This window comes from Diadema antillarum, unplaced genomic scaffold (assembly GCF_040938485.1).
Source record: "Diadema antillarum isolate AM-2024a unplaced genomic scaffold, OU_Dant_1.0 seq00000691_RagTag, whole genome shotgun sequence".
Lineage (NCBI taxonomy): Eukaryota > Metazoa > Echinodermata > Echinoidea > Diadematoida > Diadematidae > Diadema > Diadema antillarum.
This window is the reverse complement of record NW_027271596.1, coordinates 319,344-386,068: the sequence shown is the minus strand read 5'-3', so window position 1 is coordinate 386,068 and position 66,725 is coordinate 319,344. Positions and strand designations below refer to the sequence as shown.

General features: G+C 38.1%; 4 protein-coding genes and 1 pseudogene across 4 annotated transcripts; 3 read left to right on the top strand and 2 right to left on the bottom strand.

Annotated features, from left to right (window-relative positions):
* Nucleotides 1-26: 26 nt before the first annotated feature.
* LOC139737382 (exocyst complex component 4-like) lies at nt 27-13,317 on the top strand (the record flags this gene model as incomplete). Its single annotated transcript, XM_071648058.1, is given in 11 exon segments — nt 27-48; nt 51-152; nt 1,538-1,750; nt 2,413-2,600; nt 3,962-4,069; nt 4,868-4,957; nt 7,182-7,328; nt 8,177-8,295; nt 9,053-9,148; nt 9,891-10,002; nt 11,126-13,317. Coding segments are annotated over 11 exon segments (1,356 nt in total), but the record flags the coding sequence as incomplete, so codon positions are not given.
* A 5,733-nt stretch (nt 13,318-19,050) lies between these two features.
* Nucleotides 19,051-22,489, bottom strand: LOC139737386 (protein FAM136A-like). Its single transcript, XM_071648063.1, has 3 exons — nt 22,382-22,489; nt 20,458-20,589; nt 19,051-19,330 (listed from the first exon to the last, which is right to left on the bottom strand). The coding sequence occupies exons 1-3, from the start codon at nt 22,487-22,489 to the stop codon at nt 19,136-19,138; spliced, it is 435 nt and encodes a 144-aa protein (XP_071504164.1). The 3' UTR covers nt 19,051-19,135.
* A 364-nt stretch (nt 22,490-22,853) lies between these two features.
* On the top strand, nt 22,854-65,792 carry LOC139737385 (ribose-5-phosphate isomerase-like). Its single transcript, XM_071648062.1, has 8 exons — nt 22,854-23,061; nt 28,998-29,058; nt 30,392-30,507; nt 30,830-30,894; nt 32,157-32,225; nt 62,380-62,521; nt 63,361-63,463; nt 64,707-65,792. Exons 1-8 carry the CDS (start codon nt 22,885-22,887, stop codon nt 64,793-64,795), a joined length of 822 nt encoding a protein of 273 aa, XP_071504163.1. The 5' UTR covers nt 22,854-22,884; the 3' UTR covers nt 64,796-65,792.
* Nucleotides 25,579-26,573, top strand: LOC139737376 (uncharacterized; annotated as a pseudogene).
* LOC139737378 (uncharacterized) lies at nt 49,361-57,750 on the bottom strand. The gene is made up of 4 exons (XM_071648055.1): nt 57,614-57,750; nt 53,621-53,930; nt 52,108-52,135; nt 49,361-51,044 (listed from the first exon to the last, which is right to left on the bottom strand). Exons 2-4 carry the CDS (start codon nt 53,910-53,912, stop codon nt 50,777-50,779), a joined length of 588 nt encoding a protein of 195 aa, XP_071504156.1. The 5' UTR covers nt 53,913-53,930; nt 57,614-57,750; the 3' UTR covers nt 49,361-50,776.
* Nucleotides 65,793-66,725: the final 933 nt, after the last annotated feature.

Genomic DNA, 66,725 nt, shown 5'->3' with positions numbered 1-66,725 from the left:
ATAGAACATCACATAATAATGTTCTTTTTACTCTGCTCATTCCTGTAGGAACCACTGCACCTTGCATAACTTTGTGAGTGACTTCGTTAAGGATATCTTCCTTGGCTATCTACTATCAGACATAGAGGACGATCTTCAAGCTGCTACAAAAGGTAAACAAAATAGAAAAAAAAATGTCATCCCGATATTACGTTCTTTTGTATAAAAGCAAAATTTGGTTTATTCACAAATTTCACAAATTTTTTCTAAAATCTTTGGCCACAGACAGAAGAGAACAGGCAGATATTTATTACTATGATTACATACCAAGGACAGGTCTGAAGAATTCTTTTCTCACAAGAAAAATGAAACTTGGTGATTTTTTGTGTACAAACCAAATAGAGAGCTACTCTACATGTAGATCACACATAGTTGCCAATTTGTCGTACTCTCTATTAAAGCTTTTACAGTACATAAATTGTATTGCATGTCCAATTCCCCCCCCCCCAAAAAAAATAAAATAAAATAATAATAATAATAAATAAATAAAATTTCACTGAACTACTTCTCTGATTTTTCTGTTTTCATACAAAGCAGCATAATATCAGGATGGTATTTATCTTGAAATCAAAGCAGAGTGGGGTAGTATTCTAGATTATTCTCTTGAAAATCCTAGGCTCATTTCCTGCTGGACATACATGTATGTGTCCTTAACCTTTACTGTGCTTCATGTGCCAATTAGTGCTTTGTTTGCACCTAATTGACAAATTGCCCTACATTGCTGGAAGAATTTCATGAATTTGAATAGTGCTTTGTTTGCTGACTGGAACAGTTGTCTGGAAGCCAGTTGTGAATGAATGGAGATTAACTAATCCCCCCTAATCCCTAATGTGTCACCATGGCCTTCTTGTGGACTGAGGCACTTTGCTACATGTGGGTGGGCTTGCTATCTATACCCTGGGTTGTGTTTGAAGGGATTACTAAGTGCTGATGAAGAAGACCGTCAATTTAAGCAAAGTGCCTTGGCATAAGTACAATTATTTTCAGGTTTGAGTTTCTTCAGTTTGTCTCCCTCTACAAATGAAAATTTGTTAAGATCGCAACTGCTGATCTGTAAATTAACAAACAAGTCGGAAATAAGGAACCAGTGGGACTCAAACCTGTCATCTAACCTGTCATCTACTGCTACTGCTGCTGATGACAGGTTCGAGTCCCACTGGTTCCTTTTTTCCGACTTGTTTGTTAATTTACAGATCAGCAGTTGCGATCTTAACAAATTTTCATTTGTAGAGGGAGACAAACTGAAGAAACTCAAACCTGAATCTTCACCCCTCTGAATAATATCTTCCTTTCATTTACAATCATTTTCTTCTGATAAGTGTTTGAATGCCACACTAAGCAGCAGTAAGTTTAAAAAGCATTCTGCCTTTATCAACATTTTTGATAATTTGAATACCAGGTTCATATTTCTAACTGCTCCCTCACTCAAAGGTATCGCACTCATATCAAGTCACAAATTCAAATGACCTATATATCTGTGGTTGACCTTTATACACAGGAAGTGAATCCCTGAAGTCACTGGTGGACATCCAGACCCAGAAGACCCTGGGGGCGCCCTGCCCACTCCTCCAGGCCGTAGTGACCATGGACCGGGCCGTAACCTCACTACGACAACTGACCACTGACCTGCCGTCCTACGCTGACCAGTTCCTAAACATGCTGTGCAACATTCTACAGGATTACAAGGAGACTTGCTTTGCCACCTACCGAGGTGAGATGATCAATAAGAAACAGATTACTATGTATTATTTATGAAATGACTCAAAAATGCCATTTAAGTTTGGGATCATTTGAGTGCTCTGTACATATGCTTTTCTCTATCAAGGACAAATTTTACTTTAAGTGCAAAGTGCACATGCACAGTTGCATTTCTGTTCGATTTTTGCACGGCCATCGCTCATGGTTTCTTTTTTTTTTTTTCTTTTTTGCACATAGCTATATCATATACACAATTGCACTTTCCTCAGAGCTGCTACCATAGCAACAACAAGTCATCATTGCAAACTTTGTATTTGCTGCTGGGTAGTTTGTTCCCAAAGGAGAGGTACGATAGTAAAAGTATCTTTCTCCCCACTTCTTATATTCATGAGTTTCCAATTGATGAAAATGATTGAAATTGTAGTTTATCATTATTTGTAAAAACACATAGATTAATGAAAAAAAAGTAAAACACTTCTCTTGTTACATGTATGACTTTGCCTGATTAGTGAAAAGTAGTAGAAGCATCTTTACTCAACAAGAAAACTTGGATTGTTCCTGTCACAAAGAACCAACAAGATTAACCTCATAACTTATCACTAAAAACACCAGCCTTTACCACATAAAAGTGAGAGAGTATTATAAGTGCACCACTGAATTCTCTTCACTCAACAGGTCTTGTACAGCCTGACTCGGAGGACAAGAGAATCTTCAGTGCATCGTGGGTAAAGGACACGGACATCAACCAATGTCTTCGCTTCCTACCAAACTGGCTGAACCTCCAGGAGGAGAGAAAGGCAGACAAGGATTCCATGGATGCTGTCCCGGAGACCATCGAGGACATCCGAGAGAGGAATGAGAAGGTGATTGCATTTAGGATGGTCATGTTGATGGTGATGACATTTAGGATGGTCGTGTCGATGGTGATGGTATTGAGGAATGTCGTGACGATAGCAGATTTCAGGTGGTGATGATATTGAGGAATGTTGTTTTGATGGTAGATTTCAAATGGTGATGGCATTCAGGATGGCTATGATGATGGCAGATTTTAGATGGTGATGGCATTGAGGATGGTTATGATGATGGTAGACTTCAGATGGCGATGACATTGAGGATGGTCTAGATGGTAGATTTTAGATGGTGACAATATTGACGATGGTCATGATGATGGTAGATTTCAGATGGTGGTGATATTGAGGATGGTCTTGATGGTAGTAAATTTCAAATGGTGATGGCATTCACGATGGCTATGATGATGGCAGATTTTAGATGGTGATGGCATTGAGGATGGTTATGATGATGGTAGACTTCAGATGGCAATGACATTGAGGATGGTCTAGATGGTAGATTTTAGATGGTGACAATATTGACGATGGTCATGATGATGGTAGATTTCAGATGGTGGTGATATTGAGGATGGTCTTGATGGTAGTAAATTTCAAATGGTGATCGCATTCACGATGGCTATGATGATGGCAGATTTTAGATGGTGATGGCATTGAGGATGGTTATGATGATGGTAGACTTCAGATGGCGATGACATTGAGGATGGTCTAGATGGTAGATTTTAGATGGTGATGGCATTGACGATGGTGGTGATGATGGTAGACTTCAGATGGTGATATTGAGGTTGTTCGTTATGATAGAAGATTTAGGATGGTGATGATATTGAGGATGGTGGTCATGATGGTAGATTTCAGATAGTTATAAAATTGATGATGGTTGTGATGATAGTAAATTTCAGGTGGTGATGGCATTGAGGATGGTCTAGATGGTAGATTTTAGATGGTGACGATATTGAGGATGTTCATTATGATAGTAGATTTAGGATGATGATGATGGCATTGAGGATGGCCGTGATGTTGGTAAAAATCAGATGGTGATGCTACTGAGAAGGGTGATGATGATAGTAGATTGTAGATGATGGTGACATTGAGGATAGGTACAATGTTGGTAGATTTCAGATGGTGATAATATTTAGGATGGGCATTATAGTAAATTTTAGGAGCTAAAGTGGGATCTAATGAGAGAATATGTGACCCATGAATGCCCTTCATTTGCGACATACCTGATTTATACTATTATTCTGAACAGAAGAAGAAATAGAGTAAAAACACTGGAAACACTTGTCATTGTTCAACATCTATTGAAGTAGGCAGGAACACAAATGTAGGAGTAAGTTGTTTCTAACTCTCCTGACCTGATGACCTTTTCCCACGCACAGGAATCTGAACTACTTGTCACTAATCTTGGGGATAAGCTGCTGCAGGACCACGAAGTCTTGACAGACTTGGGATCTCTGAGATTGCTGGCTAATCTCCATGAAAGTCTTGTGAGTACAGAATGAGCTGAGAATGCCTGTTGTCATTCAGGACAGTATGTCCGTCAAAGGTCGTGAATATTCAAATGTTGATGAGGTGCAAGTGTATGTGATTTAATTGTTTTTAAGCACTAAATTAATGTGCATTCCAACAAGCTTGATAGCTTTTTGCGGGTTTCCGTCATGTTTCTCTTCTGTCTCTCTCTCTCTGCTCTTTTGCATCTGCAATATCAGCATAATGATGTGTACTGTACACTTTATTTCTTGTATATTTTTGTGAAATGTGTTTTGTGCATGTTATGCATTTTGTGTTACCACAAAGTATTTTTCATTTTTTTAATATATAACTTACTCAAAAATTAATGTACATTTATCCCCAAGTTGAATTATCCTTCGGGTTTATGCCAGGTTCAAGTGTGTACAAGTGTGTCACACACAAACACACTGCTATAGCTTTTGACCATTTGAGCATTGAGAATCTAGGGTTTCTGGGACGAACACTCAACTAGGGCTTTCTATAGCTCAGTCGGTAGAGCACCGGGCTAGCAATCCGGAGGTCTCGGGTTCGAATCCTGATGGAATCCCATTTTCTTTGCTTAATTTTCCACTATTAAAAAAAAAAGGTTCTAATAAAATGCTGTTTCCTGCACATGCTAGTGGTGAACAAAACTTGGTCTTGTACATGTTCATATACAATTTACACATGAGAGTTGTGGCTATCCTAACATGTTTCATGAAATGAGACCCTGGAGTGTCAATCAATCAATCAGTCTGATGGGGAAAGTCTCCTTCTCTTTCTCATCCTTTTAGGAATGGTTTGCCTCAAGGGTGAGAGGTTTTGCTGGCCTCCTCCCAAGCCCAGGATTCAATACCCTCAACGTCCCAGGCACTCCCTTGCTGGTAAGTCAGTGCACTCATTTAACCCTTTATGTTCTGTGAGAGCTGATTAGCACAGGAAGACTCCATAGCACTGTACACACTGTCCAAAGTCCCTGGCACAGAAAGGGTGAAACCTTTGTGTGCTTTGAATACTGATTAGAATAGGAAGCCCCAAAGTATCATACGCAATGGTCAACCCTTCCTGTGTTGTATCACCCATCCACACATCCTGTGCTATATCACCTTGAACCTTGAATGAGTACTCTCCCAAAATGTGAAGACGCTGTCCTGGAGAGGGATGTGCACACAGCCTGTGCTTTGCTTCAGTCACAGATTGACACTAAAATCTTAACAATAAGTGTCAATGAGTGGGGATCATGTAATCTTCTGAATCCATCACAGCACAATGGCCTTCATGTGGGACTGCACATTATTTCAGTAGAGCAAGGATACTAGCATTAATTACACTTTCTGTGTCCAGGCTCTTAAACTTACCTATCCGCCCCCCCTCGACATTTCGCGCTATAATTCTGTAATGTGAGAAGGCCTCATCGCGAGGCTTCTTGACTTTCTTTGTTCAAGTCTTGCGCAACTTTTGAGACCAAATTTGCAACGTCCGTGCATACTTTTGCGAAGCCACGCCCATTTTTGTAACGGAATGTCGCCCCAAAATGGGCACAATTTTGTGATTTTGTGTACATTTCCTATGGAAAACAGTGCTCTGTCATGAAAGTCATAAAAACCTGATTATTTTTACAATTAATCGCTTTCATTGATTAATTTTATGCTAATTATGGTAGAAAAGTGGTCAGTGACAATTTCCAATTAAAAAAAGAGTTGAAAAACAAGGAAATACATAAGAAATTCTGAAAACAGTAAAATACATAAGAATTGAAATGAATTTTGGCAGTTTTGTGATGTACAATTGTTGAATATGCTATTTAACAGATTTACAGATCAAAAATTAGACTCAATGCTTTTAATTAGGCTAATTTGCATAATTAATTAATTAAAATTAGAAATTGATTGTTTCAAAAAATCTTATAACATAATCTTGTAGACTATGACATGAGTCTCAGGCATGCAAAATTTCATCGCGATCGCACCACCGATGGCTGAGATGGTCTTAGCATAGCCAAAAAAGCCCGGCCCTTTTAGGGTTAAGGGTTGAGCTGATTTTTATCCAGGATAATCAAAATATCAAACTTATGGCTTAGTGTATGAACACTAAGTGTTGATATCAACTGTTAAACTGTTCCTTGCAGGAACCTGGTATACCAGCTTCCAAAATGTAGACCAGTGCGTGCATTCGTGGCCTTAATTCATGTTTATATGTGTTTTGCTGCCCAGAAAAATGGCTGTGATGGAAAGATTATGGTTTCTTCTATCTATATCTGTTTATTTCTGTATAAAAAAGTGTGTGTGTGACAGTATTTTTTGCCTTTTCCTCGAGAGGAAAATATTTGGTAGTAGATAGGTTTGATACTGAGTAACACAATGAAAAGTGAGAAGAATGCTTAAAAAATTGAGAAGCTGTTTGGCTGATTTTCTGTAGTGCCCCATCAGTCTTGGACTAAAGGGATAGAAGAGAAAGAAGAGGAGGAAGAAGAAGAAGCTTCCTGAAGTTTTTTCTCTTCAATTGAAAGAAGTCATTTCGTAGGGATAAATGTGACAGAGATGATTACCATTTGACAGCGCAGGGTGCTACATAAGCACTTGCCTGATTGCCCGAGGCAAGTGAAAATCAAGTTCGGACAAGTGTTTTTGAACAATGAGAACAAATGCTTGCCCGAATTGGGCAAGCAAAAAGTTTTGAAGTCCCCTTTTTTTTCTCTTATTCCCCCCAACCTTCCCACAAAGTCAACCATTCAGAAGCTCAAAGATAATGGCTGTTGAAGAAGCCCCAATGCAATGCAATGGCAACACTTGATCGGACCAAGTTTGTTACTCCATTGTGTTTAAGTGCGCAAATCAATGTGTGTTGTTTAAGTGCGCAAATCAATGTGTGCTATTTATTCAAATGATTGTGTTTTATTAAGCCCTTGACTTACACATAATTTTCTATATCATTTCCTTACGTTTTGGACTTTCTTTTTGGGCAAGTAAGATTGATATTCAGGCAAGTGTTTCGCAGCAAATGTCAAAATCTGCTTGCCTGATCGGGCAAGTGGTAAAATAGAGTTGTGTAGCACCCTGCAGCATGAACACAAATCCAAAGATAGTTGCTGCCTTGCACCCCTTGCAGGAAATCCCACCGGTAGACATGAGTCTTCTCCAGTCTCTCATCAGTCTAGCCAGAGAGTTCCAGGACCTGGCTGACACCTGTCTCTTGGTCCTCCATCTAGAAGTGCGACTACACTGTTTCTTCTTCCTCATGCCGGTCACCAAGCATGTGAGTTCCAGCTAGGTGTAACCAAGGTTTTTCTCTGCTCTTCCTGTCATACCACCGATCAGGGTTATGATATATTTCACTGTTTAAGGAATTAATTTGATTTGATTTTTTTTTTTTTTTGCCAGATTGTCCATAGTAATGAGTGAATTCATCTTTCCAACAAAAATTAGTATTCCAGTTTCCATCCAGATTTAAACCGAGCAAACCATTTCCTCCTGACAGCATTTTTTCCATATTTTTTCTTGGAAATAACAGATCAAAATTTCAAAGAATGCTGAGAAGTTCTTCCTATCATTTGTCATTTTACACTATTTGTGAATAGTTTTGAGATTTTCACCAAAAAGAAAATACAAAACTTCACTTTCTTACCATGAATGGGCAAAATAAAGAAGACATTCTTTGTCATGTTTGTAAGTAAACTGATGAAATGGATATTGCTTGATAAGTAGACATTCAGTGAGCAAATCATCCATCATATCTTTCATTTGGATTAAAAAATGAAACTTGATGGCACTTGACATGAATGCCAGTATCTTTGTTTGTTATTATTAGTTTGGAAGTCTTCAGCAAGTTTGTGAATTTATGGTTCATTTTCTTTGTTCATATGATGCAGATCATGTGGGAATGTGTTAGAAGTAAACTGTACGGAATAGATGTATACAATTTCTCTGAAAGCAACTGTCTATAATAGTGTATTGAAACTTCGATGGATCTTTGAGCAGCGCTCAAGTGTCTATTATGAGCTCTGTTCAGCATTTAAGCATGAATGCAGCTGTTGTAGCTGAACTGTAATGAATTCCACATGAAGATAGTTACCTGCTATATCTGATCTTCTTCATATCCCTCAGTCAAGTTTCTTCACCAGTGTAGACAGCGTGGACCCTGACCCCAATGTCATCAAGTTGAGCAAAGACCTCACCAGCTTAGAGGAGGCGCTCCATACTAGTCTACATCCAGCCAAGTTCAAGTGAGTTGCCATGGGTTACCACGAACAGTGGGTGTGATGATGAAGGACTATTTATATGTTATAACAGCTAGAACTTCTTTTGTCTTTTTATGTTGCCCTTCCAGTGTATCAGTAGTGCTCAAAGTGTTTTAAAACATATTATTCGGGTTGTCAGAGTCAGACCCACATGCCTGCAGTACACTCACTCCATTTTCTTGTGAGCATTTCAACTGGACTTGGAGATGGCAACTGTACTTTTTTTTTTTTTTTTTTTTTTTTTTTTGGGGGGGCAGTATTTTACACTGTGTCCCCCCCCCCCCAAAAAAAAGAAAAAAACCAAACAAACAAAAAACAAACAAACAATACTGCACATTTCATGGAAATTACAGCTTTTCCTTTAATGTATTAGGACACTTGTCTACTGCAGAAAAGGTAAAAATATGCTTTTTCCACCAAAAAGATGCCTTTTCGGCCCTCGGAGTACTGCACAGCTGTGTACAAGGTTGGCATCCTTGCAGACTGCCATTTTGTGGTACACAAAAGCTAGATCCAATCACCAAAGCATTTTGTTTCCTACTGGGTCCCTGATAGGCTCTATCAATACTTGTTTTTCGCAGCTTTGCAGAGTGTAGTTGAGGGGCAGAGTTTACTGTGGAAGGAAAGTCACACCTTAACATGAAAGTGGGAAATGTTAGTTTTTAAGGACTTGTTTTCAATCTTATGTGTGTTTCTATTCTGTCAAATCATGATGTGTTTGTCATTTACTCTTCATTTTTAGGTACGTCTTTGAGGGCCTGGGCCATCTTGTATCGTATCTACTCATCAATAGCTCACAGTACATCAAGAGAATCAATGAAAATGGAATCAAGAAAATGTGAGTGACACGACGATATTCTTGTTTAATGTGGTTCCTTGCTTGCCTGCAATACTGTTCATTTCTCTTTTCAACGTTGCTCTTTGATGTAATGAAGACAATGTTGTATGAAGCCATTCTCAATTGTATTTAAGTTAGATCATAATTTGCACTCATGAAAGACTGTGGAGTTGTTTAGTAATGTGCTGTTTTAGCTACTGCCTTTATAATGGGTTGAATTCTAGAATGCAATAGGCTAGTTGGCTGTAGTAGTAGTATCATTCAACTGTTATGGTACCATGCAATCATTAATTTACTGTGATATCATACTATGACATCACAATATAACAACAGTAATTTGATGCAAAGGTTACAACTTTTCATGTAGATTTTGTTTAAAAGCAGGAAACTCAAAGTATTTATATGTAGGTCATTACGTATGACTTGTAACCCAGTAATGTCATCACCTTTTCTAATATATGTATATGTAGTTGTGATTAATTTTTCATTCATGAAAATCCACATAACTTTAAGATCCATGAATATTATATTTTATGTCAAATTAGATGAAACATTGCCCATTCATAGTGCTTAATTTTACTATGTTTATGATGAAAGCCAAGCTGAACAAGACATGGAAGTGCACCTTTGGATTCACAGACTTTCTCTTTTAGTTTATCCTGTGTTTCAGTCACACAGCCGTGTGGTTTTAATGGCTGCTCATCAGATTGTCACTCAGCTTTTGTTTCCTGATTTCCCTCAGGTGCCGGAACATCTTCATCCTCCAGCAGAATCTGACCAACATCACCATGTCGAGGGAGACGGATTTGGACCACGCCCGACAATACTATGAGCTCATGTACAAGAACACAGATGTGAGTGTGCCTACAGAGCATGTCCCTCATACCTGTTTGCAGTGCAATTACCTGATTGTGGTTGATACATAATTTTTTATGAGCTATTATTGATAATCGACAAATAAGGCAACCTTGCGGGACTCATTGATCTTCTGTGTTAGAGTGAATCACATGGAGCTTATTGGAAAATATGATTGCTGGGATGCGATCGATAGTCAGGAAACGTTTTACTTGGCCACTACTGAATGGGAAAGGGGTGTTTCTGGAATAGAAGTGGTATGCATGCGTTCAAAATCATTTGACTTTTTTTTTCTCAAAATATTTAAAGACGACATATAATCCTGGCAAATTGCATCAGCCAAACAAGTTTCTTTGTAGATCCTTTTGATGTATTGCAAGCAAATTTCAAATGGTGGAAGATGAGTTTTGAGCCTTTCAGAGAACAATATTTTGGCTTCAAACACTTGCAACAGCTACCATGGATCATACAATTTTTGTACAGTACTGTGCTAGATAAAGTGGGACCACGGTAAGCACACAAATAAAGAATATAGAGGAGGAACACATCAGCAAAAGAAGACTAGTGTACTGTAAAACATGATATATTCGCGGCATGAAGTTTTCGCGAATTTGAGCCGACGGCCTTTTTTTGTGGCATGAAATTTTCGCGAACTGTCACTGGCATTCAATGCATATAGTGTAGACAAGAACTTTAATCTTGGCACTCGCGAAATTCGCGAAATTAAAATGCAGGCGAAAATTCCTCGTTTTATAGTATGCTTAACCTCAAGCCTAAACATGGGTCCCATTTCAGAAAGTCGGCAATGACTGGAAGTTGTGATACCTGGAGCCTGTTTCATAAAGAGTTGCGATTGATCTTACGCTCGATTTATTGAGCGTAACTTGTTGAATCGAGCGTAAGTTCAATATTGAGCATAAGTCCTGTTTCATAAAGACACTTAACACTTGATTTCTCTTGAAATCAAGCGAAAATTTCAGTAGATTGAGTATTACTTGCGATCAATGGCGAAGTTGTTTATGAAACGTGATTTGCGATTGATTGCAAGTTACCGTCAATCTTCATGAAACAGGCCTCTGGTATATCCAACTCTCATTTTTTTCTCACTTTCTCCCGCTCCAGGATATTCTTAACAGCATAGTTGAGCAGGGAGCAGCCTTCAAGGAGCTTGAGTATCGCAACATCATCAACCTCCTCCAGCGGAGCAGCCCCGCCTACGACCAGAAATCCCTTGGTCAGCGACTCAGAAAGCTTGAAGAGATCATGACGGAAGCCGTCTAGCTTGCGCTTCTTTCGGACAGAGCAAGGAAACAAGCTGTGGTCACACTGGCAAAACTTTGAGAAATTTAACTTTGAGAACACTTCACAAAATTAGCTCTATTATTCACTCTGGCAGCCAAACGTGTTGGAGTTTCAGTTGTTGATAATAGAGCACTCAAAGTTTGGGCCACTGCTGGGCATGCACAACAAAAAAGAAAGTGTGCAGCATTTGAGAGGTGATAATTGTTATGTAAGCAATGCATGCACATAACTCCCAATGAGTACACAATTCAGAGGCTCTACAAACAGGCAGTGGACTGATCACATGACAAACTGTACCATGTTTAAGTTGCATGCTTTCATGATCAGACTGCACAAACTTCCAAAAGATTTGCAAGAGTTCAGGATATTTCCCTACTCTTAGTGGAAAGTTTTGGGGAAGTGTATTCAGACTGGCCAAATTTTAGAACTTAACTTCGAGATGTTTTGCCGGTGTGACTGCAGCTATTACGCTGTGTGTGTATTGCTTCAAGATGGTTATAGCCAAGCACAGTATGCCCAAGGTTTCTTTTGAAAGAGATCAACGATATGGAGTAACAACCTTTTTTTTAATATATATTATGGGATACAACTCACCGGCCAATAAGAAATTTAAGTTCCATACTTTTGTTGAAGTAGCCACGCATCTTGCTAACAATAGACTGGCAGTAATTCTGTAAAACACAAGATACACCTCGTTTGAGTAATGTCCGCATCAAATATTTGAATATCATATCACTCCTCAGTCCCACATAATAGACACTGGGTAATACCTTGAACCACGGTTTGTGTGGTACATTACTCAAGCCCTTCTTTAGAGTACAAGGTTCGATAATGAATTGCAGGCCCATTTGTGGGACACATCTTAATGCTAGCCAGTAATTACAAAGTATCGTAGTTAAGTGGCAAAAAAATAAAAACTCAACTGTTAACCAGTAAATTGAAAAGGTAGGGCCTAATTGCTGTAAGCCTGTCAGCTTCAGTGTATATATCCTGTCTACATGACTTACCTTTTCATTTCTAGTTCCCACAAGAAGTAAATAACAGTATAACTCTTACAGTGAAAACTGTTAGAAGTAATTGAACATTAAGCAGCAATTTCTCCAAGGAGTTCTCTTTTTCTGTTTGTATGTGGCTTTAAAGCTTCTCTTTGCTTTGAATACCATAAGAACTCATCTCTCTTCATAGATTACAAGTTAACGACTGTTTGGTAATAATTGTTAGTATTAGGCTGATCTCAATGCAATAAGCAATGCCAGCTCACTAAGTCACATATTCCTGCTTTTTTTTTTCCAGTAGGTTTATTTTAAAGGTAGGGGATACCTTTTACAGACCTCCCAAAATGCAGCAAAACATTAAATATGAACCTCAGGGGACTTGCTTAGGCCACTGCTTAGAAATTTGGAAGTCAACAGTTATCTAAAATTTGAATGATGCACAAAACTCAACTACTCAGTAGTTCTGTGTGTCAGCCACACTTAAGCCTTTTTGTTGCATTCTTCTGTATTTGTGATCTATAAACACAAATCTAAAAGTACAAGAGCTGATGTAATAACATATAGAGTGTGTGGTAAGAATGTATATAGAAATGTTTGTAAGTGTTGATGAACTTTCTTCACAAAATATACATGATGGACACACATGCAGTACATGGGTCTGCAAAGGTAGCCTAGTAATGTACTGGAATTTACGGTGAGCCCCGAAAACAATTCAATTCAAAATCTAACCGTCAAAAAAATGAACTAAATGTTACCTTCCACTTTCAATACTTTATGGGAGTTTCTAAAATGATATTCTCTTCAACATACCACTGTATTTATACAACTCTTCATTTAAGGTGTGCAAATGGGATTCCCTACCTTTAAGTCACCCAATGTTTGTGTTCTCAGAGCACTTGCTAGAGAGTTGTAGAGATTCAATCTGAAGTATGTTGTGAGCAAAAATAGAGTCCTAGAAATCAAATCAGGTGCTAAAACATCTACCACAATCACAGTCACCTTTTTTAGGCAACTGAAAGAGACATAAAGGATTTCAGACAAAATTTTGAGAATTTGCAAAACATTTTCAGTTCTCTTACCAACCAAACATATATATACATTTTTACAGACCTATGCAGTCTACATTGTGCTAAAGGAATTTGAAAGGTTTTCCCCAAAATTAATATTAGACTGTGGTGAAGTTTTTTAGTGAGATATGTGTCACCACTTTTGCTTCTATGTATGCTTTGGTGTTGCTCTTCATTGTTGTTGTTGTGTTTTTTTGTGTGTTTTGTTTTGTGCTTCCAGGACATTTCAAGGAACTACAGGTGTATGTAATGCCAATGCATATAGACTTGTATCGATTCACAATACTCTTAACATCACTTAACATGTATGTGGCCGTATGAATATCTAAACATGTGCCATATATATCATAATAATGTTATTTAGTCACTAATATGATTAACAAAAGACAATTCAGGGAAACATGCAAGGTATGCTCAGTGAAGGGGAAGGTGCATTTCAGTATACTTTGTTAATCAGAGGACTTTAGCATTGATTGACAGATGACGTCACAGGCAAAATCTTGGTTTGGAAGGTGTGTTTTGTTTTGCTTGTATGTTTTTCTTTTTTTGTGGGCATATTAAATAATCTGAAGAAAAATAGTAGAAATATTATCTCAAGATACATGGCACTATTTAGATATTCATTGGGCACTATTTAGATATTTGTTGGGCACTATTTAGATATTCTTTGGGCCACATATGGGATGATCAAGGTATGATGAGTCAATACAAGTCTACATGCATTTGCACTGCTTACAGGTAGTTCCTATAATGATAGCACCACCTGGAGATAATGATATGATTTGATTTATCCCACATTCTTCTCAAGATGAGGCATTCTTGAAATATCAAAGAATGTGATTATGTTCCTCTCTTGTTGTTGGCTGAAATTCTGACAAAAAATCACAAAGTATGTAATCTGTAGTTCCTCTTTGTTTTAGGAATATTTGAGTGTGAATACCACCATTGCCTCAACAACGCTCATGCATATTCATACCTTATCATCAATGCTTCTCATGCATATGGATGACTCTAATAGTCCAGGTGTCAAGAGGCGAATGCCTTTGCTGTAATCAGATGAGTTACCATGGTAATTTATGACTAAACAATGAGGTGTGATTTATCTTCCTAACTGCTAGCAGCCAGATATAGGCAGATTGTATTAGATATTTTATTTGTGTATTCATTATTTATTGTTTGTTGCGTTCACCTCACGTAACATTGTTTCCCTGCTTTTCTACTTAAACAAGGACATATTTATGACAAAATATGTTTAATTTGAAATATGTGCAATATACACTATTGTACCAAACATGAAATGTGTGTATGTTATAGTTAAGATTTGCATGCCTTAGAGTGTGTGTTGCATGTGTAAAGCAGTATAGAAATATTTTTATATGTCTTAAGTGTTGTGTTGAAACTGGAAGTATAGTCAACTTTGCCTGAGTCAAATCCATATATTTGGACTGAAGAAATAGCTTCAACTTACCAGGAGAAATTTTACTTATGTGGATAAAATCAATAGAATATAAAGAGGACTGGAAAAGACCTTTGACTAAGGTGATTATTCGACTTAAGCAAGGTTAACTGTATATTAAAAAAAATAAATAAATGAAAATAAAAAATATAGGAAACTGGAAGTATGATAATACCAGTCCTATATAGGATGGCTATCATTTGCCATTTTTCCTTTTTTTTTTCCTTTTGCCAACTGTATCATTGTCAGTCGGTGCAAAAGAAAATTTCATGCCACTATTTCTACTTTGATTGACAATACGATGATAAATATTTTATTTTATTTTTTATCTTTTGGTTGTTCCATTTGAATCATGTTTTTTAGACCCAGAAGATTTTTGTTTCTTTGATGACCTCTTTAGCACTTCTTGACGGAGGAAAAAAAAAAATCAAACTTTTTTTTTTGCAGTTTAATATATAAAGATTCTCCTAAAATATTCCAAGATTTCACCTTCAGATTGTTCTGTTGTCATGTATGTATGTATGCCAACTACATGTACAATGTATTTCACTGTCCGAAGGAAAAGAAAACACATTCCATTAGGCTGTCAGGACAAATGTATTGTCACACATCAGATGTACTTTCATTGTAAACAGACATTTAAGCAAGTGTCTCATGCATGTAGAAATACAACTGTATTGACATTGCAGTGTATGATTGCATTGTCAAATTGCTCAAGAATAGATAATTGAAATTAATGACTTTATCAAGAGGTTTTCAAGACGAATACTGATCAAGAGTTTTTCTCTTCCATAGAACCCTCCTTGCTTACTGAAACCACACCGTCTCTTACACTGATGGAGAATATGAATGTCGTGCCAGAAACCAATGTGAGAGAAGTGACAGTAATTTGAATCCACATCTGCTGATTAATGTGACAACACTGTTCCCACACAGCTCTAAGACTTCATTGTGGCCAAATTTCTATCATATAGGGGGAAGTTTTGACATTTTGGAACTAACAAATGTCAATAAAGAAAAACTTGCTGGAAACAAAATGTCAGCAGGGCTTGGCAAGACTTTCTTTGTATGGTAGTTCCTGGCCAGAAATAACTGTCAGAAAAACATGCATATCAAAAGTTTCTATGTGTGCAACTCTTAAGACATTTGAGATTCTCTCATATTCAAAGCAACTTTTAAGTTACCTTTCCATCCCTCACTCTTTATCTCTCTTTCTCAGTTTTGGAAATTCAGTTGAATTACGGAGAGGCCAGAAGTTACAGCAGCAGATTTCTAGGATAAGTTAAGAATAATGCATTTTTGACTGTCGTCGATATACGGCACATGCGACGTCCAATTGCAATTTCCTCCTGTTGGATCTTCCTAAATCCAGTTTCTTTTTAAAGGGTGCAGACAAGGGCTTGAGGGCCTTGGTATGCCTCATTAATTTGCTAAATTTCAATGTCTGTGCATGCATTGTGTATCCAGGGAGGTGTTAGCATCCCCAAAAGAGAAGTGTTCATATTCACCAGCTAAATTTTGCTCGATGTGGACAGGTAGTGCAGCCAGACAAAAGTGACACTATTCTGTCACACAGCTCCTATCTACCTTATATAAAGTCTTTTTGATAGTTACTTGGGAAAGTATTCCTTGAGAGACAAAGCATTACATGTATTTCTTGCAAGAGAGAATGTAGAAATGCATAGTGCTTGACACTTGTTAGCCCAGAGATGAAGTGATGTTGGTAAAACTGTGAATTCCTCCCCATCTTTGACTGTATTCAACTAAAATTTTGGGCAGGTGTGCACTACACTGCACTCAAGTTATAGCAAGCCCGAATACATGTATAACAAAAATCTCATTACAACAAAGTAAAATTTCAGTTCCCCAAATCATTGATTATTTTTTAATATATACTTTATTGTTCAACAATTATAACAGTTCATTATAGTGAAAGAAAAGTGCTTTTCGCAGAGACTTCGTTACAACGGGAGTCGCACCTGTATACAAGTATCTCTCCCTCCATCCACCTCATAAGTTTGTAGAAATACTACAGGGGACCCCTGTCATAACAAAGTACCTGAGACCAGCAGTTTTCTTTTGCTATATTTAAATTTCAATATAATGAAGTGAATGTCGCACCATGTACTGTAAATTTCAATGATAATAATTCTGGGACCAGAATTTTTACTTTGTAGCAGTGCAGTTTTGTTAAAACCGTTTTGTTATAATGGGAGGGCCCTGTATTTGGTTTGCAGCTCGAGGTATTCCAGTGTAAAAAAAACCCAACAAAGCATCTAAGTTCTTACAAGTGAGCTGTTGCCTTCTGCCCACCAAACATCAAGTTGATTTCTATTTGATTGTCTCAGCCATGTGCACAAAATTTGCATGATAATGTTATTTTGTTTTCAATGTCATACTTTTCTACTCGCAGATCAGCGACACAGACACACACACACACACATACAAAAAAGTGCTCCAGCTCTTTTGTGAATACAGATGCACAACAATCTTGTCTATGGTAATAAAAATTCATTTGCATATGTGTAGTTTATGACAGCTCTTCTTTGTATGCTTTACATTACACTAAATGATCATGTTTGAATTGCCAGGACAATTACAATGTACCCACTGTAATAAAAAAGAAATTTGGATGAAAAGACAGAATGTAAAACATGTGTGATCAAATGCCAGTCATTCTACTGATAATATTCTTGTACAGTTTATTATTGTTTGTATATACAAATGAAATAAACATGTACATTGTAACACTCAAATTATTATATTCATCCATGTTTGTGCTTTATATTGTGATGTAACAAAAGCAATAATGAGTGAGAAAGTGAAGTGTTGTCACTTTACCCATTGGATCTCAGCTCAATTCACTTTGTAGTACTGTAAAAGTGGATATTTTCGCGCGACTAATTTTTTGCGCTTGGCTGTTCCGCGGAATCAAGACATCATGCACAGGAACATATGGCAAGCAAAAATATTCACATGCTTTCATTTTTCGTGGTAGTTTCTGGTTGCGCGAAATGCACGAAAAAATTTCAACACCTAAAAAATTTCCACTTATACAGCATATAAAGTAAAACTTGCGTAGATCAACCAATCATGCAAGTCGATGAAAAGAAAAAGTGTCCTGAAAGTTTTTTTCCAGTCCTTTTAGCTTGTTGACTTCTGCATGAGTCACCGTTCACGTCAACTTACTCAAGATTTACTGTATTTATCTTTGCATCAAACTTCACGATGGGAGCTTGGCAATTGAAGGGTTCAGTACCCTAGTAGGTCAAGAAGTTCATCTCAAAGTTGCAAGGAGCTTAAAATCACTTCAGAAATCTCACTTCACATCATCAGATACGCATCATGTCATGTGAAGACATTTCACCATTTATGCACATATCTGCAGGACTCCAGACATTCATGAATTATTCTGGCAACAATATGTAATCTCACATTGCACATGCCATACCTGGAGACACACTATATTTCCCTGAAAAACTTAGTTTTTAGAAAAAAATTTAAAGCATTTCAATGACCATGTATAACATTGTACATATGTAGGACAGAGATTTTTGACATCTATATTACATTTTGAAATGTGACAACAGCTGCCATCTGATACTCTAATGAATACTGGCTTTGTAAATATGAAATTTGAAATTTTTCAAACACTACTTTCTGACTAGTAGATATATTCAACTCTGCCTTCATTGTATATTTTGATTGACAGGTCAAGTTCACACATACTTTCTCCTCACAGTGAATCTAAAATTTGAGGAGTCATTCACATGATAAACTCTTTCAAGCACATAAAAAATTTAATCTCCTAAATAGAGTTTGCATGGAATCCTTACAGTGACAGAACGCAGTAATCCTGAAACCCTTTACATTCAATACATTGTACACCAATGTAATCCAATATCATACCAAGAGCTGGACTCCAACTCAGTCATAATCATACTTATTCATCCTCCATCTAGCCATAGTCGCACATTGGCAAATTCTCTTCCCAAACAATCTGTAGAAAGCTGGCTGGCTATATATCTAGTCTTCTTTCAAAACTAGCATGTAAGAATATGCTATTTCACAGAGGAAGAATTCACACTTAATTTTTGTTTTTTAAATATAAAACAAATCATCTTAAAAATCAAAACCACCTCACCAGGGCATCACTCTAGCAAGGACTGACTTTCACACAACGGCAAATATTATGTAACTTCTCCATTATCTTGGGGGCCATTGTGTACTAGCAAATTTGGCTGTTGGCTGATTTCTATGTCTATATACCTGACACCGTTTGCACACACTTCAAAAAAATCGTTTGGGGCCTTCATAAAAATTTATTGACATGATCCGTCAGTCTCTTGCTGAGGGTAGGAAACATCGCTACATGTTTGTCACCACATTTGATGAGACAGCCCTCTAGATCCCGTCTCACTCGCTGCTCCTCCGAGTCGGACATCTTGTCTCGGATCCTGTCCTTGGCGTCGTCCTGGCACTGCATGGTGCAGCGCTGGAGACGATCCTACAAACCAGTCAATTAAACAGAACTTGCAAATGTCATGGCCAAAAGCATATTTCACTCAATATACATTTGAAATCTGCACATGTTTCTCTTCCTTGAGATTCTCAGGATTAGATATTTGACACAAAAGCAACTATTCTAGCCGCCACACACAACAAAATGCAAGCTTACAAGCTGGTAATTTGACATGATTGTTCTTGAATTAGGGTGTGAATTTGCTCTGAGTACATAACAGCAGATTCTTTACATGCACCTACAGGTGTATTTACAAAAATTTAGTTTGGATTTATTTTCTAAAATAAAAGAAACAGAGCAGCTGATTTTCTTTTTTTTAAATAGCAAAGTTAGACAAATATTAAAAAAGTCATCTCGGCTTGTGTTTGTTAGTCATAGGAACCCAAAATGTTGTCTTATTCTCATGAATTTGTGATTTTACTTGAGTGTTTTTCAATATGAGACACATTAAGTTTATCCGAATATGTCCACTTTGCTTGGATTTAATGCATACCAGTATTCATGTCATCTTCATCATTTATCTTTAGTAGAGTCAGTAGGAAAATATATCCTTTGAGCACATGTTCAACCACTGACATTACATTACAATAAAATCACCACAGGCAAACAAGCAGGTAAGAAGAGAATCTTGAAACCAAGTTGAAAAGTTCCTAGGGGCACATTCCCTATGTTCTTTGACACTGAAAGGGTCTTGTCTTAATTTTCTTCTTTTGACAAATTTTGTAAAAAAAATTCACTGATCAGGGATAATTTTGCTCTACTGTGAAACATCAATTTCTTTATGACAGTCTTTCTCCCTGAAGGAAAGAACCAAAGGGGAAAATGGATACATTGTATTTGGCTTTATAAATCATATACACAAATACCATCAACTCAGTGCATGTCCCAATTTTCATTCATAGCCTTGCATGTGTTATATGGTACAGGTAGTCTTCTGTACACGCAGAAGTCGAATACACTAAGTCGATGCATTTTCCTGTGTCTCGTCAAGATCAACTTATGCATAGTTGACCGTATTTCCTCTACTTTTAACAGTGTTTACGCTATTGGAATACCTGGATGGGGAACTTTTTTCATCTACCTGCATTTACCATCACTACATCATTTCTTACCAAAAATTCAGTGAGTTCTTTCTGCACATACTCCTCAGTCTGCTGGGCAGGTACCTGACACCTCTGGATGCAGCTCTGTCGGTCACCTGACGCTTGGTCACAGCACCTGGCACTGCACAAATACATCTCCTTCTGCAAAACGAATCAGCAAAACTTACAACTTGTGACACAGGCCAGAAACAAACTGAAGGATCGCATTAATCACGTAAGACGAAAAGATTTAAATTAAAGTGTCACTTAGATAGGGCAGGCGGAATATACGAAAGGGCTCCCTGAAGTTATTTTTATCATTTTTGTGTCAACAAACTTCCTCGCAACTTTGGACACTATCTTGTTAGTTGTTGGCAGTCTGCTTCATCCCTCTGAATATTGATGGTAATATATGCATGTCAACATAACTCTGGAGTCTGGTGCAACATTGGTACTTGACCGAAAGATCGGTCTGTATCTATCCGTCGGGGAATGTTCCGCGGAGACTGCATCTGGCTTCTCGGATCCCCTCCGTATACAGACCGAAGTCAATGATTGCGGCTCCTGTGTGGAGCAGTCGCGCACAGATCAAACGTTACGATAATCCAAATTTCAGACAGCTTTTTTACATTCAAACAAGTTTGACATGACATGACATATTATGCAGCAATATTTGGGATAAATTTTTCAATTGTGCAATCGAAATACTCACATAAACTCGGTTATTACGCAGAAATTTTATCGATATCGCAACATCGCCGTTCGCAAGCTGTAAGTCGCCATTTTGAATCTGTAAGCCAATCACATGCGAGGTACGTGTTTTAGTAAAACAAACACGTAGAAACTACCTCGCATGTGATTGGCTAATAGATTCATAGTGTATGTTTCTGCAGTTTGAACGTGACAACGCGACAGGCTGTGTTTTACGTTGAAAATTCTACTAAAATGTTGGATTATTCATTAATCTGGTGAGTGTAATGTATTCTTAAAAAGCTAATTTCACTATACAAGCTTAAATTTGCCGACCTAGGGCCGTGAATTAGACGCAATCGAGAAGGGTGAGGTACCTCACCCAATTTTCCATAGAGACAGTGGTTAAGAACATCCACACAGCAATGGGTACTGCAACCTTCTGTCGTGTCTGTCTACGGAAGACAGCGTTAATGGTAAAATATAAAAAGAGTCCTCCGGACAGACGGATCTTTCTGTCTACATTGGTACAAGCTTACACAAAGGCTACTGTCATACAACATGTTTTACATTTGGTCTGTGAAATTAGGATTTATAGCAAGATTTGAACATAGTAATCATGATGATAAAGCAGAAAATTAGCCTATTTTGCATTTGTTGATGACTTTTCATTTTAAATAAAACTTACAAATAGAAAATTAGGCATATCTGCTGTCATGGATTCATTCCTGCATTCCAACATTTGAAGCACAATATCACAATATACTATATAGCCTAGCCCTAGGCCTACAGTGTATCATTTTATCAATTATTCAGGTCTCAATTAAGGCATTTAAACTTTACAGCAGAAAACGCACATCAGAATATTCAGATTAGATCTACAGTTTAGGCCTACGCCTCATCTCAGCTCATTTGGCTTGCAACCACATCCATTTTCCCCACCTGAACATTGTCATTGACATCACCGTGATCACAATTTAAATTTAAATTAATTACACTTTTTATTAACACAACAGGCGTTAAACGTTAAAGCAAACAAGAAAAAAGTAAATATAATGAAGACATGTACACTCATTAGTGAAATCAATCATCTAGTTTATTAAATGCAAGTTTTGGTAATATTAACTTAAAAGTAGCGGACGATTAGAATCTAGATTACATTACATGCGTATAGTAGCTGCACCACACAGGAGTTAACGTATGGGACTATTGTGCTGATACTCCACTACTCTCCAGCCAGTAATAGCCAATCAATCGTGATTACCTGCAGTTTTCGAAGCACAGTATTATCTAAATCCGCCAGCAGTGCTTTCATACCAGAATCTACCCGATTTTGGCAGCTCTGAAGAGCTGCAGACACGGAATCTGTCATTATAAGTGTACAATTCCAGTTGGCTCTTCTAGATTCCCAAGAAGCAAGTTGAAGTTTACACAACTAGACTAGCTAGCTCCAGCTCGAACGTACAGCATGCATTTCGCAGCGCAGAGCTAGGTAGAGAGAAGCATGATGCAAGCACGTATGGTGTACACTTCACTCGCAGTTTCCCCGGCGGCGCACATGGGCAGTTTGCTTAAGTTAGTGACAAAATATCAAATTGGCAGAAGACCGGTGGAGACCGAACATCTTCGTCCGCTGACGATGAGCCCAACAATCTCGATAGCGGAAGAGGCAAAAATTTTATTTCTCTCTCTTACCCGGACTCAGCCTTCCCGCGTTGTGCCACTTCCGCGTTAATTGTTTAAATCCACTGGAATTCGGTCAAAATAATGTTGGCGAACCCTGCAAAGAATTGTATTAGGAATGCTTGCTTGGCTGCAGCAGCGGAAAACCTGTGCCGAACAATGGCATCTACGAACGGAGTTGGCCAGCACGAAAACAAGATGAGCCTTGTCGACCAAGCAAAGAAAGCCGCGGCATGCGCGGCCGTAGACAACCATGTGAAGGTAATTTGATGAGAGAAGAGATACGAGTAGTCAGTAGTACGTAGATATTACTCATACTATATCTCAGACTATGAATCGTAACTTGGAATTATTTGATATGATTACAATACAAAACTGTAACGTTATATTGTAAGAACAAACAAGTAGTACTGTGCATTGTGGCTCTGCACAGTGATTGAACGTGGCGGAAATCTTAGAACTATTCAAAAGACCATTGATGTTTAAAGGGGAAATGAACCATGGTGTTACATTGATGACATCACAGATGATGTTGATGATTTAAAAAAAAAGGGGGGGGGGGGATGCAGATGATTACATTTTAAAGAGCTAACTTATTGCGTGCAACAGCTGGAGCCAACCCCGATTTATCTTTTTCTTTTTTTCTTTTTTGTCCATAAACACCTCGTCCTTGTTCAATGCCAACAATGCTGTATGCACAATTCCAATGCAGTAAAAGAAGTTTGCTGGACCAAGGCCAGCAGATTTCTTGGCCAAAAATAAAATGTCGTAAATCATTCTTGTGTTTACCTTGTCCTTGACCTTGCTTCATGAGACAATTAATGAGAGACACTTTCATTTGTATTTAGAATCTATCATGTCCTTTTTTTAAAGATTTTGATAGAAATCTTTGTTTATAATACTAAACTTAGCAAAAAAAGCTGCTGAAAACTGCTTATCCAATGAAGGCGAGCCAATGAAGTAAAATGGAGTCAAAAGGGGCCTGAGCTTTCGATCCTAGCAGAATCTTCGTCAGAGGCAAAATGACAAACAGGCAGGGAAAGCAATCACATATAAGGACTTCACACAACAAGAACAGACAGGGACAGGCTGGGTACACAAAACAAAGAAAACAAAGGAGAGGGTGGGAAGTCATGGGCAAGGAGCCCAACAGGTAAAGGGAGGGGATTAGAGCGAGCAGGAGGGTGGACAGACAAAAGGCAGAGGAGAGCGGACAGACAAAAGGCGGAGGAGGGTCAGTAATGATCATGAGGATCAAGGAGGCAACCATTGAAGGAAAGGATGAATAGGGAGGCAACATCAAAGAAGATAAGGAACACCAGAAGGATATGGAAAGGGAAAGAGTGACTCCATTTTACTTCATTGGCTCGCCTTCATTGGATAAGCAGTTTTCAGCAGCTTTTTTTGCTACATTTAGTTCCTTTTCTGCTCTTGCATCACGCCCACGTGATCCTCCTTATCCTCTTTGTCTCCTCTGTTCTGTTTTAATTGTTTTATTGCTTTGTTCCAGTTCAGTCTCCTTCCTTGCCCTGTTTCCCTCCCACTTCTCGACTTGTAGTATCTTTGTTTCCACAGTGTTATATTTGTTTGTTTGTATCGTATTTGTTACTTTCTTTTCAGGTGTTTGTCTCCGTTCCTGGTACTTTTCTCTTCAGTTCCGTCCGTGCCTTTATCTCTGAGCTTGTCTCATTTCCCTTTATCATTTCTCTTCACTCACTTTTCTGCTTAGCACAGGTTGGCCTAGCTGTACATTGACCGACTGTACTTACCCTTTTCCCTTTGATTTATCCGCCTTACAGGTCAATCTTGCTCCCCTTTTTGAATTTCCCTCAATTCTGACAGGCTATGTATTTCTCCTTCCCTTGTTTGGCTATCATTGTTCTTCTCTGTCCCATGCTTACCATGGCTAACCATCTATCTCTTTTTCATCAACTGAGGAAAACCAAGCTCAAGGCCCTCAGATTCTCATTTCACCAGGATAATTACAGATTCTACTCCCTCAACCGCATGATACCCACAGGTCTCCAACTCCACTGCACTCCAGCTCTTGGAACACTCTCGCCTGAACTACGGAAACGCTGGAACCAGACTCTACATGGAGCTTCCATCCGTTTGATTAACATTCTCTCCGAACAGTGTGCTGCCTCTCTCACTTCCTTTTCAGCTGACATCGACAGACTGGAGACTGAACTTCGCTCTTGCTGCACCGACACCCAGTGGCTCAAATACAATGATGAAATTGAATCTTGTCTCTCAAAACATATGTCTGACCTCACTGCTCGCAGGAACAAGAAAATAGGCAACTTCACGAAGAAACGTCAAAGGTCCAACAGATTCAGGCGACACACCACATCCACTGATGCATCCTCCACTTCTGTCGTTAACCTTTCTTCTTCTCCCCTATCTCAAGCAGAAACGTCTCTTCTCTCAAAAGGTCTCAAGTTTTGCCCCACTCCACCCAAGGTCGATCAGATAGCACTCAGCCAAGACCTCTCTACTTTCTACCGCAGGTTACGCCTCAAAGAGTTTTTTCTCGATGAACCCCCTTCTGCTCCTGAGCCCTTTCATCCTAAAAGCTCATGGATTCCCCCCAAGAACAGAGTTCCCTCCCTGGAAACGTACATCGAAGCTGTCTCATCTCAAGTCCACTCCGCAGATACGCTCGACATTGCATCACATGACAATCTCCCAAAGGAAGAACGCCAGGCTCTCTCATCTCTCAAAAACAGGCCTGACATCATCATCAAGCCCGCAGACAAAGGATCAGCTGTTGTAGTAATGGACCGCCAGCAGTACATCGATGAAGCCATGAAACATCTCCGCAATCCTTCCCACTACACACTTCTTGACTTTGATCCCACCGATAATTTCTCCCAACAGATCCAGTCGACACTCGATGACATGAAGGAACATGAACACCTCACCAAGAAGGCTCACAAATTTCTCTCCCCCGTTAATGCCAAACCTGCCCGATTCTATCTCCTCCCCAAGATCCACAAACCTGGCAATCCCGGTCGTCCCATCCTCTCTGGAAATGGTTCCCCAACAGAGAACATCTCCCTCTTTGTTGATCACCACATTAAACCTCTTGTCTCACTCGCACCCTCCTACATTCATGACACACCAGACTTTCTCAGGAAACTCGATGACATCAAGGACCAGATACCCGAGACAGCAATCATCGGTACTTTCGACGTCTCCTCTCTCTACACCAATATTCCCCACGATGAAGGTATTCTAGCCTCCTGTGAGGCTTTGACTTGCAGCGGCCATTCCAACCCCCCCATATCTGACATCAAATCCCTCATGTCACATGTACTGACGAAAAACAACTTCACATTCATGGACAAGCACTACTTACAGGTATCTGGCACAGCTATGGGTACCAGGATGGCTCCCTCCTTCGCCTGTCTCTTCATGACCAAGCTAGAGCAGCAGATGTTAGATTCAGCCCCCTGTCGTCCATGGATCTGGTGGCGCTACATCGATGACATTTTCTTCATCTGGACCAGGGAGGAAGAAAGCCTCCATACTTTCATTGACCACATCAATTCTTTCCACAGAACCATCAAATTCACTTCTGATTTCTCCCAAGAAAAGACCAACTTCCTCGATGTCACCGTTAGGAAGGAGTCTAACCATGTCACCACCACTCTCTACACTAAACCCACAGACACCCATCAGTACCTCCACTCAGCCAGCTGCCACCCCCGCCACTGCAAAACCAGTATCCCTTACAGTCAAGCCCTCAGACTTCGCCGTATCTGCTCTGAGGATTCTGAGTTTTCTTTCCATGCCAGGAACCTGAAGAGACATCTCGCAGCCAGGGGCTATGGTACCAGGAGAATTCAACAAGCCATCAACAAAGTTCGTTCTCTCCCAAGATCTGAAGTTCTCAAACCGAAAACCAACAAGCAGGACATCACTGACAGAATACCCCTTGTGACCACCTTCCATCCCAATCTACCCTCTCTCCACAATATCCTTCGTGATAATCACCATATCCTTCACACCTCTGATCGTCTCTTACAGGCCGTCCCAGATACTCCCATCCTGGCATACCGACGCCCCCACAACCTTAAGGATCTCATCGTCCGTGCTGAAGTACCCTCCCTCACTGACAATTCTTCTCCTTTACAGCATGGCACATTCAAATGTTCAGCCAGTAGGTGCATCATTTGTAGCATACACATCCATGAGAGTGACTCTTTCACCAGCAACTCTACCAGCCTCTCTCACCACACAAAGGGAAACATCACTTGTACTACCACTAATGTTGTGTATCTCATCACTTGCAGAGTTTGTAGAATCCAGTATGTTGGGGAAACCAAGACTACACTCAAAAGACGCTTCTATGGACACAGATCTACTGTCAACACAGCCAAGCTCGACACTCCAGTGGGCCACCATTTCAATCTACCCGATCATTCCATCACTGATATGACTCTACAGGGCATTGAATCTTTAGGCACTCGTCCAGACACAGTCAGAACCAGCAGAGAGAAGCTCTGGATGAGACGACTTCACACCATCCAACCCCATGGCCTCAACATCCAGGAGGGAAATGACTAACCACCTTTATTTTTTCATTATTATTACCACCATTATTATTTTTCTCTTTTTCATTTTTTAATTTCATTTTGTTCTTTCTTTGCGCTTTTTTCATTTGCAGATCCTTTTTTCCCCAATTTATTCCTTCCTATAGCCCGAATCTTTTTTATACAGCCTTTTCCGCCTACACATACACACACTAGGTTTGTTTGTTTATACATACTTGTGCTTATTTTGCCCTGCCTGCTTATCTACATACATGTATACAATTTTCTCTCCCCTAGTTTTCACATGTGCTTTATTTTATTTCTTTTATCTATCTATCTGTATATATATATATATATATATATATATATATATTAATTATTATTATTTTTTTCATTACTGTTATTCCATTGTCACTTTTGCCATTACTATATGTGTATATACTTTGATATGTTTGATTACTTCCTTTTGTTGCCTCCTCCTGGTACACCTTTAGGGCTCCCTGTTTGTTCAGCCCCCCCCCCCCCCCCCTTCCCTTGCTGTTGCTTTTTTCACTCTTTCCCTTTCCATATCCTTCTGGTGTTCCTTATCTTCTTTGATGTTGCCTCCCTATTCATCCTTTCCTTCAATGGTTGCCTCCTTGATCCTCATGATCATTACTGACCCTCCTCCGCCTTTTGTCTGTCCGCTCTCCTCTGCCTTTTGTCTGTCCACCCTCCTGCTGGCTCTAATCCCCTCCCTTTACCTGTTGGGCTCCTTGCCCATGACTTCCCACCCTCTCCTTTGTTTTCTTTGTTTTGTGTACCCAGCCTGTCCCTGTCTGTTCTTGTTGTGTGAAGTCCTTATATGTGATTGCTTTCCCTTAATACTAAACTTGTAACATGTTAAACATTGCCAGCAAGGCAGATCCAGGAATTCCGTAATGAGGCACCTTTACGAAATTAAAGGTGGGGGGGGGGGGGGGGGGGGGGGGTGCACACGCCGACCATTTTGTCTTTTTATTTCTGTTGCTTTACCAAAAACAAATATTTTGGGGTTTTTTTACCAAAGAAAAAAACACTGTTGAATTTACAATTTGCAATTCCAAGGATTGCAGGCCTAGCTACTTTAGTACAAGGTGCTGTACAAGAAAACTTACTGTCACATTATAGGCCTAATGATGCTAAGTAACTTTCTTTGAATACTAGGCTGTTGCAATTTTTGTTGGTTTTTTTTTGTTTTTTTAATATTCACTTTCTCTGATCTCATATGCATTCATCAGTTCATGCACTCTGGGAGGTTGTCTAGGGTACAGAATTTAATTTAGCATTACATGTAGGCCTATATTGTCAAATCTCAGACATTAAAAAAGGAAAATCAAAACGTATTTTTCCTGTTTAAGAACAAAAAATGAAGGCTTTTTGTCTTTTTATCAGTGAGATTTCGATAGACTCCCACAAGCAATTAACCCAAGATGAATACCTTGTACTGTTTTGAACACCTACGACCTACTGTAGATGTCAGAAGTAACTAGCAATTGTTTGTCTATGTCTTTGTTTGTTTTGTGTGTTTGATGTGGGATTAAATGTTGTCATGAGTCATGATGAATCAGAATTGCAGCACAAGTTTAGGGAAACTGATATCATATATTGTGATTGACATGTTGTGTCTCATTTCTGCAGGATAATTGCAGACTTGGTGTCGGAAGTGGCTCCACAATTGTGTTTGCTGTCCAAAGATTAGGTATGCGAGTATGGGAACAGGGTCCTTTTCATTTGAGTGAATTCTGGATATTTGCAACTTATTCCTTTGGCTGTGAGGAATGATTCAAATCATTCAATGTGGACTTTTAAAATCTGTTTTGTACAGTAAATGTCCATGCTTATATTACAGAGGAAAAAAAAACACAAGATTATTGGAGATGAAAATTGCAGGAAGTTTCATTATTTATCTGGTGCTCAAGAACCCCATATGAATTTTTCAAACCTTTGAAAATATGATATGTCTTAACGACTACTAATTTCTTTTTTTGATGAGAGGAAAGAGGCATGGCATTAACCTGAGGAAGGGTTCAGAGAAGTACCATGTGGTATAGAAAGTAATGTCTGTTGCAGTTTGAATGTTAGATGGTCATCTAACATTTCATTCTCTTGGTAAAGGGAATTCTTAGTTGTATGATTGTTTGTATCCAAGGAGACAAGATATTACTGTAAAAATGGAAATTTTCGCGGTCTTGAAATTTTTTGCGCATTTTGCGCAACCAGAAACCCACGCGAAAATGAAAGCATCCAAATATTTTTGCTTGCCATATGTTCCAGTAGTTGATGTCTTGATTCTGCAGAAATTAAAAACATGCGAAACTCATCTTGCCCGGCCGAGCGTGGAAAATTGGTCGTGTGAAAATACTCTTTTACAGTACCGGTATCCCATTTACCCTTTATTACTTGCTAAACATTAGACAAGCAAATAACTAAATGTGTTGTAGGTACACAGACCAACTCAAGCTTTCCATGACATTTCAGTGTAACACACATTACTTACACAAGGAATGTAAAAAGGAATTACAGTTTCTGGAGTAAATACTTGAAGTATCCAAGCACAGCCTACTATGTATGTGTTAAATGTACTTGGTCCACTACCCATATGTTATTTCATGTGGCACAGTGAAAGCCTGCATCATTTCAGCTTTTGAGTAAAATTCGGGTTTTATTTTAGAAATATTCAAATCTTCAGCACAATCTTGTAAGTGCAAAGATCGCTTTGCTGTGTGGCATAGAAGGAAATTTGTTTTAGAGGAGTGTTTTCCCAGAAAAATAAAACAGTTTGTTAGTACTCCATCATAAGCTATGATTGTCTCTCACACATTGTATTTTTAAATCTTTTACGAAAAAAGAAATTAAGTTTAAGAAGTGTTTGATTTTTCTTTTTCAATAAAATTACTAAGTAGTCAAGGAATGTAAAGCAAGCCAAGGAAGACTGGAGCTAAAGACGTGTACTGATATATGAAATGTGGTATCTTCAAACTTGATGCAAACATATTTATGTTTTTCCTTTGCGTTGATGACTCCATCCGAAGCTGAGAGAGTCAAGACAGAGAAGCTGAATGTAACCTGCATACCAACATCATTCCAAGCCAAACAACTCATCGTCGAAAATGGTCTGACCCTCAGCGACCTCGAACGAACTCCCGAAGTGAGTGGTACTGCATGTAGTTGGAAAACTGTTGCATATATATATATAAAAGATGCTATCTTATATGGATGCAAAAATGTAAAACCAGAAACATTCACAGTATGAAACTTTCATGAATTGTATCTGACAGCATTTTTCGCGCTATGAAACTTGTGAAGTGCCAACTATGAAAAAATTAGGTTTAGGCCCCCTTCATGTTCTGGCTAGACTCCGACATTCTGTTAGCATTTTTAACATTTGACCACAGTGAATGAACTCTTAGAAAAAAAAAGTATGTTACCAGATTCTAAGTATCTGACCTTTGACCTTTGACCTCTTGCAGCTGGATGTGGCTATCGATGGAGCCGATGAGGTGGACAGCTGTTTGACTCTGATCAAAGGGGGCGGGTGAGTGCAGATTTCTCGGAGATGGAAAATGTTTTCAGAATATGTTACCACTCATGGAGTATTTTCAGGTTAAGTTGGGATGATTGTAGTATACAGTGCAGATCAGTATGATGAAGTAAAAGAATCATGAAAATTTCTGCATCCCTAGTCTTTTTGTAGAGATATTACCAGTAGATGATTTGATGATGTGGATGTATAATTGCAGAATTTGTTTGAGAAGAAAAGTAATGTGAAGTATTTTTTGACATTGATGTGTTGTTAAAATGTTCAAGCTTGTGTCACCTACAATGCAGTAAGAAATGAAATTAGCATTTTATAAACTTATTTAGAAACTCCCATGAGGTTATGTGCAGTGCTGAAAGAGGAAGAAGAAGAGAAATGAAAAAAAAAAGACAAAGAAAAAGAAGAAGATATGAAAAGCAAGCGAGTAGAATTCTTTTTAGCTAATCTCAAGGATTAGGAAGAAGGTATCTGCCTCCAAACTGACAGTATTCTGTGAAATCAACTTAAAGTATAAAGATTATACTTGTATGAAATGGAATAGTGTTGCCTTGAAATGATGTGTAGTGTTGATGTTATCAGCTGTTCACAAAATGTGTACAGTGAAATCATTGATGTTGATTTTAAGGAAATTTCTGACAAAAATCAATGGCCTAACCTGTAAAAATGGTGTCAATTGATTGAAGTGGTGAAGCCGTCAGAGGTCAGAGTTCACATTTCAGTGTGTACATGCTTCATTACCGCTACGAGTAGAATCAGTTGCACCTTACTGTGGAAGTTATGACGGAGTCAACAAAGTAATGAGCGTACAGGATTTTGATGTTGCCATGGTAATTGAGTCAACGTTAACCATTGATTATAATCATAGAGTGCTGCTGTCATTTTCATGATTTAAATTCTTATATTTGTTTGTTTGTTTGTTTGTTTTTATAGGGGGCATGTGAGGTGTACAACATCAATCATTGATATTTACCAAGAACTCAGAATCTCCCCCATCTTTGTGTGACCTGTTTAACCCATTGAGGACGGGCTGATTTTGCTACAACACCCATTTCCCATACAGATGCTTGCCCAAGTATACTTGGGACTCGTGTTGAAAATAGAACATGCTGTATTTCTCTTCCTCAGTCTGCCATCAGTCTACAAGTGGCACTCCATAGTCTGTAACCATGGTGATAGTCCAGGGTGTAATGACCCAACAGTGGGGATGCAGTGGTGTGTTTGTAATTCACTTTTCTCTTCTCACTACTTCTCTCCCACAGTGGATGCCTCACTCAGGAGAAGATCGTAGCAGCCAATGCCAGCACGTTCATTGTCATCGCCGATTACAGGTAACGCTATTTATACAGTGTGTTCCCATTACAACGAATACGCTTACCGGTACAGTGGACTCCCATTATAAAGAAGTCCTCAGGACCGCCAGTTTCCTTTCGTTATATCAAAATTTTGTTATATGCGAACAAATAAACAATTAAAAAAAAACCATAGAGCCGATAATGTTGCGGCCTGAATTTTTGTTTTGTTGTAACTGGAATTTTGTTATAACCATGCTCGTTATAACAGAAGTGCACTGTATAATCTCCTTATAATGAAGTAAAAATTCAGGACCCAAGATCATTACGTATATACTGTGAACTCCCATTAAATAATGAACATGGTTTGAACAAGATTCTTGTTACAATCATAAGTAAAAATTCAGGTCCAAAAGTTATCATCTATATATCTTTATACAGTTTACCATTTGGATATAATGAGATTTCAATATAATAATGAAATCAAACTGCTAGTCCTGTGGACATGTTAATATGGGAATTGCCTATATTTCATTTGATCAGTTATAACAAAATATCGGTGTAACGAAAGAAAAGTGCCTGTCGTGAGGACTTCATTAAATGGAGAATTGCCTGTACCTTCCAACTAGTAAAACAAATGCGATGTGGATTTACTGCCAGATAAGGGCGCTGTTTTGGCCATCTCTTATTAAAGTCAGTTGCCACGTAGACGGGATAGGGATGAGGATACAACAGTTTGTGGTTTATACCTGAATGATGCCATAATCTCAATGCATTTACTTCACATTGTTTGTATATAGTTGGTAAAAATTGCAGATACATAATCTGCTTGAGGTCTGAATTTTTAATCCAGCTTTTTCATGCTACGACTCATCTATCGGAGGTCTATCTCTTTGATGAAGACCAAGAATGAACAGTACACTAAATTGAAAATAATCGTACAGACACAGGCACGAAAAAAAGGGGGAAAATGACTCCTCTTCAGGGCATCACTGGATAGATCCATCATATTTCCAAGAATTAAAGGACAAGTTCACCTTCATAGACATGTGGGTTGAGTGAATGCAGCAATATTAGTAGAGCACATTATTGAGAGTTTGAGGAAAATCGGACAATCCGTTCAAAAGTTATGAATTTTTGAAGTTTCTGCTCACTCAAGGCTGGATGAGGAGACTACTATAGCTTGTGATGTCACATGAATACAACGATATAAAGAAAGAATAAAGAAAATTCAACATATTCTCACTTTTCTCGCATAGCAAAAGAACACTTGACTTCTCTCTTTCAGAAGGCAGGGGGAATAATGTTACCCGTAACATATGTCAGTAACAAGTCGAAGAAATGTGCACTTAATTCAAAAAGTAAAGTTTTGTGAAATTCTCTTTTTATTTTCTTGATATGGTTGTACGCATATGACATCATACACTATAGTAGTCTTCTCATCCAGCAGTGACTACGCAGATACTTTAAAAATTCATAACTTTTGAACGGATAGTCGGATTTTCCTCAAACTTTCACTGATGTGTTCTACTAATATTGCTGCATTCACCCAATCCACATGTATATGAAGGTGGACTTGTCCTTTAATGGCAAGCCTCTGCTGCAACTGTACATGAATGCCTGCTTCTTGGACACATGTACAAAGCTGTGACATTTAGAAAACATACCGTGTACGTGAATTCAAGAGCTGTGCTCATAGAGGTACACATATCCATGTTGACACAAGTGTGGACGGCTGTTTGTATTGACTGTGTGTGTATGGGAAACACCGACTGTAGCTACAATCCATACCCGAAAACGCTGTGTACTGAGAATGCTACATTGATTTGTGCAGGGACCCATATGCTTTCATGTTCTCAGTGGTTTATCTGCACCGAAGATATCATCATGACATAGGAGGTATACATATACATCGCCTGTAGAGGGCAAACTCTACAATATGTCTGTGATTACAGTGGATTGAAGTGCCCTACTTAGTAAAGGGCCGTTCACATTGGAGCGGTTTTGCGGCAGCGGCAGCGGCGGCGGTTTGCCGCTAAACTTTGCCGCAGCGGCACGCTGTGCACACTGGAGCGGTTTGCCGCGCGTAATATGCAAATTAGATTGTTGCCCTTGGGCACCTGTAGTTTACTAGTAATCAATTACATAATTATCATGCACATGTTTACCGTGAATACATTCCCCATGGATCTGAGAATTTACAAAATCACTTTTCCAAAACGAAACAAATAATCAAGGAAATCAAGGATGCGTAACATGCAAGAAGACCATTAGACAATCAGTACTGGAATCTCAGCTTTTCAACTTTTTGCTTATTAAAAAAGAACAACACTTTCAACACAGACTGTTCAATGAAACTGCAAAATATTCCTTGTGTTACTGATATTGGTATGCACGCAGAAATTATTGCATCGGACCGCTACCATATATACTGAGAAGGCAGTACATAAAATATGTACATCCAACACCTCAATATCTCAAATATGATCTGCGAATTTCACACTTTCCTTGTTTTAGTTTGTTTATTGTTGTTGTTGTTGTTTTACAAAATTAGTCAGCATCCAAAGTAGTGGTATCTTATCTTATTTCGTTTTAATGAGAAAATGACTAGTATTTTTTTTTTTTTTTTTTTTGGTGTCGGCAAAGTAGTCAACTGTATGAAAGATGAGCTCTTAAAAAAAAAAAAAAAAAAAAAAAAACCAGCAACATACTTCTTTACAATCTTTTACAATAGAATAGTATACCGGTATTATGATATATATATATATATATATATATATACTTTTTAATCATCATAACTGTGTCATTCATTTTCATATGCATGTTTGTGTAATGATTTTGGTACTTCATATAACTCACTTTTCCTACTGCGCCTTGAGCACGTTAGTCATGTGGAATTGGCACATTAAATGTATACTGTATCATTATTATCATTATTACCGATGAACTCTATAGGGATGAAATGTTGTTTGATTTGATTTCTGTCACAGTTCATGCTCTTTCTGGAAGTGTAGTTACAAAGGTGAGGGGATGTTTTAGGTAATATGCCTACCATTCACTCTCCTACTCAAACCTACTAGATCTATGTATGTAGAGTATAATGTAATCCACAAACGGCCCATAATAAACTCACCCACATACTGTACTCCCAGCTATGGAAAAACAAGAGTAGCATTTTCACTCTCCACAACATGTGTTTTATATCATGCATGAGGAAGAAAATAATGGCAGTTTTGCATCCTCTTAGAAAAAACAAACAAACAAAAACAAAAACTACACACACACACACACATACACACGATCTCAGTTTGGATTTCAAATTCATACATCTGTATTACACCATAAAATCTACACTTTCAGAAATCTGGATAGCATTTTAACAGACAGTCGATTTCCAAGTGAACTACACAACTGTTGGGTAAAGTGATTACCAAAAGCCAACTGAGGTCGGTTTTATCTTATGCAAGTTTTGTGGAATTGCACTAAATCTTTTCTTCGATTAATTTAACCACCGAATAAAAACATTAGTTAACAGGAATTTTAACCAACTTATGTCGGAAAATGACAAACATCACTCGAAATACACATCAAACAATGTACATACACTAATACAAACCACACATGTCAAATTTAGCACTTGAGACACTAATTCAGGACAATTGTTGCAACATACAATATCATTTGATGTGATCTAATATGGCAGTCTGTTGCAGAAATAAAGTACAGTGCATACATATACTGTTTACATTTGCGAAGGGAAGTAATATAGCACATTCACATGTAAAATGAAAATTCACAAGATCTGACACTGTATGAGCAACTTTGTAATTCTGAATGGATACACATGAGTTGTCAAAACAATACAGTAATGGTAGTATGGTACTGTATTTTATGAATGATTGAAGTACATGTATGATAATTAACACCAATGTAATTTGTATCTTGGACCAATTTTCTATAAGCATATTATTCTCATCTCCTACATCTGAAAAAAAAAGAATTAATTCAGTACAAATTCCTAGCAGAAATGCATACTTTACAACATAAAACAAATCAGTCGTTTATACATTTCACCTTTCAAACCTCATAAGGACCAATATTTCTAAGTAATAAGAAACAAAAAGTACTTGTATTACATGTACATGGGTCTAGGGCAATTACCCCCTGGGCAATTACCCCAGACCCTTCCCCTGGCCCTAATCCTAATCCTAATCCTGAACCTAATCCTAACCCTAACCCAAACTCCTAACCCTTCACCTAATCCTAACCCTAATCTTTACTCTTACCTTACCACTAACCAGTATTTAGCCAGGGGGTAATTGCCCTCTGGGGCAATCGCTCGGATACACATGGGGGTAGGACAGGGAAAATATAGGAGAGAATAGGATTGAGAGACAAGAGCAGTACAGAGTTCATCAAAAGAAGTGAGCAAGAAAGAGCGGATATGTAGGGGTGGATGAGGCTTGAGATTTACAATGATATGGACATGTATTGAAGTTACAAACACAAGAAAATCAGGATAAGCAAAGGAATACAACAAAAATGGGCACCTAGGTGCTTACATGGTTCACTTAAGCTAGTCAGATAACAAAATCAAGCAGCAAACAGAATAGCAACATATTACGCATATAATGCAATGACCTGTTATGAGTTATCTGACATCAAATACTAATTTAATGCAAGGAAAGTACAAACTGAGTGTTCACGATTAGACATGTAATGAAAATAATATTTGATGCCATGTCAACATTTATAGATTTGGGTTTCAAGATAAACTTGAAGCTTTCAAAAATCTGTAGTAATATGCTTCAGGTACACTATAAAGTGCTTGCTCTACTGCTAATTATTTTACTCATTGCCATGCAGCATAATACAATATTGCATCCATACTCCAAAGTCAAATACACACATGTGACAGGTACTATGTAGGTGTATAGTGAAAAGGTAGAATTTCATCACATTTTTGAATAGTATGTTGGCTACTGGCCTACCTGGGAGCAATGCAAAGAATTCTTGTGTCGTGGGCCTGTACATGTATATGCTATCACATTTCTCCTGAGTCGAGTTCTAACTGCGAAGTGATACACAATAGCCTGCCTTGTATGATAATCATGATGAACTTGATCACTTCTTACGAACATAGATGAAATTGCTTGGGGTACATCTTCACTACTCAAGTCACACATGAAGGATGCCAGTTGAAGACTTCAAATTACCATTCACATTATAAAGACTGAAAGTAGTTTGATCCACAATATTTTGGTTAAATTTTCTATAGATTTTTTTCATTACCATGGCAACACATTAATTACATACTGCATTTACCTGTAATAGTGGCCACATATGCCAAGTTCTAGGTCAACTCCTAAAAAAGCAAGAGAGTTGTTGTAACTTGGGTTGGAACCAGGTGCAAGCATGGTTAGCAACAATAGTGTTGACAGATATTTAGGCCAGGTGAGGTCATTTAGAACTAGTTTCCATGGCGATGTCACAGTTTGGTGCTATATACATCCCTTGTCAACTTGTACACACTATGTGTGGGCGTGGTGTGTAATAATGGAATTACCAGCTTTTCACATATTCGATACTTGTCTACATTATCATAAGTAAAACTAACTCCTTGAAAAGTGAATATATGTTTCTAAGAAGCATTGAACACTAATAGTATCAATATAAATGTACCTTATCATTCATACATGGTACAGGTGTATAGTCAAAATACAACAATATCCATATGGCAAATGGCTTGTGAAATAACATGGTAACTGTTATGAGGAGACCACAATTAAAGATCAGTGCCTATTTCCCTATAACATTGTATGTACTTCTCAAGCAAATGCTGTTTTATTATGCAGACTTGATACGGGAAGGGTGGAGATGATAAATAAATGGTTGCATTATGGTTGACTCGGCAAATTTAGAAAATAAGGGATGGATGCCAAAGTTTCAAATCCTCCTTGTTTGTACAGGAGTCCCTTTTAAAATGGTCTCACCGCCATGCAATGTGGCCAGCAGTTGCTATTTACAACGAAGATCAACTTGAAGACAAGATCAGCTGCACCCACAATGCCTTGAGGACTGTGCCCTGTGCTCCACAACTGCAGATACATGTACCTGAAGAGGGTATAATTTGCTTTCTCCAATAAGAAGGATGAAGGGCTGTGACTGCGGATGTTCTTAGTCGACCACATATGAGCAGTTAAAACAGTCCTTCCTGGAAGAATGAAAAAGGCAAGCATATATGGAAACAGTGTAAACATTTTGAAGACATATCAGTGTGCACTATTTTCTTGTGCCTTTATACACATGATATTTCTAGTAATTTTGTATCATAAGTTTACTAGCAACTCCAGCAAACTAGGCGCAAGAGTGACCAAGATCAGAAGGTCATTCTTTAAAGCTGAAGATCTACTATGCACATACAGGAATGAGTCAAACATGATACAATGTATCTGGAAACAGGGGGCAAAATTGTTTCAGAAGGGAATGGGGAGGTAGTACAGGCCTGTAAGAAGCTACAGATCACAACAGAATAATTCTGGCCTTCATGGTGCTATTTGTTTGGTTTTTTTTCCCCCATGTCGAGCTTAATTACAAACCAGAACTATCTTTGCAAAGAAGTGTAACTTTGTCTAAAGTCGATTTTTTTTGGACCACCCCCCCCCCCCCATAAAAAAAAAAAAAAAATCAAATAAAAGTGACAGACAATTTTACATTCAAAGTTACATTTGACTTGCATTTTCATGTCCTCCGAAACTGATTAAATTGGTATGGGCCAATTACTAGACCTATGGTAGGCACCTATCATACACTATAATATACACTATTAAAATGATTGATTGGTCCACGCTGCATATTGTGATACCTGTCAAATGCATGGGATGTTGCCATACATTATAAAGAAAGAGAAGAATCTACATACATGTACATTTCCTTGGAATGAAGGGGCAGGGTAAAGATTAAAAGATGTGCGTTCACAGAAATTTCACTCTTAAGTTCACTCTGTAGTTCTAAGTGACATACAAAATATGAACCTGTGTTGTCATTAGAATTATCAGGTACGGTACAATACATGTACCATCACTTCCAAAATAAAGTTGTTGTTTTTTCCTCCCACAGGAGTAAGGTCAAGTTCTGAACAATGGTTATGGTATAAATGTACCTAGAATGTCAATCTTTTGAATAATGCACTTTCAGTAAATCCTGAAAGCTGAAACTCACAGCTTCCCAGTCAATGAGTGAGCTTGCATCAAAGCCTGGTCAGGGATGCAGCCTCCTTTGCATGGTCTTTCCAAATCGCTGAATAGGAGGGAAGCAGATTCAATCACTGTTTACCTGAGGGTAAATAATATTCATACAAGTGAGGTGTTTATACAAATGATGTGTTATACATGTACAATGCATTATAACGTTATTTCCTTACATGTACAGAGGGAACTTTTACTCAGCACAAAAAAAAAATGTAATATAAACAGGTCTCTTTTAAAAAGCACCTTAGCCCTTCACTCCCATAACCAACACCACATGCAGGGATTGCCTGAACTTTTGATATCTGATTTTTGCTCTTAAATTGCTCATTTAGCAGTATAGTGTACTTTAGTAAGTGCTACTAAAATGCCAAGTGCTTTATATATCAATGAAACTATTCATGAAAATATACATTTGGTATTACTACCAACATGAATTAACGCACTGAATTACCTGCAGAACACAATACAGAGAGTCATCTTTCCTACCGAGGAACACAAAGGACTGGCCAAGCCTCCCAGAAGAAGTAGCGGCTGCTTCAACCCTTGATACAATATGTCAAGGGTCAGCAATTAACCAACCACTGCATCACTGGCATCTAAATTGTATGAATGAGGGTACCACCTATCGGCACCCTATGAATTTGCAGCTCGTTTATTCCAAAAGTAACAAATTCGCCTAAGTTTTTCCTCAAATAAGCTGTAAATACTGCAGTTTAAAATCTCGTGACCGTTCTGTTGATTCTGAATCTCCGTTGTAAAATCACTCAATTTTAGTGCGTGCGATGCATTTTCTTTGCGTGGCTGAGAAAGGGTACCTCACGATCTGCACCCCTTCCCTCCATAGGTACCGGTAATATATGTGAATTTCATAGTCATGCGTTGTTACTGAGTGGATGTGTAATTGAAACGTGTTTAGTTTGTTTTGTTGGCTTGATTTTTGTTTCTTTGTTACTGTTTTCATAGCTATAAAATGGCACTTAATCCCACGCGTACCTTTTTGTTCTATACGCAAACAGCCATGATACGCAGGGTGTCAATGTACCCTGCCGATAGCTGGTACCCTTACCATACATTGAAAAAACTGTCCCAAGTCTATTGATTGTGGGAAATGTTGGCATCTTTGGAAAGGCAAGACAAGATAATGCACATGCTTACCAGCTACAGTACAGTTACAGTTAAAGTGATTTTAAAACATTACCCTTAACTTGGTCACACTCAGCCTGAGAAGATTTGATTCACTTTCTAACAAGACAAATCAGTCCTACTTCACTGCCTGTCTGATGATGCGAGACTGAACGCGAGTAAATTCAAGTAGATCGTCTTTGTCATGCCAATGCCAACGGACAAAGTTGTGGTTATGTGTAGAATAGTCTATATGCATTTATACCAGTGGGGTGGCAGTACAAAAACACCTACGTAGTACCGGTACGTGACCTAGATCTAGGCCTGTATAGAGGCAGAGTCAATACCCAGAACATACCTGTACAGTACCTTTTTTTTGGGCCAAACGCATGTTAGGTCTAGAAACTTTAGACTAGAGTCTAGAACTATGTCTGAACGTTAACAGTACTATCAGAGTATCAGGCCTAGAGGCTAGGTGATTCTGTTGTTTTTATTTGAATTTATTTGCCATTTATCATTGATCATTTTTTCCCTGTATTAATTTATGCCAAATTTTTACTTATGAATTAGAATCTTTAATTCCAATATTTTTCCCAGGCAGGGCCTACATTATTTTAATTTCATTACAAATAATTCAAAAATACTCTCTCTATGATATCAAATATATCTAACGTTAGAGTGTCTAGTCTACTAAGATTAAAGAAGCATATTATTTTTTAAAAAAAAGTTAAATAGGTTGTATACGCCTAACTGCGACCAGCCCCAACACGCAGTGTGTAACTGTGTATACGGAGCGTCCCGGGGTTAGTATACGCCTAGAGTTTCTACGTAACCTTTTCTTTATTTTTAATGAGGATGTTAAGCCCTACCGCCTGCCTATACCGCCTGTACCGGTATACAATCGACCATATTGTGGTCCATTTATCATATGAGAAGCCCTTCCCATCTATGGACCCCATACATTACTGGTCATTAGTAGGTGTTGGACTAGTCGGACAGTAGGACGTAGGAGTGCTCCTACTGGACCTAGTAGTTCTAGATCTACTCTAGACTTCAAGGCTTCAGTTCCACGTTGACAGAATACTATATCAGACATAGATAGGCGTATATGGGACTGTGATATTGATAGACTGCTTTCTTTCGCTGACGAGTCTGCGTCTATGGCAAAATACGTGGAAAGTTACAATCTGCAATGTAGCCTCTGCAAGAGAGTGACCGCTGTAAAGGGTCGAAACAAATGGCAAAACCTTGAGAAAACCATACGAGCAACTTACCATTTAGCCCGATTTCATCACCAATGGTCTCCAATTCGATATTTTCCTCGGGAGTGTTTTTGTGAACATAATTGAATTTATTGTACAAAGTTGTCTTTTCTGGACGTCTTCGTTCCGCTCTTCGATCGACGTGTTGTACCTTCGCGAGACTCTTTTTTCAAGCTAAAGTTGCCGACCCCACCCACATAATAACGTCACGAACTACACTCTATTATGATTGGTCAACAGCAACCTCGCCGCAGCGGCAGACTAGAAAAATCGCTCAGCGGAGCGATTCGAGAAAACTGCTTGCGGTTGCCGCTCTGAAAAGTCACCGCTACCGCTCCAGTGTGAACGGTTGTACATGAACAACACGCGAGGGATTTTTGAGGCACGCCGCTGCCGCTGCCGCTGCCGCAAAACCGCTCCAGTGTGAACGGCCCTTCATAGTGGACTTCACTTTTGTGTTTGTGTACATGTGTTTTGGGGGATTATTATGTGAGGCGTGATAAAAAGCTCGACACACGTGTGAGTGTGATGGCGTATTTACGAGGAGTGTGATGGCGTATTTACGAGGAGCATGGTGACTGTCCAGTTTTTTGCCAGGGTGTGCCATAAGGAATCATGTCTGGTTCGTATGAAAAAAGTCAGTAATTTGGTACAAAATCACCCAAAATGTTATTATGTCAAAATCAAGAACAATAAAATCACCAGTTGAAGATCAATTTTGTAACAAAATTATCAAAGGGGAAGTGATATTGATACAGAACCAGACATGGTTCCTTTTGGCACACCAAAGCAAAAAACGATTATTGCCATTACTGTGCTGGGTGTGAACGGACCTTACGAAAGACATATACAAGTCTAGGAATACTCTCAGTTGAGAAGAGACTGTGGTGATAGAGGTATGCTGATTACAAGCAAGGAGTGCATGTTTATGTGTGACATCAGAGTCATGTGACCCAATGACCATGAATACCTATGCACATACCGTAACATCAATTGAATGGAAGCATCAACTACATTTTTGTATATAGAAATTTCTGTGGTGTGGATATAAGCACGAAATTATAAGCATGCGAAAATGTTTGCTTCTTATGTGTAATGGTAGTTCATATATTAATTCCATGCAATCAAAAACACGCAAAATTCACTTTAGTGGGCCGTGCACGAAAAAATCCATGAGCAAAAATATCCACTTTGACAGTATTCCAAGGTTTTAATGAGGAATAACTCACTTGCGTTTGTGGTAAATGGAAATATGCGGTATGTTATTGTTGCGTCAATGCGTTGAGGCGCGTTGTGTCCATGCCAATGGCGCAGTGTGCGTGTGGTTGGCATGGGCACAACGCAACTTTTATTTTTCATGTGAATATAATGACGCAGATTTGATTGATTCTTGATTCTTCACTTTGACCTTTCACTTGAGAGAGAATGGACATACAAATGTATTCTCTACGAGCTCTGCTATGTTGAATAGTTAATAGGCCTGTATCTGTTATTCACTCTGCATGCGACATGTAGCTGAGGATAGTGCGGAGTTTAGACTGTCTGTTTGATTTGCTCAATAAATCATTGCAATTTCAACTCATGGAGACTGGCATCGTCAGCGTCATCATTAACCCGGTTTACAACAAATGGTGTCAGGAGTGGGATGATGACAGCCTGACGGAGTGATCCACTTCATCCAGTTGAAGAACCCTGATCGACGAATAACAGCCTCGAGTATGACGGAATAATGGTCCACGTTTCGCTCCGAGGAGACCTGCTGTTTTGACTACACTTTGGTAGCGGACAGGAGTATGGAGGAGCGCTGGGTAATCTTGATCTTGATCTTGATGGTGTACGTTGATCAGCCCTGGTAGAGCAGCACTACTCTGTGAGGCAGCTTCAAGATGATCAGGCTCGTCGATGGCGGGCTGGAGACTGGAGCTGATGGTGCGTCGGGAGTTTTGCTGTGGACGTCGGAGTGCGCTGGTGTGCGTCGGGGGCGGCTGAACATCAATCGGGATGCGAAATCGACGGTTACAGAGCTGCGATATAGCATCTCACGCACTGAGCAAGTATTTGGTAACTGAAATAATGGATGATGCTGAACTTTCGTTTAACCGATTGGACTTCATGCAGATTTTGGACCTATGATGCCATTTGGGCATTACGTTTCATGTTTGAAAATGATGTGTCTTAATTGGTCAGTTTAACTGCGTAATTAGTCATGTGTGAACAGTTTGTTTATAAGGATGTGCAAAGTGATAATTGCTCTTCGTCATCATATCGACAGGCAATAGGGTTGTGTGTAAATCTCGCTCTAGGCCATGCTCAGATTGAAAAGTTTAGTGGGTATTGTGAAGATGGCACTGAAACACCTTTTTCTAACTGGATGGAAGGATTCAATTTTATTATTGAACCTTTCCATTTCAGTGATGAGGAGAAGGCTTGGGTTTTGGTGAGCAACCTCACGGGGCCAGCAAGAGAGGAGATTCTTTATTGTCTGTCTGACGAGAAGCGGAGGAGTTTCACAGAGATTGTAAAAGCTCTCCGTCTGTGTTTTAGTCGAGAGAATTCTCACTATTTACGATGCTTGCTCTATAATCGTGTTCAACATGATAATGAAGACTTGGCAGACTTCAGTAGGGATCTCATTCGTCTTTATGCCAAATTGGTAGATGCTGCAGACGATGAGAAGGAAGCTGCGGCTCTGAGGCAGCTTAGGGATGAAGCTCTGTTAAATCAGTTTGTCAGTGGAACACGGGATGAGAGAGAACGAATTTTGTTAAGGCGTTTGCACATGAAAAATAGGGGAGGCCGATTTGAAGTGCTTAGGAGAGAAGCACTGTTAGTTCTCCGTGAAGACTGTATGCTAGAGGGGGATGGGTTGAAAACTGGGAGTGCTGATGCTGGAACACAAGGAGTGTTCACTGACCCGGTTGCTCAGCAGCTAGATCTTTCCTCAGACATGTCAGATACAGCTGGACAGGAGAAGGAGGATGCCATATCTACTCTTTTGGATGGGGGATCGCATATTCTGGGTTGCGTTGATGTAGATGAGGGTGGTGCAGAAATTGATGCTGGGGGACATGGACATGAGTCATGTGATGAACAGGTTGATGCAAAGGATTTAGATGCTGGGGTGCTTCTAATTGCAAAACCTGTGGGAGAGGGTACCGAGTGTGGTCCCGAATTATCACATGAAGGTCAGGATGTTCAAAAGCATGCAAAAGTGCAGCCACTGAGCACTCACTTAGCGCCAAAGGAGCGGTCAATTCCAAAAGGGGAGAATATTTCTCATGGTGACATTGTTGTCAATAATGTAACAACAAGGGAGGCATGCATACCCAACTGTAACATGTGGAAGCATGGATGTCATGTTCAGGGAACGGTATGGGGGCCCTGGGAGTCAAATTGGAGACCGGATTTGGGGTTGGTCGCTGCAGGTTAGAAATCCGCTGTCCGTTAATGGAATTTGTTATGAGTTGATTCGCTTACAGTGTATACGTTCATGACTGCAGCTGAAACTTGTGTACCATCTCAAGTAGCAATGGAATTAGGCCCAACTATGCGCATTTAGAAATGCAATATCGATGCGAGAAACCAATGGTTGTTTTGATATGTGATTGATAAGAAGTTTTTAATGAGATATTGGAATAGTGATAAGAAAGTATTTGAAATCACTACTACATGGAAAAATGAAGGAACTAAACTATTGTTTTCATTGTTTTGTTGGAAGCTGAACAACATGGCATTCTGACAATATTTAGTGGTTGTTCAGTGATTCAGGAACGTTTGATAATGAGATATAGTTGGTCGAGAATTCATGCTTTGAATAATCCCTTAATTTGTGTGAAGTTTTGTAAATGAGCAAATCGCTGACTGTGACGATATGACACATAAAGCGGGGAAGCTTATTTTTGTTAGTAGTGAATTCTAACATTCTGTGACTTCACTTTGTTTCAACTGTGAATTTCGTGGTATGTGTTATATTGATTCATTGAGAAATACATTACTGTTAGGAAATCGATTATTATCATACGGGTCGTATGATATAATCGCGGGGAAGTTGTGTTGTATGCATTTGGCATGTGTATTAAGAGACTTGTCTATATATTGCGTCTCGATAAATTTGAACTATACACATTGATGTATACAATGTATAGAACATGTTCTGTTACGGCATGTTTGACGGGTTTTTATGCATTGTTTTCTCGGATATTCTGTACATAACTGACAATGTGGGACCGCTGAGTTCTACATCAAAACGGAACTGAAGAAAATTGTAACATATTGATGTGTTATTCTCTTGGCGCGGAACATTTATGCCATGTATCAAATATGAGTTTGTATGATTTACTGTAAATTTGGAAGATTCAAGAGTTTCAGCTCTTGGCAGATTTCATGTATAAAGTTCAATTTTGTAGTATTTCGACGTTTGTATATTTGACTGGAAAAGCGGGGAACACACACTTTCCTGAAGTATATTTTGTATATGTGCTGTTAATCCGCTCTTATATGGAATTGCTGTAAAGTGTAATGATTTGACATGAAGAGCGGGGAATTTTTTGTTATGTATTATTATGTATAATGTTATGAAAATGATATGATGTAATTGGGATTATATAACCCATGGTTGTGTTATATAATCGCGGGGAAGTTTGTGGTAAATGGAAATATGCGGTATGTTATTGTTGCGTCAATGCGTTGAGGCGCGTTGTGTCCATGCCAATGGCGCAGTGTGCGTGTGGTTGGCATGGGCACAACGCAACTTTTATTTTTCATGTGAATATAATGACGCAGATTTGATTGATTCTTGATTCTTCACTTTGACCTTTCACTTGAGAGAGAATGGACATACAAATGTATTCTCTACGAGCTCTGCTATGTTGAATAGTTAATAGGCCTGTATCTGTTATTCACTCTGCATGCGACATGTAGCTGAGGATAGTGCGGAGTTTAGACTGTCTGTTTGATTTGCTCAATAAATCATTGCAATTTCAACTCATGGAGACTGGCATCGTCAGCGTCATCATTAACCCGGTTTACAACACATGTATCTACATGTAAATAAATATTTATACACGCATGCACACACCTACATATATGTAGTACACACACACACACATGTTATGTATATATAAATTATATATATATATATATATATATATATATATATATTATATATATACAATGTATATTGTGTGTAATATTTATATATGCTATTATATGAAAGTACAATGCTTATTTTGTACCGTTACCATACACACAGCATATCAGCAAATTCAGTCACAAGAACATCCACATCACCCCGGTATATTCAAACCAGCAGGAAACACTTGTATTGCTTCAAATTCTACCTACTTTAATGCTTTCGTTGGATACAGTTATCAAACAATTAAGATAAAATGCTTTAAATGTGAGATAAGCTAAAAAAAACCCACCATGTATGGCAGAGCAATTAAAAAAATTGGTTCCCCCACTTGCTGGAATGGACACGAGGACATAGGTCTTGTACTTTTGAAAGGCCTGTGTCTATCTACTGTGCTTGCCCAACCTGAGGCTTAGATGCCCAGGCAAGCAGATACAAGGGTTTGTAACACCTTGCATGAATATCATGTTGGCTCATACAATTTACTTGGTCCAGGCAAGAACTGTTACAGCACTTGCTATACCCTTTATTTACCCTGCTATGTACATGTATTAACCAGGACAAAGGCTCCGACACAACTGTGCATAATTCACTTGAAATGTTATACACAAATTGAAATGCAAAGCTTTTAACTCAAAGAGTGCTTGGTTGACCTTGGCAAACTGTTAAGCAAATAAAAAACAACAACAATGTGCTAAACAAGTCATACAAAACATAAAACATGTTCCTAAAATGGACATGTTATTCAACACTAACTTACAATAAAAGAAATATTGATACACTTCACTTACAAATATTTTACTAAATTTCACACATATGCATAGACCCATTTGTGCTCTGTGTGTTAAATTGTCCCCTTTTCTGCCAAGATCAATATGTGTGTGTGGGTTTTCAGCTTTCTTCTCAGAAGGTAAGATTGACATGTGACGGTGAGTTTAACCCGTTAAGGACAGACTGATTTTGCTAGAGCACATTTCCCATAGACACCTGCCTGAGTATTCTTGGGACTCGCCTTCAACGGGTTAATGGGCAGACCTTCTGAGATGGATTTAGATTCACAATTTTAGTTCTTGTACAGTTATTAATACATTCTTCTTTCAAAGAGGATTTTCATAGAGATTGTACAGAAAAAAATAAAAGCATTTGATGGATTCAATACATTAGCATTTACCAGGAAAACTCTTCTAATAAAGTCTCAATGTGAAACCAACTACCAGCAGTTTCTCTCAAAGGATGTTGCTTCCAGATCAATTACTATCTTGAATTTGAATTCCAAAAACACAGTTGCTGGTGACACTGTCTTTAAGCATGACACTACAACACAAGCTCAATTATACATGTATATAATTTTAGACAAGTTATACTGTTTGTGTATCAGCACAGTCATGATTTCTTGTAAAATGTTTCAGTTTTTTTCACTGGAAACAAAGAACACTGTAAGAGCATCATTAGGAACAAGACCACATGTCTAGCACATACTGTAAACTAATACTGCAGTGCATTCATGTTATAATGAACATAATGATAACAATCTTGGTTCCAAAATTATCACACACACACACACACTCTCTCTCTCTCTCTCTCTCTATATATATATATATATATATATTTGAAGTTGTCCTGTCATAACAAAATTTCAATTAAAAAAAAGAAAACTGCTGGTCCCAAGGACTTTAGGAGTTGACTGTACATACACATGTATGAAATATGGCATACTGTTGATAGGCAATCTTCTTTCATTATAAAATGTTTACATGAAAAACAAATGAATTGTTCACGAAGTATATAATGTATGTATGAAAAGACAAACAAATTGTTGTCAAAAATCACTGGCAGTAAGAGTATCTGGTACTGAGTAGTTGAACTTTGGTCTGAGAATAAATAATAGCTTAAAGGATGGCACGGGGCTATTTTTGTGCTGAAGTGCTGTCTGCATGCCTGTCCTTCCGTAGTAAATTATTGTGGCCTTCATACAGTAGTTTCACTAGTAGCGCACTTCCTGACACTAAACTAACACTAGACACTAAACCACACTGCAGATGGTGGAAAATGTAGCTGAAATTAATGTGCAAAGCTTGCAGATTGCGTAGATGAGTCTGTTCATATACATGTAGCTTAACCCTTTTGTGTGCTTAGTGTGCCAATAGGAACAGAGAACCCCATAGCATTGCACACGCCATCCTTAGTCCTTCGCACAGAAAGGACTAAATAGAGTCCAACCTTGATTATCTGGCCATCTCTGGAATGTACTTCTGTATCATCTGGACATGTTCACATGACAAAGGCAGTCGAAAACAAAGTGATTTCAAACTGAATCGAAACTCCTACAAAACTCACTTGATTTATGCTATTCTGAAAAGAAACATGTTCTGAATTTCATGTTAATTTGTTTTAATGTCCATTAAAAAAAAAAAATATGCTGGCATAAATTACACCACTGTCATGGTGTGAACTACATGTAGGCCCTACCTTGGTCAGCAGCTATGCATGTATCCATGTACATAAACATTTTTTCTTCCATATCCGAACAAACGGCTTTGTCAGACACATGGGCTGTCGCAATGTGGCCAGATAAATACAGGTTGGACTGTACACTATGATTTAATGCATTTCCCGCAGATTGTGTGAACAAACAGTATCCTTGACCAATGGACTGAAAGTTCAGGCAAGTTACTAGTCGACTCCCACACACATTGGTTGTATCATGAAAGACCTGCATATAAACTACAAATGCACCAAAACCACAATGTACCGGTAAATAACACTACATTCACATAACTGTCTACACTTGGTTCTTCAGTTAGTCTTCTGTAAGAAATGGAAAGTGAATTTCTAAAAATACCTCTTTAAACGTAAGTGTTAAAACCAGGTACATCAACTTAATATGAAAGACTTCTAGGTAAGTTGACTTCATTCTTTTTTCCTGCATAAATGTGAAATGTCTGGGCATTTCAAGAACTTCAAACTGGACAGGCATTTATCCTAATTTATTATTGAAGGAAGTATAGTATCATATTTTTAGATGTCTGCTCAAGTATTACAATCATCTTCTTGTACAAAAGTGAAGCAGCAACTAAATTTTTCCCCCCTTAAAAAGAAATGAAAACTTGATGTAAGGTTGAGTTTACTCACCTTCTGCAACACATCTTAATTAAAACCATCCTAATTCACAAGAACCACTAGATATTGTTCAGGAAATGTGACTAATTCAGAGGAAACTTGTTCCTTATGTGGTAAACACATATATTGCAAGTTTTCTCATGAATTCAAATTCCCAGTACCTCCATAAGATGGAGTATAAATTCTTTTTTTCCAAATCCTAAAATTTAGCCATGAGTCCAGCAGCATCAAAATCTGTCAGTGGTGACTCCTTCTACACTACAGTAATGCTAGAAACTTACTTGAGGCACCCCTACTATTTTCAATTAAATGTCCTGTGTACCTTTGGGAACAGTGATATAAAAAATATCAAAAAGATATTTAATGCATATTTTTTGGTCTGTTGTACCGCAAAACATCTTATCATATGAAACTTTCACGATAAAGCCTAAAATATAAGGGGATATTTGTATTTTTCTCAATAAACCGTAACTGTAGACGGTTTAGTCTGGAAGCATTTTTATTATAACTATTGTTCACATTTTGTATATTTAACAATACCTAACATCGATTTTAGCGATTCAAATTTTTACAGTGGTTGTTTCTATCCCTAACTCACATTTTAGAACTATTTTAAAGCACTAATGCTGGGTTTTTGTTTCATCTGCAAATGGTAAATTATGCCTTTAGTGGCAGCCTGTTTACATATATGCACAATATGTACTTTCAAAACTGTGTAATCAGTCCTTCACAATCCACATCGCGTAGAGCTTGCTCAAGTGTCGCCCTTGGACCGCCTGTCTTGTTCAGCCACTTGTGCAGCATTTCCAGTATAGCATCTTGCATATTCATTTGATTCTTTTGCTGTATGACCTCCAATTCAGGATGCCATATTTCCAACTGGATTCCCATTTCCATGAATTTTTGTGGAGAAAGTATTTTGGACAGAGTGAGAAGCTGCTTGCCATTCACACGGGTACTGGAGCTTTGAGATCTGAGGAGAAGAGAAATACTTTCCAATTATGAAAACACTGCAGTACTCGTACTAGGGTCTTGTGCTTTTTAATAATGATAATAATGATAATGATTATGATTATGATTATTAGAATTATAAGAATATATAAATAATAATTATAACCCCCTGTGTGCCACATTATGCTGAGACACCAACAAAGTCATGCTTTGAGGGAAAACATTGTTTTTCAAATCTATGTAACTTTTATAGACTTCTGTTACCTTGGACATATTATGAGCAAATTTGTAGAGAAAATGTCAGTCTTTGCTTCAAATGATGTAAGTTGTATGACAAATCTATGATTGCTTTTCTTTCAAATAACCAGTGGATATATTATTGACAAGGCAGGACTTTCGCACACAAAGCAGTGACAGAAACTCGGAATTACTCGCAAATCCAGTAGGGAAAACTGCTTGATAGTAAATCACTAAATAAAATGCAAGCTGCATGTGAGAAACAAATTGTGAAAAACGCTCTCATTGTACTGTGGCATTTGGCGATTTATTGATTGGTTTGAGTGGGTTTTACTTGTTTCAGCAAAATATGCGAACTTGTCACGCCGTCGACTGAGTCAGGCGTGCGAACATGGCACATAAAGAGTTAAACACAAACATGCCAGTGAAAAGTGGGAGTTAAAGAGTTAATGCTGAGTTTGTACATGAACTGACTACAGTGCAATCCTGTTTTATGAAATGCAGTTATAATGAGATTCTCATTACAAAGCAGTAAAAATCCATGTCCTAAAATTATCGTCTACACATCTTTGTTTATACTTTACTGTTTGACTCTAACGAAATGTTGATATCACGTAAGAAAACAGCCGGTCCTGACAACTTATAACAGGAGTGCACTCTATTCAAATTCTCTGAAGAATGAAATGAAAATTCTGCACGTAACACAGAACAATTAACCAATAACACTTGATCTTTGATCTGATCCTGATTAAGAGATTGATAGCACTTTATCTTTTGTAGCACTCTACACTGAAATTAGATATTAATTATTTTGCAAATGTTAAGAATAAAACATGAAACATACTTACGAAGCTTGTGATGGAACAGCACTTTGTCCTTGAGAGTCAAATTGAAATTATAGAGAAAAATAAAAGCATAAACATATTTTCTAGCACTTGTAACAGGTTCATGCACTTTTTTCTTCGAAGGTGGCTTATATTTATTTTGTGGTCTCATTTTAAAAGTAATATGAAATATAATTTACAATAAACGATTATAAAGATGAGGGTTGTAAGTCACAAATGTATGTCATTGTGTGTAGTTAATAGTGACCAAAAATGGTGAACACAAGTATTTATAGGAATATCAGAGTATTTGAGTTATATCGTGACAGAAAACTTACGTACGTGCTTGACCTTTTTTTCTCTAGAAATTTCCCTTTCCTTTTACAAATATAGGAAGTATTTCATTAGCTGCTTCTAGATGTCTGGCATTAACAAAAAGACAGCTGATGAAAGGGGCATTACAGTTTGGTGAAAGTGGACCTTTTTTATATTAAGTGGTCATTTGTATCAACATAGTCCACTACTTCTGTCCGCTGCAAATGGAAACCTGTACAATTGCAGCAGTTGTACATAATATATATATATATATACGTATATACACATTGTCTGCAAATGCAGCCATCGTTTAACCCCATGTCAAAGCTATGTATGAAGTTCCAAGTGAGTGTGGCATGTTAGATTCAGGATGGCAATAGAAATTAGGTCAATGTGTCTACTGTTTGGATTGTTTGGAATAGATAACGATACCAGAATGTTCAAGTACAGACATGTTATCAAAAAGCAATCAACTGTGTCGGGCAATCTAGACCTCCGTAATCATATATGTTACTTTAGGTAAAATTTGTCATAAAGTTGGTGCAAACAGAAGGACTTACAATGGACTCCTGTTAAAATGAAGTCTTTGGGACCGGCAATTTTCTTTTGTTATATAGCAGTTTCGTTATAAACAAACAAATAAACAATAAAAACATAGAGCCAATAGTGTTGTGGCTTGAATTTTTGTTTTATTGTAACCGGAATTTCAATATAACCATGTTCGTTATAACAGGAATGCACTGTATTTGAAAGGACTAAAAAGTCCTGGTTACAGTGCACTGCCATTATTAACTGACATGGTTATGTGGAAATTTTTGTCACAGGAAAGTAAAAATTCATGTCCCAAAATTATCATCTATATCTCTTAATATACTTTATTGTTTGATTCAAGTGAACAAAATTTTGATTCAACAGTCCGGAGGACTTTGTTATAATGGGAGTTGCACACAGTGCACTCCAATTTTAATGAACACGGTTGTGATGAAATTCCGGTTACAACGAAGTAAAAATTCAGGCCCCAACATTATCCACTCTATGTCTTTATTGTTTATTTGTTTGGTTATATCAAAATTACGCTATAACCAAAGAAAACTGCTGGTCCCAAGGACTTTGTTATAATGGGAGTCCAATGTATTATCTATTCAGATAATAATGCTAGTAAAAGGCACATCATTCATAATGGTTCTCATTGTGAAATAACAACTACACAAGGAGGACATACCAGCATCATCTTCTTCTGGAAAATGGTCGTCCACCAAATCTTGAAATCCTTGTTCAACCAGAACCTGCTTAAGTTTTGCAATCTGTTCTTTCCTCGGCGTCTTCATCTTCCAGGCAAGAAGCATGTTTCTTGTCCCCTTACAGCTCACACCCCCGCCTGAACTGTTTGTCTTCACATACCCTTGGATTTGTCCCTGTCTGAATCCTAGAGCTGACCCTAATCTGGGGAGATTCTCATGGTCGCCAATATCTTCTGCTATATCATAGAGCTTCTCATCGCTGATGCCAGCCATGATTCACAGAAAAATGTCCTGCAAAAATATTAAGAAATACAAACAGCATAAGTCTGTCAAAGTAGAGTCAAACCTGCCTTAGTGGACACCTGTCTACAGTGGCCACGTGCCGTATACAACCAGTACCAGTAAATAAGTTCCCTCTGATAGAGAAAAGCCATGTTAAGACCCTATCTGTAGCAGCTACAGTGTACCTTTGTCATCTCCCTTGGGTAATTGTTACAGACAGGTTTTACTGTATTAGAATTTCACCTTGCACATCCATCAAATAGGCATGAAGAACAATATGCAATTATAATATGTCAGTTATTTCCTTACAAGAATCCCGACACGTTGATACATGCAACAGTGAAAAATATGCATACATTCAATATGATCACATCAAAGGACAAATACATCTTTTCTTTTTGAATACAGGTAATAATGACTTGAATGGAATGTAGCATCGGTATACACAGGAAAAATCAGTTATGCACTGATCTTGTAACTGTATAACTATATTAGAGCATTGCACTACACTGTAAGACATAGTATTGCCTAATGACTAGTAATGTATGTACCACAGAGATGCCAACTTCTTGATTTAAAAAAAAAACAAACAGACAGATATACTTTTTTTTTAAAATCTGATTTCAGAGAGGAAAATCTGATTTTCATGAAATCTAGATGTTCATGAAATCTTGACACCACCACTTAGCATGTTGATCCTCGGCCAGTGAAATGCCAGAAAAAAGTTTTCCTGGTAAGAATGGGCAGGTAAAATGTTGCTACTTTATCAATATTGATGAGAAAACTGTAAAGCATCTGCATATTTCCCGCCCATTTAGGCTCATCATTCAACATTTTTGTATGGGCTGCAGGAATTTAGTAGTACTGTACATCTGTCTATGATGATGCCGTTTTTTGCAGTATACAGAGTATATCAGCTTCATTTTTTTAATTTTTATTTGAAAGATGAAAAGTTGTATTTTCAAGAGGCAATATCATGTTTCACTGTTTATTGTACTGAATACTATAAAAAATCATATTGGTTGGCATCTCTGGTACCATAAAGTTGATGTTTTTGGTGAGTGATGGGGTGAGTGAGTCTGACCATAACAGGAGTGTGAATTAAAACAAGCATGAAGGACATGGAAAACTCCTATCAGAAAAAAAAAAAATATCCACACATGTAATGTTGCCTCTGCATTATACAGTGAGTAGATGTCTTCCATTGATTTAAAAAACATACAACCAAATTACCACTAAATGTGAGCAATACCCCCATACCACTTATGACTGTATATTCAGGAAATGAACATGAAATAATCTTAAAGTTCTGGCTGAAGTCTCTAGGACAGATTTGGATTACAACCTCAGGCTTTACATTGTATGTGTGATGCTATAACCATCTGGATTGTTGGGAATGTAGAACAAAGATGTTTTTTTTCTCTCTCTTTTCACTGAACATGAACTCAAACTTTAAATCAATCACTGAGCAGTTTTGTTGAATTATCCATCTTCACTGCCTCACCTCCATGTACACCAATTTGATATTGTATATAAAACTAAAGTAAAAGTCAAATTATAAGTTTGAATAATATGGGGCAGTGTAACTAATATTCTTGAAACACAAAGTAACGTGAAATTTGAACATAGCGTAAAGCTGCAGTGTGAGCTGCAGTTCATCTGCTCATAAATAATTAGAAGCAAATGGCTGTTTATTCCTTTTATAGGGGGCTAATTTTGTGTGAAGTACGTGAAGTACATGCAGCACGGTTGCAAAGGCAGACACTGCATTTAGCAGGCACACAGGTGTACACAATAGATACATGTACAATGCTCAATACCCTCATTGTGTAGACAGGATATTGAGTGCACTAACAAAAAGCTAAACAGAGTCTTTCAAGCTTGACATGGCAATTGAATTAGTACAACCTGTAAACAGCTTCCAAGCACAGCACTGGATAATGTACACTGCAGATCAGAGAAGCAGGAAAGAACTACATGTACATTGTATTCCACCTTCCTGGTATAGATTACACAGACTTTTAGTACTTTGTACTACCATCAATATACTTTATATTTATTTATCCATTTCAGCATATTTTAACCGGATAACAAAATCGGCAGGTGAGTGCTGTTTTTTTCAAGGTCCTAGCTGTACAAGTCACATACATTACATACCGGTACATATAAAAAAAAAAAACAATCAAAGTATGAAGGACAGTTGAAATCAGTCATAGCTGGATGTAGGAAATGACAAAATAATATAATAAAAAAGTTGTATAAAAACAGCAATTAAAAATGGTATATATACCCAATCAAACCGTTAGTGTATAATATGAGCTAAAAACTCATACCTGCAGGAGCTTGAATTCACAAGCCCGCAGTAACAGAAAAGCAAAATTAGGTGCCCTACAATAGTCGACAATGGATAGATTACAAGCAGTTTCATGCCCATTAAACTCAAATGATAAAAAGCTCAACTGCCAGATGTATTAAACATTAGCTGGCCGCATTGCCCAGAAAGAGTACACTTGATCAAGCTGTTTTTGCCAAGAATATTCAATATTTGGCTTCAGATGTCACGCCCCATTTTCATTTTAAACAAGGAAAAGTAGAAATTACGCGGTGCGCAATATATGTCCCCGCCGGAAGTAGCATTTTGTAACAAAATGTGCAATATAGGTAAAAAATCAAGGTCAAAGGTCAAAGAAGTCAAAGGTCAAAATTCTGTGTAGAAGTTTTGAAGCCCTCACCTAGTGCCATCACATAAAGCAAATGGAATCGAAATTGGGTTAGAAATGGCGAAGGAGTAGCATTTTGTAGCCAATGTACAATATAGGTAAAAAATCAAGGTCAAAGGTCAAAGAAGACAAAGGTCAAAATTCTGTGTACAAGTTTTGAAGCCCTCACCTAGTGCTATCACATAAAGCAAACGGAATCGAAATCGGGTTAGAAATGGCGAAGGAGTAGCATTTTGTAGCAAAATGCACAATATAGGTCAAAAATCAAGGTCAAAGGTCAAAGAAGTCAAACATCAAAATTCTGTGTAGAAGTTTTGAAGCCCTCAACTAGTGCCATCATATAAAGCAAACGGAATCGAAATCGGGTTAGAAATGGCGAAGGAGTAGCATTTTGTAGCAAAATGTACAATATAGGTCAAAAATCAAGGTCAAAGGTCAAAGAAGTCAAAGGTCAAAATTCTGTGTAGAAGTTTTGAAGCCCTCACCTAGTGCCATCACATAAAGCAAACGGAATCGAAATCGGGTTAGAAATGGCGAAGGAGTAGCATTTTGTAGCAAAATGTACAATATAGGTCAAAGGTCAAGGTCAAAGGTCACAACTGAAATTCTGTGTAGAAGTTTTAAAGCTCCCATGTAGTGCTATCATATAAAGCAAAGAGAATCAAAATTGGCTCATAAATGACAGAGAAGTAGCAAATTGAACATTTTGATCACACACGGACGCACACACGGACGGACGCACGGACGGACGGATGGACACACGGACACACGGACGCACAGACACACACACGTACGGAGCCCGTTTCATAGTCCCCTGCTCGAACTCGTTCGGCGGGGACAAAAATATATCAAAAGCTGTGATAGCATCTCTACCATGTCCCAGCTGTCTCCGCGGTTCGAGGCGCTTGCACGATCTCCGCAAAGTTGAATTTATATCAGAAAATCAGTTTAGAAAATTTGATGCTCACTTACCTACTATCGTTTTAGGCGGTTTTTGTTGGAAATAGTCCGTATTTGTCCTGAACTGACTTCGTAGCTGATCAAGTTGAGCGCGCACACGATAGGGCCCGTTAGGTCCTGCAGTATACTAAACATGAGGTCACATTGCTCAACGGCAGCTCGTTCTGGGAATCCCCAAACAAACTGCTGTGGAGCTTCCGTTGCGCCGCTTCCGGCCCCCGATGGGGGCGGAAGTCATTTTACAAAGTACAATCAACGATCCTACACTGGGCAAAGATGTACGAGATGTCTACCGTATTAAATAGTGTAGGATCTTTCTATCAATACCCGTAGCTTGCATGCTGATAAACATGAATACCCATGGGATGAATGTATTGTATAGACTATTGTAGTACTTTGTGCGTGCGTGTTTTTCTGTCTTCATTATGTCTTATAGACCAAGTATACATAGGCATAATTCAGGGCCGGCGGAGCATTTTCAAAAGTGTGGGGGCCCCAAAGGTCCCCAGCTCATCTCTCCCCTTCCATTTCCGGGTTTCTTCAGCTGACAAGCAAAAAAAGAAAAAAGAAAAGAAGGTCCCCAGCTCATCTCTCCCCTTCCATTTCCACTTCTTTTTTTTTTCAGCTGACAAAAAAAAAAGAAGGTATGTTTCTATTTAGTGCCACTTACGTACTTCCGGGTTAAAAAAAAAGCGTGGGGGCCCAAAGTGATGACACCTTATGCAGAGCTACCAAGTCTCACGCAGAATGCGTGAGACTCAAGCATTTAGGGTCTGTCTCACGATCTCACGCATCGGGAACATAGCTTAAAGGATTAAAGTGAGAGTTGCAATTGAAGGCATATTTCTCTTTTGACTTTCAAAATAAGTAAAAAATTGAAAAAGCTCCCTACCGTGGGAGGGCGGACACCCCTCTCCCACACCCTCCCCCCGCTCAGTCGCTTTGGTCCCTCACTCACGTACATACGCGCGCGCCGAGACGCCGAGTCATGAAAATCTCACTCATAATTTTTTTTTTGAGCTTGACATCTATGCTTATGCAGGGCTCGACACTAACGGTGGCCTGGGGCCACCAAAAATGCACGTCGGGCCACCAAAATTTCAGAAATGAAGAATGTGGTGACTCGATCGGGCCACCAAAAAAGGTCGGATAGGTCGGATGTTTGCCTTTGGGCCACCAAAAATAAAAGTTAGTGTGGAGCCCTGCCTTATGTATTCCTTTGTATGATGCACAAAAAGTGTGGGTGCCCGAGTCCCCACAGTCCCCACGGCTCCGCCGGCCATGTAATTCCTCTGTATCAATTTTGTCTTACAATGTAGGCCCTATCAATAAAAAAAAATGGGAAATAATGGAAAGTGTGTTTGTGTCTTCGTGTGTGTGTGTGTGTGTGCGCGCGCGCATTATTTTGATACTCGGGTGACACACGTTACAGAACTTGGAAACTTACAAAAACGACTACCAGTAGGCCTATATACAGAATAATTTTGAGGACGTTGTTTGGAAAGTTGTGTAACTTATCAACACACATGTTGGATTTAGTTCACGTTGAATAGTTTAAGTTTAATCACTATAGTGCATTCATTGCTTCTGAAGAAGACGTTTGATTACTTCGAATTACGCTAATTCTATTCTTCGAAAGGAAAGTTGGAACAGAACGCTACTTTACCAGTGTCCAGCTGAGAAACTGTCACTGCAAACGCTGGGTATAGTCTGCATGCTTTCACTTGCTAATTCCCTGCAATGACGTCACAAGTATCAGGCGTGTTCAGCGAATTACGGGAGAAAGGAGAATGGTATTCTCCCTGCTTTATTTTGCACAAATTTTTCCGTGAGGTCGGGAATTGTAATAACTGGGGCTGACTTAAACCATTGCAATTTCTTGAAATACTGTTCATGATTAATATCTTTGAATGGACAGTTTTTTTGTTTGTTTGTTTGTTTGTTTTGTGTGTGTATGTTTGCATGCATGCAGTCACTTTTCTGGTTGCATCCATCCAGTTTTTACGAAAGAGGGGGCTTCGTGCGTCTCGGTCTCTTTTGGTGCATCTTGCCTTCTTTTTTTCATAGCTTGGTCTTCTTTCTTCCTATTTAAATGCAGCAGTGTGCTAAGACTTGAATGAAGTTCCCCACCCAGGGCCCGGCGGCCTTTTTTGCCGGGTAGTATAGGCCTACTTCCGTTATAATCAGGTCCTAGGAACCGGCTTTTTAGTTTTTTGTTTTATTTTGTGGTTTGTTTGCTTGTTTGTTTTTTTCGTTCTGTCGAAATTTCATCATAACCGCACAAACACAGCATAAGAGCCAAACACGCAAACCATGCTTACATTGTATGTTGATTTTTGCATACTAAGTACTCAGATACGCTGAAAAGCTATGCTGAAAAGCTATGCTGAATGCGATAATATTTCGGTAATTTCGTCATTTAAGAGAACGCATATAGTTGTATACGTTCAAAGGAGTTTGAAAAATGACGGTGTAGGATTCGGAAACAGTTTGGTATTTCAGTGGTTCGGTATTCCGAAGACCGAAAGTTCGTGATTTTTTAAGTGTAATAACTTTCGTTATTCCGAAGGTTCGTTGACAGGAAAACGAAATAAGGTTTGGTATCTGAAAGGTTTCGTTCCCAACTTTTTTTTTTTCCAATTGCGGGTTAAAGCACTTTATTTCATTTTGGACTCTGAACTTTCGGAATAACGAACCGTGTTTCATTTTCCGATTAACGAACCTTTGGAATAACGAAGATTCCTATATCATTTTCGAATAAACAAACATTCGTAATAGCCAACCCGGCTTAGGCACTCATTCGGCCTTATTTCATTTTTGTAATGCCGAACCTTCGAAATTACAAACCTTTGGAATAATGGCACAAATGCTTGTAATAACGAACCAAGGTACATGTTTTTTGGGGGGATTTAATTCGGGTCATTTACGCGCGATTTGTGTGTTTTGGAATAATAAACGTTCGAAATAATGAACCTTAGTGTACTTCATTTTCGGATGAAAGAACCTTCGGAATAATGAACATCACGCTAAGATTGAACGTAATTTCCTCGTCGCTCACCGCCCATTCATAGACGTTCTGTAAATGTTTGTTCTTTTCCGTTTGTGACCAAACTTGGATGGTACATGTCCCTTGGGGAGGTGAAGGTCATCACAAGGTCAAAGGTCACAGAAAGGGGTCAACAAACTTTTAGGGCCCAATGTTAAGTTTTTATGGCACATTTTGATTATGGCTAATAACTTTTGATCCCTTTGTCCGTTGTGACCAAACTTGGATGGTAGATGTCCGTTGGGGAGGTGAAGGTCATCACAAGGTCAAAGGTCACAGACAGGGGTCAACGAAATTTAAGGGCCCAATGTTAAGTTTTTATGGCGCGTTTCGATTGTGGCTCTTAACTTTTGATCCCTAAGTCCATTTGTGACCAAACTTGGAAGGTAGATGTCCCTTGGGGAATTAAAGATCATCACAAGGTCAAAGGTCATAGGCGGGTCAATGAACTTCATTGAGTTAGAAAAATATCAATTTCTTGTACGCGAATGGGCGAGACACAATTTGGCACTTGCCTTGTCTTAATCAGCGACGCTTCGAAATGACTTCGATAGAACGGGAATTTTGCTATAACCATGTTAGTTGTAACAGGATTTTTGTATATACGGATGCTTATTCCCAGACCGTGCCGTTTATTATGTCAAAGAGTAGCAGAATGCAACTTGATTATACCGGGTTCGTAAACCGCCACACGCCGGAACGCAACGTGATTAAACAGGATGAAACAGCCATTACTACCCATCGTGTCGTTAGAGCCTTGGCAAAACGTGTCAAAACGGGAGAACACACACACTACACGCGGCAGAACGTGACAAAACGTGAAAGGATCGTTATGCCTTGGAATACCCATCCTTCCTGTCCCGCTACGGACTGCCTCTATGATTTGTTTTGTTGTTTTGTGTTTGTTTTGGGTTGTTGTGGTTTTTTTATTTATTTTTTTGTCATATAGAGATTTATATTTATACTATAGTATAATCATCCCTTGGATCAAGGTCGTTTGAAATTGTCACGTTTTGTTGCATCATCCTGTTTTACTCCATATCCCTTAGAGTTCTCATTTAGCAACCGCACCATCCGCAAGTGCCGTGGCAAATTTTTGACAGCCTAAAAATCTAGCACGGTATCCGCGGCTTTTACTTTTGCCCATCACTGTCCATCCACGTTGTCTCACATCCATCCCGTTTTGTCCATGGCAGTCACCGGTGATTCCCGGTGGTTGCCATCGCTGGATGAGAAGACTACAACTGTTTATGACATCACAACCAAATAACCATAGTTACTGTATAAGGAAAATATGAAGGGAATTCAGGAAAATTTCTTCTTTTTTTTCTAGCGTAATGATAAAGCAGTTGACCGTCTTTCAGAAAACATACATAGTAAATAAATTCCCTCAATCATTATGTCTGTATCAAGTGAATGTAATGTGTACTTTCATTTTTTAATAAAAAAAATCAAATTTGGCTGGATTTAACAAAGAAAAATTTGTTATATTGTTCTGCAGTGACATCATAAAATGTTGTCTTCTCATCCAGATGTGGTTGCACCAAAACTTAGGAAATTCCTAACTTTGACCGGATTGTTTAAGTTTCTTCAAACTTCTCTTCTGGGGGTTCTATTAATATTGCTGCATTCACTCAATCAGCATGTATATTTGAGGAAACTTCCCCATTGAGGAGCCATGACAGACGCTGAACAGCCTTGAATGAATAATTATTTCTTCTTTACTCTCCAGGAAACAATCCAGCAAGCTTGGCGAGAGTTGGACCAAAGGGATTCCTATCGAAGTCATTCCCATGGCCTACCGCCCCATCGTCAGGACCATTGAAACTAAGTTTGGTGGCAGTCCAGAACTCAGAATGGCCAAGAGTAAAGCTGTATGTCCTCCATTCTTTTCAAAATACATGTATCATTCAAAGTTTTCTTTCATGTATTTGTTTTTCAAACCCTGATATAACAAGGTGTTTTCAGTGGTCCCAAGGAGTTTATGGTAATGAGAGCCCCCTGTATAAAAGGTCATTGCTTCAACTTACTCTACCATCTGGATAAGCTGAGAGTGAAAACATTCATAAACCTTAGAAGGGGAGTATCTGAAATACTTCTCATTCTCTTTCAGTTCAATTCAATTCAATTTCAATTGAATTAAAATTGAATTTGGAATGTACTTGAGAATGATTTCCAAATGCTATTTGTATATAATAATACTGAATTTACAACTTATAATTTATGTGTTACTTTACATTGTGATGGATGGATGTTGTAAACACAACACTGTATGATTTGTGTGGAAACTTGATAATTACATAGAAATGAAATAAAATGAAATTCATTTTAATCAATCACTTATAGATCAATACAATGTAACATTATTTCCTGGGCTAAAATTATGGTCCAGCCAGCTTATTAAGAAGCAAAGTGTGTTCAATAAAATAATGTTTGGTTTAATATATATTTGGTGATCTGAAGGTTTTTTTTTTTTTTTGAGGGGGGGGGGGGGGCATGTAGCGCATTACAGCACTAAATATTGGTTCTCCAAACTTTTATTCGGAACTATGCTAAGGTTTCTGGTCCTGATAGAGACTTATATTAAAAATGTTCTAGCATTTCAGTTGAAACATTCATGTAAATGATTTCTCCTTGTAGTCGTTTTGCACACAATAATTTGTCAACACAATTTAATCTGACTTGTGTTTGCTATCTTTGTTTTCTCTCCAAGGGTCCAGTAGTAACTGACAATGGAAACTTCATCATTGACTGGAAGTTTGAGATGCAGCCAGAAAGTTGGGACTCCGTCAACAGAGATCTTATGATGATACCTGGTAGATTTTTCTTTTCTATCTATCATGACTACGTTTCATTAATATTTGTTTCTGATTGGATATTAGCATCCATCTTTTTTACACACTTAAGGCATTCACAATTTAGATCTTATGATGATTCCTGGTATAAAGTTTGTTGTCTATCTACAGTGCACTTCGGTTTGAAAATGGTTATAACGAAATTCTGGATACAACAAAGTAAAAATTTAGACTCTGTACAACATTATCAGCTGTATGTTCTTTATTGTTTATTTATTCGGTTATAAAAAAATTTCGATATAACGAAAGGAAACTGTCGGTCCAAAGCACTTCATTATAATGGGAGTCCACTGCATCATGATTCCATTCAATGATATTTATTTCTGTTTGAATGTTAGCATCAATGTTTTCACACGCTGAAAGCATTCACAATTTGCATCAGTTCTGGTAGAAAACAGAACAATACCAAATCATTATAGGCATTTGGAGTAAAGACCTCTTTGCAAATCTAGTTATTGACCAAGACACCATATGTGTCTCAGGGTAGCTTTGTGTTGGATGGCAAAGCCAGAAGTGATGCTCTGTTTGGGGTCTAAACCCATTTTAGAACGTATCAACCTTATTTGAGTAAAAAAAAAAACAAAAAAAAATCAGCAAAGTGAAAGCTGCATACAAGTTTTTGGACCTGCTTTGCTTGTCAATTTAATAATGATATACATGTATGTTGATCTTGCATGAACTCATTCAAAACAAGTGGAAAGATAACGTTTGCTCAGTATTGTATCTATTGTTTAGAGCTGTTGTTTGGGGTTGGCAGATGTAACATTTTCTTTTAACTTGTAGAAGGTTCAAGTAGTTAAGGCAGAGTGTGTGGGTATGACAGTGATTCCTGAGACATTCACAAAATTGAATTTTGAAACACTGCTCACACAGAAAGTTAGATTAAAATGAAACAGCCACTGATATTATCGCATATCCCTGATGTACCTCATAGTAAGTACTTCTTCTCTTCATATGTTAACATGAAAAGATGAAAGACAACATGTGTATTTGCTTTCCTGTTGACTAATACGTTACTCTAAGCAGCAAGTTTCATAGACTCATAAAATTAGCAAAACTTATTCTTATTATATGATCGAGGTATCATTGATCATATATTAATACAAAAAAAAATGTTTTCAGAGGATGTGGAATGTCCTCATTATCAAGAAATTAACTTGAATATAATAAAATTACTAACATGACATATTCTTTTTGTTGACAGGTGTTGTCGACACAGGACTGTTCATCAATATGGCAAAGAGGGCGTACTTTGGAATGGAAGATGGCAGCGTACAAACACAGGATCCATAGTCAAAGACTTTGGCACAAATTTCCATCATGTCATAACTATATCTCCTGCACAAATGGGTGAAAGATTCAAATTCAAGTTCTTCCTACAAGCAGGGTAAACTGAAATTATGTTCTGAGGTGAAGGTAGGACAACCAAGTTTCACTGATGCACATACAGTGTATAAACTGCTTACATCATTAAGACAACAAGGATTAAAATATTGTTTTTACTGAGACAGGTAAAGAAAATCAGCCTGTTTCACCCTCTGAACTGCCTTTCAATTATCCAAATTTTGATGATCAGATTGGTTTACCTCAGAATATTTCTCTGTTCTCCATTGCTGTTTAGGAAACGATGTGGTCACTGCTAGCAAGTGCTAACAGAACTGCAAATTTTATCCCAAAATATCTGTTTCTAGGTGAAAATTGGGGGAGTACAACTAAATCTGTATTTCGCGACATCCTTCAGTGATGTATTCAAAGAGCTAAACCACATAATTTTGACTAATCTACTCATTATACATTGGGTGAATTAAAGTGATAAACATGTACCATGATTGAAGCAATGTTGATAATTTCTGAAATAGTGAAAAGAAAACAGGTATCACATTTTTTGTTCTCTTTGTACTCGTGATGACATCTGTTGAAAATTATTTTGTTCAGACAAAGACATTCCTCAGTTGTATTAACTGATATGACATGATTTAAGAAAAAAAGAGTTCAGGTACAATTTGTATTTACTTTTTCACACAAAGTTGCAACATTGTTGGGATGGATGTATTGTTCGTTATTTGCAGGGTGAGCAAATATTTATTTTCAAAGATATGAGAGCTGTAGATGTTCATATTTTGACAGAGAGGGCAGTATAACAGCATACATTGTATATGTTTATTCAGATTGTAGTAGTGTACATCCTGGTAAATTCACCTCTCTTATAGTCTCATAGGTTATCTATATTCATGAAATGAATAAGTTGATAGTTTATGGATTATGGAGTATGGCTGTTTGTGGAAAAAATATGGCTGACATTTTCATTTTCAAATGTAGCACCTAATTTAGTTTTGTCCCAAGGGGATAATTTTGTTTATTTGTAAAAGTAATCGGTTGTACATGTACTTGTCCTTTCATCAGGTAATCTGCAAGAAATGAGATGCAAAATGTCTTTACTTTTGTGAAGTGTGACATTTCAAAGGTCACTTTCGTACAGACTCCCTCTGTAGTTGACCCTCGTATAGTATATCACCATGCAGTATACATCTGCATCTGTCCTTTTGTAAATTATGTTGATGGATGATGAGGAAATATTTCTACATACAGCTGTATTTGGAAATTAAGAAATTACCACAAAGTAGAAAGAGTGACTAAAGATTATGGTTCATGATATGAAACCACCATTGATATTTAAATGTAAACAGTACGTGAATTCATATCCATCATAAACTAACTCTAAATTCCCCTCAAGTAAGCAGTGTTATACAATAATTTGTCAGAATGATATGAGAAAAGATGTTTAAAAGTGCATCATATCACATTCCACTTCATGCAAGGAACTTGCGTCCATTTGATATTACCTCCATATGTCTTTTAGTTTAGAGGCAGAAAGTAATTTTACCTTTTACCATGTCAGTTAAGTGTCATGGACGTCAAGCCCTTCCAGTCAACAGGAGATATTGCCAGTTAAGTCCTTTCGCTTCTGAGTCAATAATCCATTCATCACTGGAAAAGAGCAAAATGGCCAAACATTCAACAGTGATATGTATTACCCTGTATTGAAACATATGATACATACAGGTACACAGATATACCATGATAGATTTCTGTCTGTCTTCATTTACTGCAATGATGATATGGTACAGGTATACATGTATATACATTCTGCAAGATCTGCTTATGTTGATACTGATTCGTTGTAATTCACACAGTATAATGTTCTTTGATATTTCCAGTCATT

Excerpts from the sequence above, each read along its gene's own strand:
- LOC139737386 (XM_071648063.1), bottom strand. The coding sequence starts at position 22,489 with ATGACAGATTCCGTGTCTGCAGCTCTTCAGAGCTGCCAAAATCGGGTA. Across the intron at positions 20,590-22,381 it reads CTGTGCTTCGAAAACTGCAG|AAGGAGATGTATTTGTGCAG; the intron begins GTAATCACGATT and ends TTCGTTTTGCAG. Across the intron at positions 19,331-20,457 it reads AAGAACTCACTGAATTTTTG|GATCGTCTCCAGCGCTGCAC; the intron begins GTAAGAAATGAT and ends ACTGGTTTGTAG.
- LOC139737385 (XM_071648062.1), top strand. The coding sequence starts at position 22,885 with ATGTTGGCGAACCCTGCAAAGAATTGTATTAGGAATGCTTGCTTGGCT. Across the intron at positions 23,062-28,997 it reads CCGTAGACAACCATGTGAAG|GATAATTGCAGACTTGGTGT; the intron begins GTAATTTGATGA and ends TCATTTCTGCAG. Across the intron at positions 30,895-32,156 it reads ACTCTGATCAAAGGGGGCGG|TGGATGCCTCACTCAGGAGA; the intron begins GTGAGTGCAGAT and ends TCTCTCCCACAG.
- LOC139737378 (XM_071648055.1), bottom strand. The coding sequence starts at position 53,912 with ATGGCTGGCATCAGCGATGAGAAGCTCTATGATATAGCAGAAGATATT. Across the intron at positions 52,136-53,620 it reads TCCAGAAGAAGATGATGCTG|GACAAAGTGCTGTTCCATCA; the intron begins GTATGTCCTCCT and ends TTGACTCTCAAG. Across the intron at positions 51,045-52,107 it reads GCTGTTCCATCACAAGCTTC|ATCTCAAAGCTCCAGTACCC; the intron begins GTAAGTATGTTT and ends TCTTCTCCTCAG.